At 32.9% G+C, this 72089-nt stretch overlaps 1 long non-coding RNA gene and 1 pseudogene across 1 annotated transcript; both read left to right on the top strand.

Moving 5' to 3' along the window:
- Window positions 1-18580: 18580 nt before the first annotated feature.
- LOC147823665 (uncharacterized) lies at window positions 18581-37076 on the top strand. The gene is made up of 3 exons (XR_015443484.1): window positions 18581-18636; window positions 36380-36422; window positions 36860-37076. It is a non-coding gene; the product is annotated as an uncharacterized LOC147823665 (long non-coding RNA).
- A 15951-nt stretch (window positions 37077-53027) lies between these two features.
- On the top strand, window positions 53028-53984 carry LOC101713676 (RNA/RNP complex-1-interacting phosphatase pseudogene; annotated as a pseudogene).
- Window positions 53985-72089: the final 18105 nt, after the last annotated feature.

Consider the following 72089-nt stretch of genomic DNA (forward strand, 5'->3'; position numbering starts at 1 on the left):
TATTCCTTCATAAATCAATTCATAAAATAGATCTTTCTTGAAAGATTAGGAATAATTTAATGGTTATTTTGAATTACAATTTGATCTTCCTCCTCTGAGAGAGAAACCAGCACTGATTGCTTTGTAGAAAGTATATATTGGAAGAGATTAACCAACCTTATTGAATGGAAGTAGTTATACATTGAATTTTACTTCAGGTGGCAAATTTACTCATTGCTAAATAATCACCTTCTTTCTTGTTTTACTAATTATTTTCTTTCTATAAAATTTACTAAATAATCTCAAGGCTAATCTGAATTATTTGTAAATAATTTAGTTTTCTTTGAAGAAGAAACAAATTTGTATAATATCAATACAAATATTACCAAAAGGCATGCATTAAGAAATAAATCTCCCTTTTATTTACTTTACCCCATTTGCATATTTGGCTCCATGGAAGAAAGCAGTTTTATCATATATATATACATTACTTTGTGCATCAACATTTTTTTCAATTGTTTTGTTTTAAAACAAACACTGACTTGCAAATATCATTACTGAATGCATGAAATGATTTGTGAATTATTCATCACAATTTACATACAGAAACTTCATTCCTTTTAAGTACTTGGGTATCAAATATTTGAATATCCTATCATTTTATACATATAGCAGCTGATGTAACAGATGAGTTTGGCTCTTTTACAAGAATATATTATTAACTCTATCATCAATTTTATGTTATTTTTATTGAGTTATATTTCTGTATAGCAGTAAACTATGTGGATTTTGACAAATTTAAATTATTATTTATATTTTTAAATTTTTCAAAACATTTAATATTTTATACTGCATGTATAGTTCTGAGTGTATTACTTTTTATTATTTGAGAGGATAGATTTTAATTATAATGGTGAGCTTTCATTCCAGTTTATATCACTTCATAAGGAGTCCCCCAATTTTAGCAGCATAAGTAACCATTTTACTATTGTCACAGATTCTGTGCCAAAAATGTGGATATGACAAACAAGAGCTGGGATGGCATAGTCTACACTACCATGTCTTAGCTGAGAATACTCTATGATGAGGCTAGAAACATGTGAGATTCCTTTCTCACATCTAGATATTGATAAAGAGTTGCCTGAGACTTCAGCAGTAACCTTGGACTAGTAGAACTATACATGTTCTCTCTGGGTATCTTTCACTTCCCATAACTAGCTGATCAAAGGGAAGTTGAACTTGTATCCAGCTATAGTTTGTTTAGTTTTAATTGAACAGTTAAATGGAATCATTGCTCAGCATTTTTTGTTGTAGTTTTCTAATCCAGTTTTCAGCTTGCTGAATTTAATAATGTAAGAGTTTCTGTAAAAGGACTCTGGTAAATTAAATCCAACTGACTCTTAATTCTACATTCTAACTAAAGATTAACAGGGCACATGTGACTCCTACATCCTTGCTCTTTTCCTCTAGGACTCATAGTCATTTGCCATCAATTTCATTTGGTGGTCTTAGACTTTTAGCTAATATAATCTCTTATTTAAACACCTGGATTCTTTGTCACTTATATATGCATACTAATAATTCTGCATGAATGTTTCCCTTTGGAACATGTTTCCTCCTTCAAACTATGAAATCTAGTATTATTTGCCCCTGGAATTATTTCTTAACTATTGTTTCATTCCATTAGGCTATATATATATTTTTTGACTAAGAGAAAAAGTATGCATATTTTGGTCTCCTTTTAATGATTGGTTTATTTCTTCTGTTTTTCTTATTCTTTTATTAATTTCCATTTACTTTATCTACATTTGAAAACTCAGACATCAATGTCCTTTATTACTAAATATTGCAGAAGTGTCTATCTCCTTTGTGCAGCTACCAATGTGGCCTTTATTTTTGAATGAATTTATTTTTCAGTTCTACTCTGCTTTGAAATTAAAGACCTGTCTTTTCCTCCTTGATTTCTGTGAAAATTATAATCATAATCAACAGTATTACTTTTACTTTAGAAATTTCTTGTTCTCTTTCTCATCATACTTTCCTCCCTTCACCTCTTAACATCACTTCCAATACGAAATCTCTTCTGAGTCTTTGGTGGACTCTTCTTTACAGACAGAAATAATGACTGCATCTTCAACCATCTTATAAATTCACAGTTATGATGACTATCACAGTACATATAGCTAATTGTGTACTTCTATCTTCTTGTAAGTTCATTAAAGACCACAAGAACTTATTCATAATTTTGTCCTGTTGTTAAAGGATAGGGCTTTATGCATAATATATTCCGATCAAAATATTGCTCTTGAATTCTACTATATGACATCCAGTTGCATAATTTATATGTGGAAACCTTATATTTATTTGTTATCCTTTGGAAATATCTTATAGTTAATAACATTACATTGATATTGATGCTTTAAAATTTTTTTCATTAATGTTTTTCAACTTCACCTGCAATTTTAGTGAGAAATCATCACAAATCATTGAGTTGTAAAAGTCAGGTCTGGTCTCTCCTACATAACAATGAACTGTTTTGATTAGACATAAAAAACACTCCAAAGTAGTTGTTGATGTTATCAGGCTAGACTATATTCCAGACTTTGTAAATATGATAACTAAGGTAGTCATTCCTCTTGATGGAAATTTTGTATTTTCTTAATTTTTTAGTGTTTTGGAGTTTTTTGTTTGTTATTTCACTTTGCCATTATAAGTAATAGTGTCATCAACATCTTCAAATGTCTTTTTAGATCTATGTTGATATCAGCACTCAGCTATTTACTATAAAAATCTGTAAGAATTATTAGATATTATCAATCCAGAAACTAGGATTTAAAATATTTTTCTGTATTAACTACAAATTACTATGTCTTTTCCTTCACTTCTTTGATTTGCTTAGTTGAAATATATTTTATTTCTTTCTATGCAAATTTATTTCATTTTTATTCTCTTTGATATAATTAGTATGTGTAAATATTGATTCTATCATCTTAGAGGGTCAGTTATATTAACTATTCAAGTATTTCCTACCCTTTTCTTTATCCAATTTATTTTCTGTTTTGCTATGCATATGCATTCTCCTTTGCCTATATAACTTTTAATGAAATGAATTAATCTCTACGTTTTCTATTATTTACTTTATGGTCCTTTTCTGGGAATGGGTGAACTCTTTTTCTTTCCCTTGCCAATCCTGCAAGACTACTGAACTTCTACCTTTTCTACACATTCATCATTTTAGCCTGAGAACAACAAGTGCTTCAAAAGAAGTTTAAAATATATGATGAACCAGTTTTTGCTTCCATTTTCTTCAAAATTACTCATATTGGTGCTTGTTTGCCTTCTTTCAATTACTTCTTTTTTTTCCTTAAATTCTTTTATTGGTAAATTTTAGATAAACAATACAGTTACATCTATTATTGGGTGCTTGCACCTGTACATGATTTATGTTGGTTCTTATTTTTTTTCCCATTACCTGTGCACCCTTCACCCCTTCCACCCTTCCCTATTTACATAGACTTTGTTTCCATTTTTTTTCTTTTCTCATAATTTTTCTTTCCCTCCTTTCCTTTCCCCTTCCCCTCCCACCACCCCTACCCCTTTGGACCTTTCCTTCCTATTTCAAATTATCAATTATTTACTTTAATCATTTTAATTCTTATTTACACTTTCAGTTTCTCACACTAGAGAAACTTTTCAGTATTTACATGTTTGTGTCTTATTTATTTCACTTATGAGTATGGCCTCAATATGCATCCATTTAGCTGTAAATGTCTCTAGTTTCTCATTCTTTTCTTTTAAAAAAATATCTTTTACAGTTGTTCATAGTCGAAGGTATTGTTTGCATCAGGTTACTTTACCATTAGCAACAAAAAATAATAATTTTACAGGATAAAGAATTGTAGTCTATTTTTTAACTCAGTACTCTAAAATATGAATTCTACTATTTGGATGGATTTGCTATTATTGGGAAGCTTTCTGTTAATTTAATATTAACTTCTTTGCAGATGCTATATATTTATTTTTTGTTTCTCTCTGGTTATAAAATTGTTTTCTTGTTTCTTCTGTAGCTTCTATATGTTGTGTCTAACTATGAGGGGTTTAAATAGTAATCTTCATTTGGATGTGTGATTATCAACTTTTTTCCCTTATTTTATCATTAGAAAATTCTCAGCCCTTTGCTCTTCAAATTTTGACTTCTTTAAACTTTCTTTTATTCTGGAACTGTAATTAGAAATATACTTATTTTATCTATTATATATTTTAAATAGCTTTCATATGCTTCATTTCTTTTTCTCTGGACTGAAATTCTTTAAAAATATTATTAGCCAGATATGTCTATTATCTGATTCATTTTTCATTTTGTTATATATTTTTTCTTAAATGCACTGATTTTGTGTTTTCTTCCAATGACTGTTTTCTTACTTTTTGAAAAATTATTGGGTTATTTTTAAGAACTACCTTGTTATTAATGAAAGTTTACTATATCATGTTCATAATTCAAACTCGTTCTTTTTTTCCTTTTTCCTTTTCCTTTTTACAGCTCTGGTTATCTTGGCTACTTGTATTATCTATTCTAATACTGACTATGAAACTCTAACATGCTCCTTATCACTGCTCATAAAACATCATGATGTCAGAACTCCAGGGACACCTGGTAGCCCTTTATTGCCAACTGAGATTTATTTATAAGATTTAGGACACATTTTGTTTGATTTTTTGAGTCTTATCAACCTTGGGCCATTCTAGATCCCTTTATAATTATATCTTAATGAAAGCAACCTTCCTACTCTCTGGTAGAGGATTCTATTATCATTAATTTTTGGTATTCAATTTTCCAATGGATACTATCTCTTCTGTTCTTGAATTTTCAAATAAATAAATCACTATTTTATTTCATTAAGAAAATATTAACTCTGAGGTTACATTTGTTATTATTTTTTCCTTCAGATTAATTTTATTTTATTGTGTTTATCTTTTTTCCTGGCTTAGAGCAGAAATTTATTCATTGATGAAGCAAATGCATTGGAATATTAATAAACATTTGAACTGTATTATGTAACCAAATCCAACTATGTGTAAGACAAATGGTCATAAGTGTTGAGAAGAGCAATGAAAATTAAATTCAGGCATTTATGAGACTGTCATAAGTGTCATGCAAAAAGTACAATAAAACATAGAGAAAGGAACACAATAATTTAAGGAGTAGAAGGAATTAAGAAACATTACATACTCAAGATCAGTTTTGAAAAGAAGTAGGATAGATATTTTAATATAGGTAAAAGTTATGCAAAAGCATTGATATCAAAGAAATAACGTCATAATTAAAAAGATGAACACAGTTATGTACAATTAGGATTTATCCTATTTTGCCTTAAATATTTTTATGTTTTGCTCTTCATAGGAAAGCATGATTTTTGAAGTCAGAGAAATTTTCTATCATTTTGTGTTTACTATTTTTCCCAGTATCTAAATATCAATGCTCATTAACTGATTTATTAAGGAAAATAACTATTATTAAACAATTTTATATTTTGAGAGTAATATATTAATAGATAATATCATTAAAACATACTACTTTTCCGGCCAGGGATTTAGCTCAGTGGTTTCGCCACCTGCTGCGCAAGTTCAAGGACCCGAGTTCGATCCCCGGTACCAACCCCCTCCCCCCCAAAAAAGACTTCTGAGAGAGACCATAACATATAGTAAGCCCTTCAGTTATCATACCAGAAGGTATAAGTCAAAAATCTTGAAATGATATACAATTCCAGACTCATAAATACCAATAGAATTATTGAGAAAGATAGAACACCCAGTTACTAAGATCTAGATGCTTATGTCTAACAGGGCAGACTAGATAATAAGAATTTCCAATATATCACAGCAGAAAGATAGAGTACAAGGTACAAGAGGAAGTTATAGTGAAGATTAACAGTGTTGGGGCCGGAGATTTAGCTCAGTGGTTTCTCTGCCTGCTAAGCAAGCGCAAGGACCCGAGTTCGATCCCCGGTGCCAAAAAAAAAAAGATTGACAGTGTGATAGATGGAAAAGGATGTTGTACATTGATCTGACAATTATAAGCAGCCAAATGCATGGCAAGAAAAAAGAGTTTTTTACAAGTAAATTTAAAAAATGTTTCATAAAAGTGCTAAGTGGAACAACATACCATAATATTAAATATTGATCATGTTGATCAGCTAGGCTATCAATGACAAAATAAAAATAATTGAATGTGTTGTGGGGAAATGATTTAATCCAAATGTATACTATTTCTAAATGTTTTCTGTGCTTTCACTGTTTTTAATTTTGTTTAAACTTGTATTCCACTTAAGTTCTATATTGCAATTATTTTAAAGTTTTATGATTAATTGCTAATCCTAACTCATTGAAAACAAAAATAAAAGATTAATTGTTCAGTAAATATTATTGTTCAACTGTATTTTACTGATATATAGCCTATATTGCTTATTTTCTCCAAGAGAAAATTTAATTTTAGTTAAGAAATGGAGAATGTGAGTCAGATAGAATTCATATTATTTTTCAAGAAGAGTTCATTTTATTTCTCAAACCATCAATAAAATCAGGATTAGACTTTAGGCCCTGCTTCTCCTAAATATTATGTCATTGTTGACTTTTGTTCTAGAAAAAACAATTTCTTTGATAGTGCAATAAAGGTATATGTACTCAAAGATTTAAGCAAGCAATGGGTTTTTTGAGTAGAGAAAATATAGTTTTTAAAATATAAACATAAAGATTAGAAAAGGATCTTCTCCAAAAACAGAATATCTGCCATAAAGTATATTTAAATAACACAATATCTGTTGCATCTGAACTGAAATACATGTCATGTCTAAAATGTAATATAACTTCTGTGGTAGAAGAGATTAAATGTGAGTTTTAAAAGTATCTTTTACTGAAAAGAAAAAATTCTAGTATGCATTCTTAAAACTAGAGCCTTGTGTCTAGTCTAATATCTACTACCTGCTGGTGCTGACCTTAGTTATTATAACTACCCTCATCAGCCTAATATTAGTCATACATTAATTTTAGAGAAAATACTTGTTAAATTATATGAAGTTCTGTTTTATGTCTTTCTTTCTCCCCAAGAGATACTTATATAGATTGAGCTCCATATAAATTTTGGTTCATTATGATAGCCTTTATGCAAGATATTATTGGAGAATCATTATAAAAATCAGTATCCCCAAGTTTGCAAAACAAAAGGGGACCAATAAATGTAGGAAGTAGAGAAGGGCAAGAGTATGAGATTTAAAAATTATTTAAAATGTGGTATGTACATGTACCAACTCCCCATGATGAATATAATCATTATATACTGCAAATATGTACTAATAACCATTTTAAGATATAAAAATAAAAACTATTTAAGAGAGTATCCCCAAATCCTGAGCAAAGGTTAAAAAAGTGAAACTGAATACATGGCTGGCACATAAACATTCACTTACAAATACAGATCTTTTTTACTCAATTCATGTATGAATCAAATAAATTATAGCTTATCTAAAATATTTATAATCCCAGATAGTTTTCATTCTTGTGATATCAATTATAATTTGACATCTTTCTTCTTTTGAATGTACAATTACAGTCATCACAGGCACCACAGTTAGTAGCTTCATAAACGTGGTATCTGAGCAGTTTTACACAACTGCACCTGTCAGTACAGAAGGCTTTAAAACAATGGTGTCTGAATCTTTACTTTTTCTTTCAGTGTTATTCCATGAGGACAAAATATTTTATTAAATTTTAACCTTTAACTTACTTGCCTTCACAATGATAACACATCTACTTTAGTAAATAAGTGAAGGGAAAATTTTGTCGAGTTTTCAATAGTTACATTTTTGCAAATGATCTCCTGGGCCCTCTGCCTATTGAAAGACAGAATCAGGATCTCAGGAAATTTAGCTGTACATTTTTCTAGGTAAAAGAGAAACTTGTTTGGGGAGTATCCCACTGACATACCACATGTACCCAGACCTCCTAGATGGTTCGTTCGTTGCTAGTTTTTGTTCCTCTTTCTTAAAAAGAAAAAAATAGTATTGAAGATTACAGGAATAATTAAATAGAAATTACTCTATCATATTTAATTACTTACAAATAATTTATTCTAACTAAATCAAATCCTTGGACATGTAATAGGAATATGATTATTAGTGACTTAATTAGTGAGTATATATGTTATGTTCTTAATATTTTAGTGTTTTATATAAATGATGTTATACAAAGGAAAATATGTTAGAGCAATTATATTAATCTCTAAACATATAAATACAATCTAACTAACCACTTAACTGCTACTACTCTTTACTTTTGGCACAATTTAACAATTATGGCATTCACCCTCTGTTCCTTTAAACAGCATGTCTGTAAAATTAATGAGCCTTCTACTTCTTACTGAACACAGATTTCACAGAAGCAGATAAAATAGTTTTTATTTCAATGAGCACAAGCATTTTCATATCTTCACATTTACTTCTATATCCATATTAAGTGTGCTCATTTTTAAAAAGCTACAGTCTAATTATATTGACAGCTAGAGAAGATAAACTTTATTTTTTATTTTCTGATCACTTTTAAGGATTGTACTTCTAGAATACAAATATATCATTGCACCTTGACTCATGATGCAGTAATGTCCTGATAAACACATCATAATTGTAAAACATCATAATTTGAAAATGCATTTAATATGCCTAGCCTAAGTGGATTCACTTTCTCTTTGCTGATCAAAATACCCATAATTTACAGGAGGAGAGATTTAACTTGGGTCATGGTTTTGGAGGATTTGGTCTATGGTTAGGTAACTCACAAGCAGGAATATCATGGCAGAGGGCATGGCAATGCAAAGGCACTTAGTCCATAGTACCCGGGGAACAGAGCAGTGAACAGCACCACTAAGGAAAGGGAAGCAAGGTCAGATATTGATCCCTAGGTCACGCCTCCATGACCCATGCGGACACACCCAGGAATGTGCTTTTCTAAATCCTAGGCAGATTCCAACTCAATCAAGTGAACAGAGTTAAACTTACCTACCACACTACTGACAATCATAGTTTACTTTAGCCTACCTTGTATGTGCTCAGAACACTTACATTAGTACACAGTGGGCAAAATCATCCAACACAAAGCTTATTTTCAACACAATGTGTTTTGTTGAATACTGGTAGCCAGAAAATTTTGACTACACAGTACAGTATAAAATATGAGATGTTTGTATTCATTATGTGCTTAACTAGGAGCAGGAACTCATTGTAACTGATCACCATAGTGAGTGTCTTAATGTATATCACTACCCCAGGAAAAGATCAAATGTAACAATTAGAACTATCATTTCATGTGAATGTGTATTTTTTTCATGAATGTAAAGAATCTTCCTTTTTGTGTTTTGAGACAAGTTCTCATTATACAGTTCAGGCTGGCCTTGAACTCACAATGTAGCCTAGATTGGCCTCAAACTCAAGGTGATTCTCCTGTGTCAGCCTCCTGAGTGCTGGGGTTACAGGTGTGTGCCACCATGCCTGGTTTCACTACTGTAAATCTGAAAAGTCATAAGCCAGGTACAGTTTGTGTGTGTGGTATTTGTTCACATGCACATACATTGGTATCATAACACACACACACACACACACCCCTCATGCTTTATCATTTCTGAAATTAATTATATATTGTTCCATTCCAGCAGCATTGTTGCTTGTATAACATTTATGATTTCTGATATTAATTTTAAAAGCAACTTGATTTTATTTTGGGGAATTCTACAACTGGATTAAGTCTTGTGGGGATTTAAACAAAAATTTCTATTCTACTCTTAGCCAAAATGTAGGTAGCTGCAAGATGGAAAAATTGTAGGCTTTACCCTAGGATCATTTTTTGAGAAAAATGCATTTTATTAACTACATTATAGCTTAGATCCAGATTTGTTAATTTTTACAGAGAAAATTAATAAGCTTTAATAAACAATCAATCAAGGTAATTTAGCTAATAACAATTAATATACACTGTGGAATAAATGAACTGAGTGATAGCAGAATTGAATTTCTGCTGGGTGTGTGTGAATTTTCTTTTATTATTAGTGTCTAACAATTTTATGAGATACTGTATTTAAATGAATGCAATTATTTAGATCATCTATCTCCTTTTTTATCAGTTACACTCCTTTGCCTTTCCACTTTATTTCTTTCTTCTTGCCTAACATTGATCTGCCTTCCACTTATATATCATGTTGTTTAGAGACCATTTATTAGGGAGAATATGTCATATTTGTCTTTTTGAGTCTCTTATTTCACTCAACATGATGATCTCTTGATCTGTACACTTTCCTGCAATGATTAAATTTTGCTCTTCTTTACAGCAGAATAATACCTGTTGTAAATATTTTTCTATCCATTCATTTGTTAATGGGAACCTGAACTGGTTCCATATCTTGGCTATTGTAAAGTGTGGCAAAATAAACACAGGTATGGAGGTGTACTTATAGGATGCTTAATTTAATTCCTTTAGGTCTATACCAATGAGTGGAGTATCTAGATCAAATGATAAGTCTCTTTTGAATTTGTTGAGGAATCTATATCATTTGCATAGTGGCTGTGCTAGCTTACATTTCCATCAGCTTTGTAGAAGACTTTAATTTTTCCTACATCCTATATTGTTCTATATTCTTTTTATTAGTACATGTTGCAATACTTAATGATTACATTCATCACTGGGAGTTGGTAGAGGCATATAACATATTTTAGTTCTTTTTTCATCCTCTTTGCTTTCCCTCCCTCCCACTTCCCTGTGTGTCTTGATCTCCTCTTTTAAAAAAAAAAAAAATCTCTGTTTCCTATTATCTTTTATTTTCTCTTAATTTATTTACACATTGGGTTTCTTATATAAGAGAAACCATGTGACATTTAAACTTGTGTGTCTGATTTACTTCACTTAACATTATGGTTGCAAGGTGTATTGATTTTTCTACAAATAATTCAATTATATTCTTCTTTATCATAGGGTAGTACTCCTTTTTATATAAATATCACATTTTCTTTATCCATTCATCCTTTATTGGTATCTAGGCCACTTCCAAGATTTAGCTATTATGAGTCATGTAGCTATAAACATGAGTATTCATGTATCACTGTAATGTGCTGTCTTTAACTCTTTGGGGAAGATAGCTGGAAGGGACATAGCTGGGCCAAATAGAATTTGTATTTGTAGTTTCTAGAGAAAGCCTCATTCTGATTTCCATAGTGGTTGTATTAGTTTACACTCTCTCCAACAAAGTAGAAGGATTCCTTTCTCCCTACAGCCTTTTCAACATTTGTTATTATGTTATTTCTTGATGGTAGCCATTCTTTCTGAAGATGAAATTTCGGTGTCCTTTTAATTTGCATTCTCTAATAACCAGAGATGCTGAACATTTTTTCATGTATTTAATGGCCACTTGTACTTCTTTTGAGAGGTGTCTATTCATTTCATTCACCTTTTTTTCTTACTGGGTCTTTTAGGGAGGGTAAAATTGTGCTCTTTATATATTTTACATATTATTCCTTTGTCTAAAGAATAGCTACCAAAAGGTATTTCCTGCTCTGTAGGTTATCTCTTCACTCTGTTGGTTGTTTCATTTTCTGTGCAGAAGCTTTCTAAATTCAATATATTCCCATTTATTAATTCTTGATATTCTTTCTTATGTAATTGTGGTTCTGTTCAAAAAGTCCTTTATTATATCTATGTCCTCAAGAGTTTTACCTCTTTTATCTTCCAACAGATTATTTCATGATGAGATATATACATGCACACATTCAATCTTCTGCATGTGGCTAGCCAGCTTCTCCTGCACAACTTGCTAAAGAGGTTATCTGTATGCTAGGTTATGTTTTTGGTCCTTTAGTCAAAGGTAAGATAACTCAATGTATCTAGTGTTGTTTCTGCATCCTCTATTCTATTCCATTGATTCACACATCTGTTTTTGCAATAGTATGATATTTTTATCACTTTGAAATGCAGGATTGTGATACTTCCCACTTTGATTTTGTTTCTCAGTATTGCTTTTGTTATTTTGAGTCTCTTCTGGTTCCATATGAATTTTCAGATTGTTTTCTCTAGCTCTGTGGGGAAAGCTGCTGGTGTTTTGATTGGAATTGCATTAAATTTATATATCAGTTTTGGATAAACATTTTGACAATACATGTTCTCCCTATCTGAGAATATTTTTTGATGCTGTTTTCAATCTCTTTAAAACTACTTCAGTTGTCATTGTAGAGCTCCTTCACTTTCTTGGTTAGGTTAATTCCTAAGTAATTTTTCTCAGTGCTATTGTGAATATTATTTTTTCTTTAATTTCTTTCTTGGCAAGTCCATTGTGCACAGAAACATTATTAGCTTATGTGTGCTGATTTTGTAACCTGCTGTGCTACTACATTTAATTAGTAATTCTAGGAGTCTTTTAGTGGAATTACATGAGGTCTTCTATGTAAAGGTTCATGTCATCTACGAGCAATGATAATTTGATTTCTTCCTTTCCTATACGTATCCTTTTGTTTTTTATTTTCTTGATTGATTACTATTGCTAATATTTCCAAGATTTTAGTGAACAGGAGTGGAGATAGTAGACATTCTTGTCTTCTTCCTGATTTTGGAGAGAATTTGGGAGAGACCTTTCCCTATTTGTTATGATACTGTCAGTAGGTTTTTCATAAATGGCTTCTGTCAAATTGGCATAAGCTCCTTCTATATATAGTTTTTCAGGGATTTTATATCATGAATGGACATTGAATTTTGTTCAGTTTCTTTTCTGCATCTATTGAGATAATCGTATGATTTTCTTATTTCTTCTGTTCATTTGGTTTATTATATTTATTGATTTGTGAAAGATGAACCTTTCTTACAGTTCTACTTGGACATAATGTATGAGTTTTTGATGACTTGTTGCATTCTGTTGGGCAGTATTTTGTTGAAGTTTTTTTGTCCAAGTTCATTAAAGACTTTGGCCTACAATTTTATTTTTTGGATGTATCCTTTTCTGGTTTTGGAATCAGGGTAGCGCTAACTTCTAGGAATTACTTTGAAAATAAGTAAATGTAACAGAAAAAAAAAGAAAAGAAGAAAAATATAAAACAGAAAAATATAGAAAAAAATGGAAAGAAAAACAGGAAAAAAAGAAACCCCAAATCCCCAGAACCAACCAAGAAAAGAAAGAATGAAATAAAGAAGTGCAAAAAAAATCCCTTCTTCGTGTTTTTGAATGAGGAGTTGTTTTTTTTTTTTTTAACTCATTCATTTTATTGGTACCTTTAAAATATACAATATGCTTACATTCATTATTGAGAATTTTTACCTTTACATAATCTATCTTGTTCCTAATTTTTTCCCCATTCCCCTGCCCTCCCTTCAAACGCTCCCTCCCCCTTATTTACAATGACTTTCTTCCCAGTTTTTTCTTTATCTCATATTGATTCCTTTCCCTTCTTTCCTTTCCCCTATCCCTCCCACTTCCCCTTCCCTTTGGACCTTTTCTTCTTATTTCACATTATCTATTATACATTTTGATCTTTATTTACACTTTCAGGGTCTCACACCAGAGAAACTATTCAGTTTATACACGTGTGTCCTGTTTATTTCACTCAAGAGTATGGCCTCAATGTGCATCCATTTAGCTATAAATGTCTCTAGTTTCTCATTCTTTGTGGCTTAGTAGTACTCTGTTTTATTCTTTAAAAACCCACATTTTCTTTATTCAGTCTCTAGTTGATGGGCAATTGGGCTGTTCCCATGTTTTAGCTATTACAAACTGTGTCGCTATGAATATAGGCGCACATATATTACTATGGTATGATTCTTTTAATACTTTGGGGAAGACAACCAACAGAGGAATAGCTGGGTCAAATGGAACTTCTAATCCTAGTTTTTTTTGAGGTATCTCTATACTGATTTTCACAATGGTCGCACTAGTTTACACTTCCACCAACAGTGGACAAGCATTCCTTTTTTCCAATAGCCTCCCAGCATTTGTTATTTGTTGATTTCGTGATAGCAGCCATTTCTGCTTTAGGGAGGTGGAATTTCAGCATTGTTTTCATTTGCACCTCTCAAATGACCAGTGATGTTGAACATTTTTTCATGTGTTTATTTGCTGTTTCTACTTCTTTGTCTGAGAAATGTCTTTTGATTTCAGATGCCCAGTCTTGCTTTAGATCTTTAAATTTGGGAGGTCTGATTTTTTTTAAGTTCTTTATGTATTCTAGATAGTAGATCTTTGTCTGAGGAACAGCTGGTAAAAATTTTTTCCCACATTGTGGGTTGTCTCTTTATGCTGTTGGTGGTTTCTTTCACAGTGCAGAAGCTTTTTAATAAGACGAGATCCCCGTAGTGGATTCTTTGTTCTAGTTCACGTGCAACTGAGGTTTTGTTCATGATATCTTTTACTAAACCAATGTCCTCAAGAGTTCTATCTAAAAATCTCTTCCAGCTGGTTTAGTGTTTCTGTTTTAATATTTAGATCTTTAATCCATTTCAATTTTAGTATAGTGCATGGTGACAGATACTGGTATAGTTTTAATCTTTGGCAAATTGAAACCCAATTTTTCCAACACCTTTTATTAAAGAGGCTATCTTTTCTTTAGTGAAGGTGTCTGGTTCCTTTGTCAAACATAAGGTGGCTGAGTGTGTCTAGAGTTTTTTCTGCATCTTCTGATTGGTTCCACTGATCCTAGCCTAGGGTCTGTTCCTTTGCTAGTACCATGCTGTTTTTATCACAGTAGCTATGTAGTATAGTTTAAAGTTGGGGATTGTGATACCCCCTACCTTGTCTTTGTTGCCTAGATTTGCTTTTGCTATTCTAGGTCTCTTCTGATTCCAAATGAATTTTTGGATTGTTTTCTCAAGGTCTGTGAAGTATGCTGTTGGAATTTTAATTGAGATTGTATTGAGTCTATATAGTAGTTTTGAAAGTATGGCCATTTTCACTATATTTGTTCTTTCTACCCTGGAACAAGGGATGTCTTTCCATTTTCTGATATTATCTTCAATCTCTTCTTTCAGAGTCCTGTAGTTTTCAGAGTAGAGGTTTTTGATTTCTTTCACTAAATTTATTCCTAGTTATTTCATTTTTTTGGATGCTATTATGGAAAGAGTTGTTTCTCCAGTTTCTCTCTCTGAGTCTGCTTTTCGTGTACAGGAAGGCTATTGATTTTTGTGTGTTGACCTTGTATCCAACTACTTAACTGAATTTGTTTATTAAGTCTAGAAGACTTTTGGTGGAGTTCTTAGAGTCTTCCATATAGAGTATCATATTGTCTGCAAATAATGACAATTTAACTTCTTTGTTTCCTATCTTTATTCCTTTTATTTCTTTATCTTGTCTAATTGATGTGGCTAATATTTCCAAGGCTATATTGAACAGAAGTGGTGATAGCAGACATCATTGTCTTGTTCCTGATTTTAATATGAAGGATTTCAGTTTTTGACCATTTAAAATGATATTGGCTGTTTTATCAGGTTAAGATAGAGATCATCTATTCCAATTTTCTGTAGGTTTTTTTTTTTATCATGAATGTGTGTTGGATTTTGTCGAATGCTTTTTCTGAATCTCTTGGGATGATCATATGGTTTTTGTCCTTGGCTGTATTGATATTGTGCATTACATTGATTGATTTGCATATGTTGAACCATCCCTGCATTCTACTTTGTTAGGGTGTATGATCTTCTTGATGATATTCTGCATTCTATTTGCCAGTATCTTGTTGAGGATTTTTGTATCTCTGTTTATTAGGGAGATTGATGTACAGTTTCCTTTTTCAGTTGGGTCTCTCTCTGCTTTTTGGTGAGTAGTTTCTTTTTAAAATCTACATCACTGGCATCAACTAAATGTGTGGGAGGAAAGTGATTCACTGCTAACTAAGATCTACTTTGTTTCCACACTCATGATTTTGTGTGTGAAAGCTGAATTCTGCCCTGACTTTCCTGCATGGCATTATTAGTCAATAGTTTCCACAATAGAGCTATAGTCACTCAGGCAGTTCCAGTTTTGTTTTCCCCTGTATGTCCAGAGTCATTGCATTCTCCATCTAAATTTATGGCCTATGGTTTTGTGAGGTGCTCCCCCCAATCCTACTCCAGAGACACCTCTGTCTGCATACTACAGAATGTGGCAACTATTCAAACCAAGGCATAACCTTCCTTACTTTGGTAGATGGGAAGGGCAAATAGGCCACTTTGTTCTTTGCTACACATGGTCAGTGGACTGTGATGTGGTGTTTCAAGTGGACCACTGGACACAATGCCAGCACTTGCAGACACAGCCTCTTTTGAACAACCACACATGATAAATCTGGCTTTTTCCCACAGAGCACAGAGCCTCCATGTCTTTCCCAGGTAAGGCTTAAACTTCTCAGAGTTCCTTTATCAAGCCGGCACTCTCTCTGTGACTGTCTACTGTGGCTGTCATCTGTCCAGTCACTATGGTAGAATGACACCAGAAACCCTAAAGTACAGTTGTTTGGAAGCACAGTTTTAATGAGCCCTTTACCCAAAGGGCTCCTGTTTTAAATGCTCCAAAAGAAGGCAGGGACAGAACTGGATTTCTTCTCCAATTCTCACCTGTAATGAGGGAGGAGTCAGTTCTAGAGTGAAACTTCATGCTTTTATTCCTGTTTAGAGTAGCCTTGGGCTTTTCTTGGTCTTAGCAGTGTTGACATGTTTTTTTTCTCTGTGGCACTGCTGACTTTCTATGTGAGGGGATGCAGACCTCCTTCCTGAGAACGAAGATCAGCTTTTCAGACTGATTTGTTTTTTTCTGTATGTTGTGCTCCATTTCCCTAGCTTCTCTGTACTTTCCAGTTTTCCCATGAGGTCCCTCCTGATACCTTGAGATGTACTTCTTTTTATTCTCTTCATCGAGTTGTTTTTTTCTAGGTGTCTCAATTTCTAGTTCCAGAGAGGCTGTATTTTGCTGCCTTTCTCTATTCCACCAATTTTAGTCCCCAGCTTTAAAGTCTCAATTGCCATTCTGACTGGGGATAGAATCTCCAGATAGACCTGATTTCCACTTAATAATGGCTAAAGTTGTTGAACAAATTTTTATATTATTAGCTTTTTGTACTTCTTTTGACAAATATCTGTTCTAGTCATTTGCTCATTTATTGATTGGGTTATTTGATTTTTATTAAGTTTTTTGTTATTTATATCTTTTATATATCAATCCTATGCCAGAGAAATAGTTTGCTAAGATTTTCTCCCATTTGTCAGGCTGTCTCTTCTTTCAGTTGTTTCCCATGCTGTGTAGAAACTTTTAAATTTGATTTAGTCTCACATTCTGATTTTATTATTTCCTGTGTATTGTATTTCTATTCATGAAGCCTATGCCTATGCATTTGGCTTCAATTATTTGTCTTGTTTTCTTCTAGCAGGTTTTTGGGGTTTTTTTGTATCAGTGATCGAACTCAGGTCCTTGCACTTGCGCAGCAGGCAGTGAAACCACTGAGCTAAATCCCCAGCCCTATTCTAGTAGTTTTAAAGTTTCAAATGTTACACTTATATCTTTGATCCATTTTGAGTTGCTTTTTTAACAGAGTGAGAGATAGTATCTAATTTCATTCATATAGAAGGGTATGTCCAGTTTTATCAACACCATTTGTTACAAATCTTTTCTCCAATACATTTTTAACTCTTTTGCCTAGAATCAGATGGCTGTATTTGTGTTGGTCAACTACTTTGTTCAATTGGTCTGCAAGCCTATTTTTGTGCCAGTTAGATGTGGCTTTTTTTAGTACAGTTTTGTAGCATAGTTTGAAATTGGGTATTATGATGCCTCTAGCCTTGCTCTTTTTGTTTAGAAAGCTTTGGCTATTCTGGTTCTTGTGTGTTTCTATATGAACTTTAGGATAGGTTATTTAAATTCTGTGAAAAATGTTTGGTAATATGGTAATTTTAACTACAGTGGTACGTCCCTTCACAAACTTAATTTGTTCCACAATTTTAAAGAAAATACCTGCATTCATATTCATCATCTGATGTGGTACTCCCAAACAGAACCAGAATTTTTCTGATTGTTTCTATTTGTAAACAAAATTGATTCTGCAAACAAAATTGTTTGTGAAGTATTTGTGCACCAAGGTATTACTGTATATTAACTTTGTTGATTCATGAACATGAGAGTTTTTCCCATCTTTTATTGTATTCTTAAATTTCCCTTTTCAGTGTTCTGATATTTTTAGTGTAAAGGTCTTTCATTTCTTTGGTTAGATTATAAATAGAATTATTTTCCTGATTTCTTCCTTGAGTAATCTATTGTTGGAATACAGAAAAGCTGTTGATTTTTAAATGATGATTTCATATCCTGCTACTCTGCTGAATTCATTTATCAGCTCTAAATTTCTTTTGATAATGTCTTTAGGGTCTCAAAGTATAGGTTTATATTTTCTTTTTTTTTTTTTTTCTTGGTACTGGGGATCAAATTTGGGACCTTCCGCTTGCAAGGCAGGTGGCAGAACCACTGAGCTAAATCCTTGGCCTGCTATATTTTCTAAAAACAATCATAAATTGATTTCTTCCTTTTATTTGTGCGTCTTCTTTGTGCCTGGACTTCTTTTGAATGCTTGATCTGCAGCAACACTCAGAAAGGAGAAAACCACCAGGAGTGATGACGATGATGACACAAAGGTAAACCAGATATTAACATACAGTAAAAACCAACTAAAAGAAGCAACTCTACCACCATTAACAATATTAAAGAAATTAACAATAATAATATAGAAAAAATAAGATTAAAATTTGGTGTGATTAAAAATAATAATAATAAATTTAGAGTATTGAAAATAAAAATGGAAGTAGAAGTAAAATTTTAACAATATAAAAGCAAAATAAGGAAAAAGAGAAAAATGTTAATAAAATATTCCAATTAAAATCAAAAAGTAAAGAATTAGGTAGAAATATCAGGGATGAGTAACATGAAAAGCGGAACAGGGAAAGAAAACAAGAAAAGTAAAGAAGAAAAACATAAAACAAAGAAAAAGAAATGAGTGCAAATTTTTTTCTCCCCTAGCTGTTTGGGTAGTAGTGTGTTTCCAGAACCTTTAGTACTGGAATATACCAGATGTGGAGGAGGAATAATGAGTCATACTGGGGCATGTTATGTTTCCAAATCCATTTAACCAGCTGTTATCATGCATTTGATGAGTCCTGTCCAACATTTCCTACTAGGCAGGGTCAGACAATGGTATACTGTCTCCTTCAGGGCTGTATTCACTCTAGAAGCTTTTAGTGTTTGTGTTCTATATACCTCAAGCCACTGCCTACCTCAACTAGTTTTGTGGTCTTTGTGCTCATGAGGAGTCTTACTTGGTCCATGGACTCTCTGCCCATAAACTCAGGGTTGTGGCAAACACCCAAACAGTGGTGTATCCCTGATCATGTTGGTGGGTGAGAAAAGCAAATAGACCACTGTGTTCTTTGCTGGAAGGAAGAAGTGAGGGGAGTCAAACAATCTACTGGAATTGTACTCAGTGCTTTCAGACTAAGTCTTAGAAACCATTGGGACAAGCCTGGTTCCTCTCCTCAGGAGATGGTGCTGTCAAAACCCAAGTCCTCCAGAATTTAAGCTACCTGCTGTGTAAAATTCTCAGACGACCTGTGACTAGCCCTTTACCTTTTCATGACAGTCTCTTGAGGCCATGTCCAACCCATTAACTACAAATGTGATCCCATAAATGGTGAAGTGCAGTTGTTCTGTGACATCTTCTTCCTGCAGTAGCTCAGTCTTACACAATAAGCTCCCTGTCAAAATGGTTTCTGATTATATAACTCTTAGATATATGGTGCGTGTTAAGTAGATTTCTTCTCCAAAGCTAGCTGTGGGCTTTGGGAGTGAGCCTTTCCTGTCCTACCACAAGAGCTGGGATTAGCATTCCAGAGTATTTTCTTTCTTTCCCTATGTTGTCTTTTGTTTCTCCATCATTTTTAGATATCCTGTCATCTCTAGATTCACAGAACTCTTTTCTTTCTTTTCACTAATTTGTTTCTGTACATCTCAATTCCAGGTTCCAGAAGAGCTATGATCTGCTTTTGGCTTGTATTCTTCCATCTTAATCTCTAGCCCTATGATTTTGATCTTTATCTGTTGTCTTGTCTAAGCACTTGGTAAGTTAATTCTGCATGACATAAAAATATTTTATTTTTAGATGTTCTGTGGATATGAAAAATGTTGCAAAATGTTGATTAAAATTTATCTTGTACATTTTTTTGCCTCTTACAATAGGATCGAATTTAGACATAATTAGGCAGCTTTTAAGTTGGACTTCAGATGGTTTTCAGAGGAAGCGGATAAAACCAAAGAAGGGATTTTAAATCCAACATTTTAAAAATTACAGTCATTAATATGGGTGACCTAAATTACTCTATAAAGAATAAAATAGAAAGACTTTATTCATAAAAATCAATCTGCTTCCCAACCAATTTCTGCAACTGAGGGAAAAATGTTTTACTGAAGAATTTAGCCTCTTGATCCTAATGGCCTTATAAAGAGAAACTGTGAATGAATAGAATTACCATTTTTACAATTGCATTATCATATAAAAGAGCAAGTAATATTTGGACTTGATCATTTGCATCTTATTTTCATTAGAGACATAGTAATTCACAGTTTAGATTTTTCCATAATCCAATTAGTTACTTAAACACTTTCATTCTTATTTAAAAATTCAAAAATAAAATAATGTGGTAACTTCAAAATTAAATCATCTTACACTTATTCCAGTATCAGTATTTGGTAGTAAGAACAATCCCAGCATTATCTAACATTGTTTAGTTATTCTAGACTAAAAAATTGTTAAGAATTTATGTTCTTGCTAGTTTCAGTCCTAAGCAGCTTAAAATTCAAAGATATCTCATTCATAAACTTTTTACCATGAAAAGCAAAATGTAGCAATCAAATAATATTATTGATATAACACCATGTGTGTAGTTACAGATATCACAAACTTTATTCTATTTAATAATAACTGTACAGTTACTAATTTAATATATATTACACATACTGATGCAAGTTAGAGAGCAAAACAACTACAAAAATATTGGCCACTCATCATAATACAGAAAAATATATATATATAGGTTGATAGATAGATGATAGATAGATGGACAAATAAAATCTTCTGAACAAATTTTGAAGCCATTCTTTGTTATCCAATTCATAGGAACTTCTAACATAAAAATATTAATATTTTCTTGTGATAGCTTTCTCTTTTTCAAATTACTGATAACATAATGGCACTTGGCCTATAATGGGTTTGTTGTCATATGTTATACAAACAGTTGTGTTAATCTTTGACTATAACTAGTTCCCTACAGAATTTTATATACCAACAAATCATGGCTTTTTTTTTGATATGATGACGGGTTCTGGGAATGCAATTTGGTAAAATAAAATCTCTGGACAAATCCTCCAAAGCATTTCCAATTACTTGGTATGTCACTGATGGATTTTTATTTCTCTCTTGAAATTAGTAACATCTACAATTTGAACCAACAAATATCCCACATTTTACTTTGAATGTGTCAGCAGCTAAATTGAAGAATATTTATTTTGATGCTTGATGAATTGAATAAACAATTAATCATACATCTTCCTTTCTTTCTCCAAACTCTTGATGGATGTTCTTGCATAGATTATGTCACTGATGGATATTTATTCCACTTTTGTAAATAGTGATGCATAAAAGTTTAGCTGCAGATACATGCCTCTTTCACTCTTGATGTATAAAATTATAATTGCCACATTGCTGAGAGATAATGGAGTGCATCACTTTAGAACCTAAGTTACTCCCTATTAGTTTCTTAGATGCATTAGCTCAAGTAAGTATTGTTTTTGCATAGGGAATGGCAGTAGAAACACAATGAAAGCCTTCTCACCCATCACACAATTAAGCTTGCTAGGACTTTAGGATAGAGACTCTGTAGTGTTTATATTATATTCCTAATGTCTGAAGAAGATCCTGGTAGGAATATTTGATGAATCAGTAAGTAAAATAGGTAAAGGAATGAAAATAATTATAATGAATTGTTATAAATCCATGTATTCACCCATCCATATATTTATTTTTGATTCATTCATGCTTAACTCATTCTTTAAAAATAGTCTACATTGCTGTATAAATGTTTCCATTTAGATTTCTTCTTTTTCACTTAAAGTCTTTTATTGGTACATTTCAGGTATATAATATATTTACATTTATCACTGGGAACTTGTACCTTTACATAATATATCTTGGTTCTTATTTTTTTCCCATTTCCTATCCTCCCTTCACCACCTCCACCCTCCCCTATTTACATAGACTCTGTTTCCATTTTTTCTTTTCTCATAATTTTTCCTTTCCTTTCTTTCCTTTCCTCTACCCCTCCCACTTCCCCTACCCTTTGGACATTTTCTTCCTATTTCATGTTATCAATTATTCATTTTAATCATTATATACACTTTCAGTTTCTCATAACAGAGAAACTATTCAGCATTTACACGTGTGTGTCCCATTTATTTCACTTAAGAGTATGGCCTCAATAGGCATACTTTTAGCTATAAATGTCTCTAGTTTCTCCTTCTTTATGTCTGAGTAGACTCCATTTTATTAAAAAGAAAACTCATCTTCTTTATCCAGTTTCCAGTTGATGGGCACTTGGGCTGTTCCCAAGTTTTCATTATTAAAAACTGTGCTGCTATAAACATGAGTGAACATATATCGCTATTGTATGATTCTTTTAATTCTTTTGGGAAGATACCCAGCAGAGGAATAGCTGAATCAAATGGGACCTCCAGTCCTAGTTCTTTGAGGTATCTCCATACTGATTTCCACAGTTTTTGCACCAGTCTGCACTCCCACCAACAATGGAGAAGGGTTAATTTCTCCCCACAACCCTGCTAGCATTTGTTATTGGTTGATTTCTTGATAGCAGCCATTCTTTCTAGCATGAGGTGGAATTCCAGTGTTGTTTTCATTTGCATCTCTCGAATGACCAGAGATGCTGAACATTTTTTTATATGTTTATCTGCTGTTTCTATTTCTTTGTCTGAGACATGTGTGTTCACTTCACATGCCCATTTTTGAATTAGGTCTTTAAATTTGGGGGGGTCTGATTTTTTTAAGTTCTTTACATATTCTAGATAGTAGTCCTTTGGGCGAGGCACATCTGTCAAAATTTTTTTCCCACATTGTATGTTGTCTCTTATCTCTGTTGGTGGTTTCTCTTACAGTGCAGAAGCTTTTTAATAAGATGAGATCCCGTTTGTTGATTCTTTGTGATATTTCCCCGTGCTACTGAGGTTTTGTTCACAGTCTTCTCCTATGCCAGTGTCTTCAAGAGTTCTGCCTAACGTGTCCTCCAGCAAGTTCAGTGTTTCTGTTTTAATTTTAGATATTTAATCCACTTCGATCTTAGTTTAGTGCACGCTGAGAGGTATGGGTCTAGTTTTAATCTTTGGCAGGTTGACATCCAGTTTTTCCAACACCATTTATTAAAGAGGCTATGTTTCCTCCAGTGAGGATGGTTGGCTCCTTTGTCAAAGATGAGGTGGCTGAGTATGTCTGGAGTTGTTTCTGGATCTTCTAATCTATTCCACTGATTCTCAGATCTGTTTCTTTGCCAGTACCATGCTGTTTTTAACACAGTACCTTTGTAGTATAGTTTCAAGTTGGGAAATGAGATAACCCCTGCCATGTCTCTGTTACCTAGAAATGCTTTTGCATTCTAGGTCTTTTCTGGTTCCAACTGAATTTTTTGCATTGTTTTTTTCTAATTCTGTGAAATGTATTGTTGGAATTTCAATTAGCATTGCAATAAATTTATATAAAAGTTTGGAATTATGGCCATTTTCCCTATATTGGTTCATCCTAACCAGGAACAAGGGATGTTTTTCCATTTTCTTATATTCTCTTTTTTCAGAGTACTCTAGTTTTCAGTGTAGAGGTCTTTTTCTTCCTATGTTAGATTGATTCCTAGAAACTTCATTTTTTTTGGATGCTATTGTAAAAGGAATTCTTTCCCTAATTTCTCTCTCAGTGAGTCTGTTATTCGTGTACAAGAAGTTATTGTTTCTTGAACTTTGACCTTGTATCCAGCTACTCTACTGAATCTGAAAATTAAGTCTAAAAGTCTTTTGGCAGAGTTTTTTGAGTCTTCTATGTAGATTATCATATCATCACCAAATAATGACAATTTAACTTCTTCCTTTCATATCTTTATTCCATTTATTTCTTTCTCTTGTCTGATTGCTGTAGCTAATGTTTCCAGAACTATACTGAATATGAGTGGTGATAGAGAGCATCCTTGTCTTGTTCATGATTTTAGCATGAAAGTTTTCAGTTTTTCACCACTTAGTATGATGTTGGCTGTAGTTGTTCATAGATATCCTTAATCAGGTTCAGATATAGACATTCTATTCCAATTTTCTGTAGTTTTTTTTTTTTATCACAAATGGGTGTTGGATTTTTTTGAATGCTTTTTCTGCATCTATTGAGATGATCATATGATTTTTGTCCTTATCTCTGTTAATATAGTGTACTACACTTATTGATTTACTTATGTTGAACCATCCTTGCATCCCTGGCATAAATCTGACTTGGTCAGTGTGTATGAACTTCTTGATGACCCTCTGTATTCTGTTTGCCAGTATCTTGTTGAGTTTTTCATCTATGTTCATTAAGGAGATTGACCTGTAGTACTCTTTTTTGGTTGGGTCTTTCCCTGGTGTTGGAAGTAACACTTGCTTCCAGGAATGAATTTGGAAGTATTGCTTTCCTTTCAATTTCATTGAAGAGTTTAAACAGTAATGGTGATAGTTCTTCTCTGAATGTCTTGTAGAATTCGGCAGTGAAGCCATCAAGACCTCGGCTCTTCTTTGCTGGTAAATTTGTAATTACATTTTCAACTTCACTGATTGTAATTGGAATGTTTAGAATTTTTATAACTTCATTTAACTTTGGCAATTCATATGTATCTAGGAATCTGTCCATTTCTTCTGTGTTTTCGATTTTATTAGAGTACAGGTTCTCGAAGAAGGTATTGGTGATCTTCTGGATTTCTGCTGGATCTGTCATGATTTCCCCTTTTTCATTCTTAATTGCATAGATTTGAGCCTTTTCTTTCCTTTTTTGGTAAGGTTTGTCAGTTTTATTTATTTTTTCAAAAAGCCTACTCTTTGATTCATTGATTTTCTGTATCATTCTCTTAGTCTCCATTGCATTGATTTCTGCTCTGATCTTTATAATGTCCTCTCTTATATGAGCTTTGTGTTTGTCATGCTTTCCTTTTTCTAGGAGCTTGAGGTTCAGCTTAGATTGTTTATTTGAGCTCTCTCTGTTTTCCTAATATGGGCATTCACTGCTATGAATTTCCCTCATAGAGCTGCTTTCATTGTGTCCCATAGATTCCTGTATATTGTACTGGCCTTATCATTTACTTATAGAAACTGTTTAATTTCTTCTTTAATTTCCTCTGTGACCTATTGGTTGTTCAGGACACTGTTATTCCATTTCCATGTGTTTGTGGTGGTTTTGCAGTTACCTATGCTATTGATCTCCAATTTTATTGCACTATGGTCTGATAATATGCAGGCGGTAACTTCATTTCTTTTTCATTTACTTAAACATGCCCTATGAACTAGCATGTGGTCTGTTTTGGAGAATGACCCCTGTGCAGTGGAAAAGAATGTGTATTCTTATTTTGTGGGGTGGAACACTCTGTAGATATCTACTAAGTCTATTTGTTCAAAAGCTTGGTTCAATTCTAGAATTTGGTTGTTGATTTTTGTCTAGATAATCTATTTGTGACAATGGGGTATCGAGGTTCCCCACTACAATTCTATTAGTGCTTATTTGGCTTTTCATGTCCATTAATATTTGTTTTGTATAGTTGGGGGCATTCATATTCGGTGCATATATATTTAGGATTGCCATCTCTTCCTCTTAGATTATCCCCTTCATAAGAATGTAGTGATCATCTTTGTCTGTCTTAATTAGCTTTGGTTTGAAATCTATTTTGTCTGCAAATAAGATTGCTACCCCTGCTTTTTTCTGGGTTCCTGTCACATGGAGAACTGTTTTCTATCCTTTTACTTTCAGTCTATGAATTTCCTTTTGAGTCAGGTGTGCTTCTTGTATACAGCATATTGTTGGATTTTGCTTCTTAATCCATTCTGTCAGTCTATTTTTTTTGATTTGTGAATTGAGGCCATTAACATTGATGGTTATAATTGATAATATTAACTCATCCTTGTCATGATGTTTTACTGATGTTGGCTCTTTTAATTTTTATTTTCCCCCTTTCCCTTTAGTTTCTTGCCTTGTCAGGTGGCTTCCCTCTGTTGGGCCTCATGGAGTTGTGACCTTCCTTGTCCTTTTCTGGGATATTGGTTAGAATTGTTCGGAATGCTGGTTTGGTGTTCATGAAATTTCTCAGGTGTCCTTTTTCATGGAAGTATCTAATTTCCCCACCTATTGTAAAAGATAATTTTGCAGGATACAATAGTCTAGGTTGGAAATTATTTTCATTAGGGCTTGGAATACTTCACTCCAGGCTCTCCTTAACTTGTGGTTTGTGTTGAGAAGTCTGCTGTGATTCTGATGGGCTTTCCTTTGTATGTGATTTATTTCTTTTCTCTAACTGCTTGTAGGATTTTGTTCTTCTGTTGCATTTCTGGGATCTTGACTATTATATGTCTAGGTATAGCTTCTTTTTGATCATGGCTAATTGGAGTTCTTTATTCCTTTTTTATCTGTATGTCAAATTCTCTACCTCTGTCTGGGAAGTTTTCTACTATTACTTCTGTGAACAGTTTTATTTTTATGTCATTTGTACTTTCTCCTGCTTTTTTGTGGACTCCTATTCATCTTATGTTATTCTTCTTTGGATCATCTAGCAGCTACTGGATTGATTTCTGTGGTTCCTTACTATTTTTAAGAAATCTCTGTTTTCATAGTCACTAACTGCAAACCTGTCTTCTATATCTGATATTCTATCTTCACATTTACTCAATCTGCTCTGAATACTTTCAATGGAGTTTTTAATTTCTTGGGTATCTCTTTGAATCAGTTTCATGGATTCCATTTCTTTCCTATGTTGCATGATCATGGTTTCCATTTCTTCCTTATACTGGGAATTCATGGCTTCCAGCATGGCTCTAAGCTCATCTGTTTTTTTTTTTTTTTCTTTATCTGTTTCTGTTCTAGAGCCTCTAATCATGTCTTTCACTCTGTTCACCATCTCTGTAGTTATCTGGGAAATTATTTCTATTTTGAATTTTTCTAGGGCCTCATTCATCTGTTTTGTTACTTCCTTTGCTATCAGTTCAGGGTGTCCATGTGGTTGTTTATCATATTTTCCACCTTGTTTCCCCCAGAATTTGCCTTTGGTGAGTTGGAAGTCTGTTTTCTGTCCTGCCAAGGTGTCTTCTTATTTTTCTGTTGTTGGTGCTATTTTTTGCTTTAATTCTCAGGTTGATATTCCAATATTTCTTATTTTGAGTATTTTCATTACTGGTTTTTAGAAACCCTATGGAGTGATTGCTTCTCAGAGTTATCTTCCAGGTATAGCTGGACTTTTTAGGTTTTGAGTCTCTAATGACTCTTAGGCAATCTCATTTTCAGTATACCAGAGAGGAAAACTGATTAGAACAATCAGGACACCTTAGCCCAATTGACACAATCAGCATCAAACACAGCTTAGAAAATGACAATTTGTTATAACAGTTAATCTGTCACCTTTAACCATGAGAGCTAGATCAAAATCTAGAGCCAGCCCAAAATATGTTTGTAGTAAGTAAACCCTTCAATATGGTAAATTTACCCTTCAGGATAAGGATTTAGTATTGACTGGGGAGGAAGGGGTAGAGAGATAGAGGGAGAGGGAAAAGTTAGAGGTATGGCTAGAGGCCACAGGAAGTTGATGCAAATTGTGGGTATCTGTTGAAGACAGGAGGAAAAGACAGAGTGAAAGAACAGAGACAAGTACAGAACAAAGTGACAAGAACAGGGAAGCTAGAAATTGTATTCACCTTCCTATAAACGTGACAGTCCCAAGGACACAGAGAGAGAAAAAATTCAGGATGGGACAGGAACAGGAACAAAGAGGGAGAGAAATATAGAGCCAGAAGGGATAGAGAGAGAGAAAAAGAAAAGAAAAAGAATATATATATATAAAACAAAACAAATCAACAAAGGTCTCCCTCAGGATATGTCTCTGCTGTCCTGGTAGGCAATGTGGGCAGCATTGTGAGGGCAGCAGCATCTGAGTGGTGTGGTCTGGCGGGCGCAGGCCGCTGGTGTCCACAGACTGGGTTCCAGAGGGGCCTCCATTTAGATTTCAAAGCTCTCGAGTCTGGTCTATATGCATATGATTCCCTTGGTAATATTATTCCAATTTAAGCGTAATGTTTTTAATTTTTATTTTGTGTCCCCTTCCTGTACTTTCTGTGATGTTCTAATCCACTGATGGCCCCTTTTCTAAAACTTTCATCTATTATATTAACTGTATTTCTTCTCTTCTCTCTCTCTCTTTTTTTTTTTTTTGATTGAAGTCTTTTTTGGTCATCTCAAACATAATGTATAACTTGTATGTAGATTCCTCTTTTTGCATGTTTAAACCATTTCTTCTATTCTTCATAGTGTATAAAATAGTTTTTTCTACAACAAAAATCTTAAATATCTTTACCACCTATAAGGTGAAATTTTAGCCATAGTAACCAAAATTCCTCACACAACCTCCATGAGTATTTCATTTTCATTCAGTCTTATGCACAATCTTTAAACATTGGACAAACTTTATGGCAGAAAATATGATTCTTCAAGAGGGTTATGATGCTTCATGCCTTTTTAAGATATGAGTTCCCTTTTGTAGGACAGTGATTTCCTCCCTATTTTCTATAGTTTGGATTTTTATTCACTTAAGATGATGTAAGTCAAATTATACTTCTGTGAAAGGTCTCCTTAATTCCTCAGATAGAAAAGATGCTTATTCACTAGGCTTTGACAATTTTTGAAACATTTTTTTAAATTGCATGACACCATGAAGGAATTTTTTCTTGCAATATCTGTATAAACATCACCATTATATTGTGATAAATTATTTCAAAATAATAAATACCTTCTTTTTTGAATTTCACTTGTCATTTATTGAGATGAAACAAAAGAAAATGTTACTTCCTTATTTTATTTCATGAAAAACTAAAAAATATTTTTTTAAATAACAAGATAATAACAATAGTTATTGTACTGTGTATTATCTTCAAAGTTGTAACTTGGTTAAAGACATAGACCAAATGATGGGTAAAAACAGAAAGAATTTTCCTTAAGTTACAATTTATGAAATCAATATAATGAGGTTTTGAAAGGGGATCAGTTATATTGAATTAAAAAGTAGAAGCTTATTTGTGCATGTGGTATGAATATAGACATTTAGTCTGATATTCATGGAGAAATGAAAATATCAAGGAAAATTTTAATAATGGAATATATGTAGAAGATATGAACATAGCAAAGAATAAAGATTATCTTATAAATTTTGCTATAATTTTCAGTAAAAAATAAAACAGAATCACAACATAAAACAATCTTATTATAAATATTTGCCTACTTATGTCCAACATGTAAGTCACTTTTACACAAAGTAAACAGATGCACACATATATGTGTAAATATATGAATCCCCATTGAAAGGCTCTTTTTTCTAAAATTAGCAAATCTGATAAAGTATTGACTGACTGGTCTTGTAACTACTAAAAGCAAGTAAAAGTAGAATTTACTGCTTGAAAGATACTACTGACAATCAGGGAGAAATTAGTTGCTAACATTAAACTAGACTGGGAAAGACCAAATAATCAAAACATTGTATTACTTATTGAATGGAATTCTTGCCAAAAGAGACAAAGTAAAGAAGAGATGCTGGTAATAATTTACAGTGAAGTGTCTTGAGAGCAAAGAAGACAATGAACCAATATCAATAAAATATTTAGGTTGAGTCAAGGTTGTAAATTCATCAAAACCTCACTGTATTACAGTCAATCATAAAAAAAGAATCAAGTATCTGGGCATGGTGGTATATGCCTGTAATCCTAGCACTCAGGAGGCTAAGGCAGGAGTATTGCTTCAAGTTAGAGGCCAGCCTGAATTATGTAGTGAGACTCTGTCTCAAAAAAAAAAAAAAAAAAAAATCAGAAAAAAATAAAAAGAAAAAAGAAAAGTAAAAAAGAACAAAAACAAGTTATATCAAATATTTGAACACCTAGAAAGCTCAGATTTAAAATGATCTGTAAAATCAGATTATGCTTTAATCTTCACCTGTCAAGAATAGACACTATCTACAATACCTCCTTCCTGTATGGTTCAAAGTTAAATTTTGCTGTAATCGCCTGAGAACAGATAGCTTTAATGTTAGTCATGTGAGTAAAAATACATTGAAGGAAGGTTTCCAAATCTATCTACAGCAAGTTGTATGTGTCTTTGTTATGGTTTATATTCAGAAGATGAATTTTTAAATTTTAATGTGACAAATAGTGCTTGTTTTGAGAAATCTAGTATATTTATTATAGATACATTTATTTTTTAACTTTTAATTTTTACTACATGTTTACAGTACATAATAATTACTTTCCTCGTGTATAGCTGAAAAATACATAACACATAACAATTCTTTTCATTCCTTATCCCTTATCTCCTATCTTCCTCCAACTCTTGGCCCTCTTCCTATTTGAAAAAGATCCATCTCCCTATTTCCTATTATGTAACTTTATTGTGTTTATTATTTACATTTTGGATTTCTCGTATAAGAGAAAATATGCAATATGTAAGCATCTGATTTATTTCACTTTACATTATGGTCTTGAGGTGTATCCATTTTCCTACAAATGACTTCAGTTTGTCATTCATTTTGGCAGATTAGTACTCCATTGTGTTTAAATACTACATTTTTTAAATCTGTTCACCTGTTAGTGGACATATTATGGATAAGCTTATTAATAGAGATTAATATATAATAATTGTTGAAGGCCTTTTCATTTCTAAAAATTAAGTTTATTCACTGTTATTTCAGGGAGTCAGGGAAAATGGAGGCTGATTTCATAAGTACTGTCTTGTACTTCTCGTTCTCATGGACACTGAGCAAGATATGTTGTTACCTGAAAAATATATTTTTACTTATTAGAAATGTACAGTAAATCTGGGATTATCTTCATAACTGGAATGCTGTGAAAAAATTTATAAGACATATGGGGCTCTTTTCAAACTGCAAATTCTAAAAGCATATAATTGATTTTAAAAAATTTATCTCACAGTAATATTTCTTTAGATGCCGTAAAGTAAAAAAACATTTATTTTAAAGAGAAAAATATGCTTGAAACCTTGAAGCAACACAATTCTGGTGTTCTATTTACAAATTCTTGGGATATTCCATGTTTCCTTATGTATTTTGAATAATTTTTAAATTTACAATTATAATCATCAATACATATTTCTGTATGAATTTCTATACATGCATACATGGTGCATTAATCACACCCACCCTCATTTAGCCTCATGCTTCCTTTCTTTGGCCACCATCCCTTTCCTTATAAATTTCTCTTTTGAATAACATTTTAAAACATTACTTTGACATTGGAAAAATAGCTTTTTTTCTTTATAGCTTAGTTTATTGTTAATTGATTCTATAAATATACAGAAACTATACATATTTTTGCACTCATATAAATTCAATTTTACATTTGAGATGGTCATCTTAAAATTTGGGAAGAACTGAAGCCCTGGGATGGCTACCCTCAAGAGGATGGAACTAGTAATGCCAAAGAGCTATGCATTTCCCCTCAAATACTTACTAGAGTACCATTTTCAGGAATGAATTAGCCAGGGGAGGAGAAACAGGAATAAGAATATATGCTTTTAAGAAACTATCATTATTTAATAATCTAGACATGGAAAACTTAGTAGTAGCTTTCTGTGGTCAAGCCTCATTCATATTGGAAGTATGCAAAAAAAACCCCACCATGATTCTAAAAGAAGGAAAGTTTTATTCTGTGGGGACATAATAAGTGATTTGTATACTGAAAGGTAAGGTTTAATTTAACAGAAACAAAGAGTTAAATGCTCTGGAAGGGAAGTTTGCCTTCTTAATGTCATGAAAGTATGATCACATGAGGACAGTTCCAGGAAGGCTCCATGGGTATGAGAAGACAATGAGGATTTCACGAAATAAAGCCAGAGGACACGCAGACTCTGAAATGTGTATGATTATTTTGTGCTTTGGAAAAAATGTGAATTTTATTTTGTATTTTATTGGAGCTTTATCAAGTGGGCTTTGGAAAAGAAATAGTATGTGTAGATTTTTTTCCATAGAGAGAAGATTTTATTACAATGCTAATTGACAGTGCATGGTGGTAGAGAGTGGGAATATATGCAAAATTCAGATGATAAATTGCATTACCCGGATCCAGAGTTATATAGGTAGAAGAGAGAGAAAACATGTAGTGATTGCCTAGCTAAATCCAAACATTTTAATGGTAATATTGAACAAGATGAAACAGGTTTGGGAGCATGCAGAGGACAATACTGATAATGTAGAATAATTATTACTTACATACTTAGTACACACTGATTTTTTTTTCTAGAAAGACTACTGTCAAATTTAGATTAGGGCTGAGTTTTGTCTCTCAGCACTAGAGCACTGGCCTAAAGTGATTAGATGGGCTCAATCCCCAGTACCCAAAGAAAAAGCATTAAATATATTGAATTATTTATCTGAAATTATCACCTTTCATTATTTTTAAGTATGCGTGTTCTATACTTACATCTTTAATGCATATTTAGTAATTACCTAGATTTTAAAACAGTGGTGTAAAATCCCAAATGGACATTGTGTTAAATATAAATATGGAAGTATCTATATTGATTGAATGAATATTTTGAATGTTAGGCTTTTAAAAAAGGCATCACAGTTCTGCCAGATTTTTCTACATACTCATTTCTTTCCCAGCCAAACATCTTTCTAATATCACTTTAGATTAACAGTAACTTTCGAGTAACTTAGAGATGATATGGTACTAGAACAATAATGGAACTTTAGGCATATTTAACTTTTAAATAATATTTCTATGCTTTCTTATGTTTCTTTCATTTCCTTGTAACATTCATCTCTATTTTTGCAAATTGAAATAAACATTGTTTACTAGATACATTTGGTGAACCCTACAGGTTTCTTGGTACTTGTCACGTTTCAGAACTTTACTGATTGAAATATATATTCATGATCCCTTAAAATATACTTGGTTTGTCTTCATCCATATTTATTACTATTCTCTCCCTCACGTGTTATGTCACAAACATGATGCCTTTCTTATTGTTCCTCATAATTTCTGGGAAAGTCTATGATTTACTAATTTTCTACTCATCTCCAAATATCTGCAAGACTTTAGTATAATGACACCTTCTGAATTAGACTTGGCATTATTTAACTTAAAATCTTTTATGTTCCCTTTGATTTGATATTTTTCATGGAATTTTAAACCTCATCTAATCTTCCAAAATGTATTTATTATTGTGCTTATTATTCCTCTCTTCCATTAGAATATACCACGGATGGTTTTTGTTAATGTTGTGCTGTTATTCTACAAAATGCTCAATTGACTGTAATAGTGTCTGGAACATAGTAAATGTTTGATAAATAGTTAATTTATTGATTAAGAGTTTCTGATATTGAAATCCAATTAAAATTTTTATTGAAAATTTCACATGTGATTATATTGAAAATCAAGATTGCAGAATCTCTGTCACAGAGATTGGTACATAAACCACCTATTTTTAAAAATAATGAGTAATCATTACAGGCAGAAGACTTAACTTTCTTGTGATATTGGTCATTTTGTTTTTGGAGTAAGGAGAACTAACACTTTCAATGGCACAAAGCTGTCAGATATGCTAAAATTTTGTGGATAGAATCTGTAAGTTGATTGTAAAAATTATTAAAAGGTATTTGTCTTAGTATATCAAAGTACATATGATTAAACAACTCATAAAGAGAAGATATGATGGGGTACCTGCTATAGATATTTCTCTTACTCTATGTTTAATACTTGACTAAAACTTTAAAGGAGCTACAACATCAGGGCGGGGATCTAGTAACCTAGCTGTCTACTGTGGAAAATGCCACTATCTCAGGTTCTTGCCCCCACTCAGTGAAGAATGGAGGAATGAGTCAAGCCTGACTCAAAGCCAAACAGCTGCCAAGTGAGAAATGAAGAAGTCAGGCCCTGTGAAGAACAAGGAATTCAGAAAGTAGTACAATGTATAGATTTATTTATAATTTTGTGAAGGTGGTGATGAAGCTATCAAGCAACAGCTTGCATGGCAGGGAGAGCTCACGTGAGCTTCTCCGTATGGGTACTTTGCTCTACTCATTCTTATAAGGGTTTTCAGCCAAGCAAGGTCTGAGCCTTTGTTGCTAGGCTGAGCCATTGCTAGGGTGAGCTAAGAGTCATGGATCTAGGGCTTTCCAGTAAATGCATGCAAAGAAGTCTCTAAGAATACCTGTTCTACACCTGCAAAGGTTTCACAAAGTTCAGTTTCCAGTAACCAGGTGGTCATTTCTATAACCGTCTGCCATGTCAGACATGCCATTAGCCCTGCCTATCTCCCCTTCAAACTGTCCCTACAGAATATCTTCTCCACAGTTATTACAGTTCTTTGATCATCACTGAAACTGATATAAACAGAGAAAGTTTCTCTCTATGTATTTGTCTCACATGGTATTTCTTCTGGGTATTACAAAGAGCAATAATATTTAGCTAGATAGGCATGTAGGTAAGGAAAATGAGTATAATGAATGAAAAATATATGCCAAAGTTAACCTTTTTAATGATAAAATGGTCAAGGTGTATTTTTAAATTGAATTAGAGATCATATGTATCTAAAATTTTAGAAGTTGTAGTGGCAAGTGTAGCAGTAAATGGATAGAGAGATGAATAGAAGGATAGATAAATAAGATGATAGATGGGAGAGTAGATGAACACATTAATAGACATTTTTTAAAAACCCAATATTTTATTTAGTTTTTTAGTGTAAATATAGTTAGTATAAGACCCTGAATCTGATCTCTGTTTCCAGATGTCTATTTGAAACTCTTATTTTTATATCATATATAGTTCATGCTGTCTTACTGCACACCATAGAAAAAAAGAACTGAAGGAGAAAATTGAAACTGTTCCTTAATTTATATTTGACACAGAGCTTTATTTGGATGAAATTCTTATATTTAATTCTACAAAAGTATCAAGAAATGAAGATGACCTATATTGTATATTTACAATGATGTTTCCAAATGGAAAAATGTAAAGAAATATTTAGCATAGGTAAATATTCCCTGCTTAAACACTATAATCCATCTCATAACCAGATAGGCATAATCTTAAATAGTGTGATTTGGGTAAATATATTTGGGAAATGGAATAATCAGGTATTCTCAATATCTTTAAACACTATAGTATTGCTGGAAAGAGAAGTAAAAGGTCTACTGTGTGAAATATATCAATACAGCATGCTGTTTCATAACTGTGTTTCTGTTAAAATGTATTAGACTCCAGGAAACATGAGAAAAATACCTGATTTATTGTGCATTTGTTTAAGCCCTAGACTTGTGGTCTCCTCAGCTTGGCACACATAGTGAAGAGCAGCAGCTAAGAAATGATAAGAAAATAGTACCAAAGTGGGATGAAATGAATAAATTCTGAGGTCTTAAGGATTTATAGAAGCAATGAGCAGCTCAAGAAGATTGCAGAATGTACTTTTATTCTGCTTTGCTTTAATTTTTAGCTTTACATATTTCATTTTTGTTTTGTTTTCGAGAAACTTTCTCCCTCTCCTGTTTTTGCTTTTAAACTCAACCTTTAAGAAATGGTAAAATGACTATCCGAATACTTGTTAAATGAACAAAAATAAAGCTTTTGTAGATATTTTTAGTTTTTGTTTGTATTTCAGATTGAGTTTACAAATTTTGATGTTTTTGAAGATGGTTGTATCTATAAATGAAGATTACTAAACAAATTGTGAGTCTTTTTGTGTATCTGTGACAGAAAGAATAATGATCTCCCAAAGATATCCTCATCCAAATCCCAGAACATACAAATGTGTTACGTTACCTGGCAAAGGAAAGGAGGAATTTAGGTTGGAAATGGAATTAAGTTTGCTAACGACTTGCTAACCATAAAATAGGAAGATTTTCCTAGATTAACTATAATAAGTGTCCTATAGTGGGAGCCGGGGACAAAAGTTATGTCAGAATGATGCCATACGAGAATTTGACCTACCAAGATGGATTTTATGATGGAGGAGGAATCATGAGGTAAGGGAGGCATGCCATGAAATAAGACTTTTTTTTCCCACAGCTTCCAAAAGAAGTGTTGGATCTGTGACTTACAGGACTGTCAGGTAAGAAATCAGTGTTGTTTTAAGTTATTGAGTCTGTGCTTATTTGTTACAGTAGTGACAGAAAGTTTATACAAGATCTATGTTTAATAAATGTATTGTCACTACATTAACCTTTGAAGCAGGAGGTAATAATTTACTCAACACATATTCATGACCTTTTAAATTTTTCTTTTGTTTAATCCCTTAAACAAAAAATGTCATATTATTGGTGTATATTTCACATGATACCTCTACATATAACTGATAAAAATAGGCACCAAAAACATTTTCTAAATTGTGTTATAGTCAAAAACTATGGCTAGCAACATTGATTTTTAATATTATTGTCATTAGAATAATATTTTGATAAAGTTTTTATAATTTCCATTTTCAGGCAAAAAACAATCAAAGTAAAAACAAAAATTTTAAAACTGATTTTATTGAAATTTTTTTTCTAGAAAACCCAAGACTTCTGGAAATATGACCTTTTTTCTACATTTTGAATGTTTTCACAATTTTATTTTTATGGAGGAAAATATATATCTCAATATAAGAACAAAGAATGTCTCTTACTTTGTTTAGAATGTTGTATAAAGGTTTTTTTTTTTTTCATTTTCACAATGAATCTGACAGCCTATTAGTTCCATTGGGTTGATTCTACATTTCTCCCTGTTCAGCGACAAATTTATAACATCCATTCAGTAATAAATTTTGGAGCATACTGTAGTGAGCTACATGGTACCTTTTGGTTCATCTGTTAATTTCCAAGGGGTTTTTCCTTTAGTCATAATTTATACAAGGCTCTATATTATGTATCACCAACTCCCTATTGATCATCTAGTTTAGGAATGTTTAGTACTAGGTTTATTTGAATGAGGGAAACAGAAAAGCAGTAAAACCTTTCAGTACTAATGTTAGCTTTGTGGGAAGATACATAATTATCATCAAAGAAAGCTGATATTTGGGCTGGGGATTTAGCTCAGTGGCGCCGCACCTGCCTCAGAAGCACGAGGTCCTGAATTTGATTCCCAGTACCAAAAAAAGAAAAATAAAAGAAAGCTGATATTCGGTGATTAACATAAATAAATTGCTGGTGAGCACAGTGGGAAACTGTGGTCCACATGGTTAGTTAAATAAGTAAATTTATGTGTATATATAATATATTATAAAGTAATATATAATTTTATATGTATTTATAAAAAGAATTCACCAGAATTAGAGTGACATGTGTTTAAATCACAACTTTTCCCACTCCTTTTCAAATTTAGCTGAAGCAATTGTCCATAGAACTCACAAGAATTCTTTTTTTTTTTTTTTTTTGGTACGGGGGATAGAACTCGGGTCCTTGCGCTTGCGCAGCAGGCTAAATCACTGAGCTAAATCTCCGGCCCTAGAATTCATTTCTTCTATTGAATATTCAACGCCTTTAAAAAGTCATTAATGAATGCTGGTAAGAGCCAGTTACTGCTTCTAGAAGCTGGTATTTCAAATCAAGTTTGTTCGGATTTGAAGGTCCTTACCAATGCTGGTAAGAATCAGTTATATCTGGATGATATATTGATCTAGAAATGACCTACAGCTGCAAACTGAAAACTAGTTTTTAGTTATATAATGAGAGAATTTTAGAAAGGAAAAATAAATATATTCCATGCTAGGAAGTACCTAAAGGAAGGCATATCACAGTGAAAGTAATGTTTAGCTTCATATTTTTCTAAGCCTAGCTGTGTGCCACCATTATTTTGTTTTCAGTGAAATTTAGACAATCATAGGATTGATAAAGATGGCCTGTGAAGTTAAGACTTCTTTTACCTTCAGTGGGTAAGCCAATACAAGAGAAATTAGGTAATTCAATACTCTGAATTTATAAACCACAAATAAATCAAGAATAATACAGCCGCCAAAGGCAAGTTTATTCTTTGCTGATTTTTAATTTACTATGTAATTATTGTTGGGTTTATTGCTCACAATCTAACTGTACTATTGTCATCCAGGAGGACTAAAAATAATCTTGCTAGTGTAATTGCTTAACATTTTTATTTCCTAAGCCTTACATTTGACAATAGAAAGACTTGCTCCATTCAACTCATACATTTGAAAGTTTCTTTAAGCAGGACATAAGTATGGTAAGTCTATTAACCTTTTTACTTAGGAACTGAAATATAATCTTTGGAACAGTCATAGGCTTGCTAATTGTTACACCCCACAACCTCTTACGTGGAACCTTGTCATTTTGACTTCAGCTATAATTAAAACAAATGATTAGACTTAATCTCTGAATTGAAATCTTATGGGATACATGACACTTTTATAGGCACAAGCAAGTTATTCTGAAATATATCAATGCATTTTCTAGGATGTTTGAAAACAATCTGCCTGTGCATTTGCTGAAATAACCATCTGCTTAAGAATTTTTATAAATTAAATTCTTTTGTCCTGTATAGAAATAATTCAAACCTATTATTTTTTCTCTATTCTTTCCATCTTTCCTTTAACAAATTATGCAAGGGTATCTTATTACAATCATGCATAAGAATAATGATTTAAATATAATTTAAATATAACAAATGCAATATTAAGTTGACAGAGCATTTTGACGATGTATGTCTAAACTATAGTATGTTCATTCTAGTTACAGGACTTAGACCAATATTTTAAAAAGAACTACACTTTGTGACTTCCAAGTATATTCTCTACTATTTTTTAGGGAAGGATAATCATAATAGTATGCTAATAGATACTACATAATTCATATTTGTGCAATTACTTTTTGGATATATATGCATTTGTTCTGATTTTGAGTTGAATGCAGCTTCATTTCAGGTTAAGAAGCATATTATTAATATAAAAGTTGGTGCTAAGCCTATCTTTTCAGCATAAAGCTGCAGAGTATAGCTCAAAGTCCTTAAAATGCATGCTTTAAAATGCATACATTTATTTTTATCAAAGAGTATTGAATTAGATCCAGAAATTTAAGTCACATTTTTTTTTCAATTCAAGCTGTTTAACTCTAATCTTGACATTACTCTTTTAAATTGGTATGCTGTTTAATTAATATGACAGTTAAGGCTTATCCATATTGTTCACAATATTGAGGAAAAGTGAAAACAAACTGAAACATGTGCTTTCCAAATTAATGCTCATTCCTTCGTTGGTTATGAATTTTTAGTCCAACAAATTATTTTGACAATAATCTGCTTTCAACTACCACTCAGAAATATTATAATAATATTTTATTAGGATATTTACGATTTAAACTCATTCTTGTAGCCTTTTTATAGCATACAAGATGCTATTGAAATAATTTATATAGTTTCATCTATTAAACATTTGGAGATACTGATACTCAATGAGATTACATGATACTCCCCTTCCAAAGAGACTTTTGGCAAGTGGCAAAATTGGAACTATAAGTAGGCTTTCTTGCATTAACTTATTCTAGTTTTAGTCCACTAATTTTTCCTTATTAAAGGAAGAAAGAAAACATTCCTTCCAGTAAAACCTAATTTAAGAAAATGACTTTGGTCAAGACCTATAGTCATTATAGTCATGGTAGAATCAGGACACACTACATATGCAGTAAACAAATGACTAAGAGTCACCAATTAGTAAACTAGTTGTACATCGTTGAGTAAGTGATCAAATATAGACTTACAAATTTCCTACCTGTTAATATGAAGTACTGCTTCAGTAATTCCTACCTGATGTGAACTTGAAGGCATCAGAATTAGTTGAATCTCAGATAAAAACCTCATTTGGAAAATTAATATTTTTTATTAATATCAGTAACATCTATAATTACTGTTCATGGAGCACTAACAGGATTCTAAGTAGCATGCTAAGACTTTAACATGCATTACTTCATTTCATTATTACAGATGCATAGGTAAGGTTCCATTCTTATCTCTCTTTTATATATGAAGAAAAATACTGAGTGTTTGGATAACAACCCCAAAGACTCAGCTAGTAAATTCCATAAGCTGGTATTTCAAACCAGGTTTGTTTGGATTTGATAATCCTGCTCTTAAATTTTTGTTTTTTAACTGATTGCAACCTTAAAAATGCTACTGAAGTGCCACTTAATATGTTGAAAAAATTATCCACTTAATTAGCAGACAGATATGTTTAAATCCATTTTACCTATTAAAATAAAAATAATTCAGAAAAATATATATTCACTTGCTGTTATTTATCTAATGTAATATTATTGTCTTTAAATTAATTGAATTTGTATCAGGGCAGATTTAAAACTAGTAATATACTTAATATTTATATTGCATTGAAAATTTGACCTTCTTCTTCTAGGATGAGTTTATAACTGTTCCTCAAAAAGATTATGTATTGCTTGAAGTGAATGTGGACTAAGAATATTGTTTTTTATGTTCATATTATCTTTTATAAATCGATAGACTTGATTTACTTTAAATAGGTTTAGATTTACTGGATAATGGAAAAGATAGCACAGAGTTCCCATATATATCTCTACACACACGGTAACTCCTATTATCAGCAACTCACACTAGTGTGTGTTTTATTCCACAAGAGAGAAAACATGTTAGTATATTAATAATTAATAATAACTAAAGTCTACAATTTTCCTTAAGGTTCACTTTGTGTTGTACAGGTTTATTGATTTTGATAAATGTATAATATTAAGTATTCACTAGGTCAGTATCATACAGAATAGTCGCATTGCTCTAAAAACTCCCCTGTGGACCTGTTCACCCTGAAGAATATTTTCTATGAACTTCTCATTGCCAATGAACTTTTAATTACCTCTACAGTTTTGCCTTTACCCAAAGGTCATATAATTAGATTCATACAATGTATGATCTTTATAGACTTGCTTCGTTTAGTTATTAAAAATGTATTTCTTTCCTCTCTGTTATTTTGTGACTTCATTGCTAATTTCTTTTTACTGCAGAATAGCATTTCATTTTATAAATACACTGCCACCTGTTCATCCATTCACCTATAGAAGGACATATGAGGTGCATCCTTTTTGCCTATGATTTATAAAGTTGTATGTATAAACATTGATGTATAGGTTTTGGGAAGGAAATAATTTTTCAACTTTATTGGATAAACACAAAAGCTATGATAGGAGTATCATCAACTTTGCAAGAAACTGCCAAATTGTCTTGCATTGTGTTGCATGGCGTTTTGCATTTCCATCAACAATGAATACATGTCCCTATTGATCCACCTCTACTTCAGCTTTAATATTAATATTTTGTTTGGTTTTTTATTTAATAGTTACATATTAGAATTTCATTGCTACTTTAATTTGCAATTCACTAATCATAGAAGACTTTGTGCATTTTTCTTGTACTTATTCGCCATCTCTATATCTCCATTCGTGAGGTACCTGTTTAGATCCTTTGCCCATTTAAAAAATTGGATGGTTTGCTTTCTTGGTGTTGATTTTTAAGAGATCCTTATATATTTTGGATATATCTCCTCTATCAGATTTGTTTTAGAAATGTTTCCTTTCACTCTGTGACTTGTCTTTTCATTATTTTAAGATAATATAATTTTTAATGAAAGTATTATTATAAGTTTCACATGTCTCCATACAAATGGGATTTCTGCTGAATATCATTGAACTTGCTTGTGATCCTAGCTACTCAGGAGGCTGAGGGAAGAGCATCACAAGTTTAAGACCAGCTTAGACATCTTAATGGAAATCATGTTTCAAAATAAAATTTTAAAATGATATATGGGAATGTAACTCAGTAGTAAAGCATTTGTCTAGGACGTATGAGGCTGTGAGATTCCTGAGTTCAGTCCCTATAACAACAACAACAACAACAACAACAAAGCATTACTGTATTCTGTAAGTTATTTAAGTAACTTAATCATCTCATGAACTCCTTATCACAGTTTTCATAGACATTTTGCTTCCACATTGAAATATTGTTTGATCACAAAGATTTACAATCTCTGCAAGAAGAATATTTAATTACATTTTGTAATTTCAGAGTTGTTTTAAAGCATTGGGAAGTTTTTCTAGATAGTTGTTGCTCCTGGCAAAATGTACAGTGGTTAATCTTTCAGGCTGAAGTAAAGTCACTGGTCCTAGATTCACATCTGATCAAAATCATGGCCTTGGGCAAGCGGCTAAACCTTTTTTGTGCTTCAAGTCTTTTCATATGTGAAACGATGATAATAATAGTTGCTGATTCATAGTCTTTAGTAGTACAATGAAATATTCTATTGTATGCACTCAGTGTTAGTAATCTTATTTAGGTAGCTGTCAACGAGTTACATGTAAGACAATATATAGATATAAAAATCCATTAAATACATAATGAGAAAATTCTTGAGAACTCAAAAATGTCATATATATTTAGAAGTAAAAATCTTTTGTCTTATTTTATTTAAATGGTGGTACTTGCTTCTAACTATAGTTTTTTCTCATATTTATTGAGATGAATAGATCAGTAAGAATTTATAAATACATAGAAAATTATTATATGTATACAAAGGATATAATTTGTATATCAGCTCTAATGATTCATAAAACAAATATGGAAGGACATTATGATTATATAACAGTGGAGATTTGAAATATGAGGTTCCAAGCATCTTAGACACATGTAACTTCTTCCTTAGAGAGATTGAGTTCTCAGTACGAAGAGGAGAGGAAATGATGATTGAACTGGTAACCAAGGAGAGTTTCCAGGTCTCCCTCCTCTATCAGAACAAAATGACAGTTTTGGGCCCATTGAAAGAAGTAGATGCTATGATGTTGATATCATGGTCTTTTTTTTCAAAATCAATACAATAGTAAAAATGATAATACGTAGGGACTTACAGCATGACTCAGGTACAGGGGAATCTTGACAATTTTTCAGTTTGAAGCAATGTGAAAAATGAACTCATTTGTCCAGACCCAAAGAATGGGCTTCAGAGGCAGGAAGAGAAGCAAAAGCAAAGCCGTTTATTCAGATTTTCCAGGCTGGGTGTCTGATAGACGGGGACAAATAGAGCGGTCATGATGAACAATTTATCCCCTGCCATGCAAGCCTCTTCCCTCAGGTTCCTCATTTGCTGAGTACTGTGGGGTATAGTCTTTCAAGGTTGATGCCTACAACCTTGGCCTGCTCCCTCTGTAAACATTTTACAGATTTTAAAAGCAAATGATTAAACTACGGGGATAACTTCTTAGCTGCCAGTGCTTTTTCAGTCACTTAGCATAATGAATTCTACACTTTATTGACTATTTCCCTTTCCCTCTTTGTTTAGAGACCCTCTCGGATCCATGACCTCAGTCAGTCCAGAGATGGATAGTAGATTTTCACTCAGAGTTAAGGACTTTACTCTGAAAATAAACCACATTATTTTTATTTCTTACAGCCAATAAAGTTAGTATGCTTGGCAAGGAAGTTATCGGTGTTTCTCTTCATGTTTTTGGCAGTTTATGCCTGTCATTTGGCGCCAATTGGAATTAGGCTCCTATTTTCTAATAAAGCCTAAGAGAAGGTGGTGCAACCTCCCTGGATGTTCACATTTTTTAGAGGTGATTCAGAAGTCCTTGAGAAGACATTTTGTGTTTGTAGAACTGACAATAGACTAGGGAAACATGAACTCATATTGAAAAGTAGGAAGAAGTATTTACAACTAGTTTTCTAAGGTACTTATCTAGGGAAAAAGGGGTGAGGGGTCTGAAGTCAAGAAGAAGTCTGTCTCAAATGTAGTCAAGCTGAAGGAAACAGAGAACGTCTGGGCCTTCTTAGACATAAGATATTTGACTTAAACAAAGGTAAGTATCAGACAATTCTAATCATCAGAAGAATTGTGTTGTAGACTGTCTTAACTCTTACTAAGGTTTCTGTTCTGTGCTATAATCAGCCAAATTTATGTGTAGCTTCTTAACTCCTTTATAAAACACCTATTCAAATACCTGAAACTTGATTCATGGGCTAACAATATCAGCATCCCAGGAAAATTATTAGAAATTCAGACACTCAGAACCATACCCTGAGCCAGGGCATGCCTGTAATCCCAGCACTAGGCAGCCTGATGCAGGAGGATCACCTTGAGTTCGAGGCCAGTCTGGACTACATAGTGAGACTCTGTTTCAAAAAACCCAAATAATAATAATAAGAAAAACTACAGCCTCCCTGTGAAACAGAAATGGCATTTTAACAAATCCTCAAGTCATTCTTCAGCACCTTTAGATGAGAAAAGCCAGGCACTGTTAGCTTCCTTTCTACTCATCTCCAATGAACATTTGCTCTTAGTTCCAATTCCAGAGGCTATTTGCTTCAGATATATAAGGTCACAACTAGTTAATCTAATAAGTGACACTAATACTGTGTAGTAATAGTGAATAAGGTATTTACATGAACAAGAGAACAACTAGTCTCTTTTCATGCAGTTAGTGGGGTTTTTCCTTCATACACGAAGACTAGAAATGGAGTACTTGTTTTGTTTAATGCTATCAAGAATAAAAAATAGTCAAGTTAAATGAGGGGTAGAAATATATACAGTCCCTTATATTAACCTTTGTACAGCAGCTGTGTACCCTATTTATTGGTAAAGATCACTTAGATGTTCTGGATTTACATATTTGATATGAACACATAAAATAGTACATTGTTACCATGAGAATGGAAACACTAAGATATATTTCCCCTGTATTGGAAAAGATATCTTCTTTTTTCATTATGTTCTATGCAGCTTTTGAATGAAAATTTCTGCAATTTTTGGCATTTATTTTTATTTTTAATTTAGTAAGTTGATAAAGTATAATACAACATTTAATTTACATTACAATAAATAATCTGGGTTATTTCATTATACATCAAGCAATATGTCTTAGTTATTTTTTTCATTTCTGGAATAAAATATCTGACACCTGCAACTTAAATGAGAGGTTTATTTTGGCTCACAGTTTCAGAAGTTTCTGTCCAGGACTGGCAGGGTTAAAAACAAAAACAGTGTGTTGGAAGGCCCTGCAGTGGAGGAAATCTGCTCACATTATTGTGTCCGGAAGCAGTTAAAGGAGGATCCAGAAAGGGCCCTCAGTGACCTGCTTCTGCTAACCATAACTGACCTCCTAAAAGCAAGTTAGCTGTAGTGCTTGCATGATTCAGTCACTTTTCAAAAGCCCTCCCCCCAAATTAATTGCATGAGATGTTTGGGTGAACTCTTTGTCTAAACCATAACATTACATCTCTGGTCCCCAAAAGACACATGTGCACCTCTTTATGCAAAATCCATTTAATCCATCTCTAAGAATCACCAAAATCTTAACAGTTTCAGCATTGCTGAAAAAGTCCAAGTCCAAATTCTGCTCTGACAATCAAAGCAAACTATTAGTTCTGAGCCTCTATAAAAATCCAAAGGAAAGTTAAACCTTCCAACATGCAATAGCATAGCTTAAAGATTCCTATTGGAAAAGGAAGGTGGTGATGGAAAGCAACAGGATCAAAGCAAGACAGAAATCCAATAGGGCAAATGTTAGCTCCATGTCCAGCACTTGGAACAAGTTGTGGTGATAAGATGTAGCCTCCAAAGGGCTTAAATGTTCCTGCTTTTATGACTTTACTGGTTGCACTTCTCATGGCTTCTTTCTTGGGTTGGCTTTGCTCACTTCCTGTGGCTTTCCTCAGATGTCCAGCCTTCCTGTCTTCACCTATGCCTAGATTTACACTGGACTTTTGGCTTTACTCTCATAGTTTGGTGCACTGCCCTCTCAGGATGGACTTCCTGGCTTTTCAGTCTTTCTTATGAAATATGGGTGGAAACTTCCCTGACATTGCAACTCTTGCATTTTGCATTCCCATAAAACCAGTACCATATGCATGATGAAAAGGTCTGCCACCAGTCTGAGCAGTAGCCAAGCCTTCTTGGGTCATGGCTGTAGAGGCTTCTGCATGCCCAGATGGCTGAGGACTATGAATGGAATCCCCCAAAATCTATTACCTATGGGGTCATTCTAGAATAGGATTCCCTGGCACTCACTTTTCAAATGAATATATTTTACTTTTGTGTTTGACCCTGAGATGGGTGGGGTCTTGTAGATTTCTCAAAGCATCATTTCTGATGCAAAGTACTTGGCTTCATTTTAATGTTAATCTTCTCAGCAACCAAGCTTTTGGGGGGCAGAACTTTGCAGGTGCTTTCTTTCTACTATTAGCAAAATTTTAAAAATCATTCAAGTTGGCTTTTTGCTTCTGCTTCTCTCTGTAAACCTATTAAAATAGCAAGTAGTACTGATGCTACAGATTCAACATTGGGCTGCCTTGAAACTACCTTCATCACAATTACTCTTCCACCCCTAATCTCAGTCTCACACGAGGTCTCAGGACATGTTCAAAATATAGAGATATTCTCTGACAGACCATAATACATGCAGTCTTGAGTCAAACCACCAGTAGTTTTCTTGTTCTCAACTGTAATCTCCTTAGCTTGGTCTTTATCTTCTGCATTTCTATTAGCATTTTGGTCCTCTGAGTTCTAACTAGATTCTCCCATTGAGCATGCCTTAGAGCATTTCATATCGTCTCTAGCCAGTATCTCCAAATGTTCTAAACCACTCCCACAATCCTTTTTCAAACCCAGTTCCAAAGTTTTCTAAACCACATGTTTAGATATAGTCACAGCAATGATCCCAATCTTGGTACCAGAATCTTAGTCACTTTCTCACCTTAGGAATGAAATACTTAACACCCACAACTTAAAGGTGGAGAGGTTTATTTTGGCTCACAGTTTAAGAAGTTTCAGTCCATAGTTGGAAGCTTGAAATATAGAAATAACAGGGTAGAGGGGCATGCTGTGGAGGAGCTCTCCTCCTGTTATGGCAGCCAGGAAGCAGATTCCAATGGGAGGACCTAGGAAGGGAGATATGCCCTTCAAGTCACACCCAGTAACCTAACTCTTCCAACCAGACACATCCTCCTAGAAACACGTTGGCCATAGAACTCTCATGATTCCATCATCTTCAAAAATCCCATCCATGAGTGTGTGAAGACTTTGCAGAACATTATTAATCTAAATTATAGCACCTTATTAGAAATCTAGCACTTGGTGTGATGGAGTAGAAAAATTTCTCAGCATAGGCTGGAAGAAGCATCAAACGTGGAGCCAAAGAACTTGGCCTGTGGCCCCCAGCTTTGCCTCTAATTGGGCAAAGGACCTTTTTTCCATTTCTCCTTCTCTGTGGACAGTTTTAGAGGGAAAGTGTTCTCCGAGGGGCTTCTAGATCTAGAGTTCTGTTTTTCTATCAATATCAATTTCCTCTTTAGACAGAATACAAATGTTTGTAACAGAAACTGTTTCAATGTGACAACTGAACTGAAATTTGGCAGGAAGTTTTTCAAATTGTGTGAACTAGACTAAAGACCGGAAGTCATTTTGTTGATTTACTTTATATATAGCATGTGATTTTTTTTTTTTTTTTAGTACTTTAATCAATTTCCTCAGGCACTTCAACATTGAAGACTTAGCTCAGGTATATGGATGGTAAATGAAGAAATTCCACTTTTAAAATACCTACTCCTAGATGTATGTCTACTTCAAACAATCCTACAATCTAAAACCAACAAATAAACAGCTAAATACCACAAATCTGAGGGATATTTACATATCAAGTACACACGAGTCTCTAAAATGTCCTGCTTGAAAAGGTCATGCTACTTATTTGGAGAAATTATTATTCATCATAGAATGCATTTAGTAGTATATACTACATAAAAAGGAATAAAAGTCACCAAGTAAGTTTTGAACAACTGAAGGTATTTTATAAATACATAATATATCTAATCTTTGTCTTGGATCTGTTTCTTACTGGAGATATTCCTTTGAATAAGTTACTTAATCTCTAACTTCAATTTTTGAATCAACAAAGGGAAGATAATAAACTTGTTTATTTAACAAGCATGTGATGGCATGAGGAAAAATACATACAAGAGAGATTTACAAGCTGAAAAAAATGAACATTTGAAGATTTACTATCATGAAAACAAAGCTTTTTGCTTTTTATAATTTTACAATGTAAGTTTCCCTTTGTTTTCTTACCAAGTTCTAATTTAAACATTGTACTTTAAATGTCATTTGATAAGCTAATATTATGCCAGTAATATATTGTATGTTCTGAATAATGGCTCGTACCTTTTGTAAATATTGGCTATATACCAGACTTCTTTTTTATTTGTATATATATACATATTTTTTTGAGACACAGCCTTATTATATAGTTCAGATTGGCTTTGAACTCACTGTGCAACTCAAGCTGGCCTCAAAGTCACAGCAATCCTCTTACCTCAACTTTCTGGTGCTGGGATTAGAGACATGTACCACTAAGCCTAGGCTTCTTAAGATAAATGAGTTGTAGCTTCAAGAAGGTCAGGCTCCAATAAAGTAAAAAATAAAAGCAAATTGATAACTATTGCAAATTTATAGTTAAATTATAGATTTACATGCAGGATGCTATTGGAGCAAAAAGAGAGGGTCCTTTTAAAAAAGTTTATAGATTCCCAAGTGAGGGAAAACATGTGTTAGTTAACAATTTTGATTCAGCTAACATAAACCTAAATATATGTAGCTCAAAAAACAAAGATAGAAATAAACAGAAAAACAAACACTAGGAGAGATTTGTTATATAATTGAAGAGTCCAGGAATGAACTTGTTTCAGTCACAACTGGTATGAAAACTAAGAAAATACATCATAACTCTATTCTGTTCCTATGAGTTTGACTTTATTCTCCAATAAAAGTTTCCATATGATTTGCTGTTCCTATGAGTTTGACTTTATTCTCCAATAAGAGTTTCCATATGATTTGCTAAATGGCTACCAGAAGTTTCTGATATATCTACACTCATTAAAGCTAAGAAAAGAAAATATTTTCTCAGAAATAACTATAGCAAAGACTTAGAAAAGACTGAGTACCCCTTTATTTGTATTACTTGTCTAGTCATGAACAATTACTGTAGACAAGGACATATTTTTTCTGAATGACCTAAGGTTGTTGAATCAAAGTTCAGTTAAGCAGAGTTCCTTCAAATGGATAATGGTTATTTACTGTAAGAAATTGTTTGTATGCATGTATATATGTATGTTTGCTTAATGTCTTACTCACATAAGCAATAAACAACTTTGGCTTGGATTTTATGTATTGTTTTACTTATCTATACTCTGTGCTTCATACAGACTGATACATGAGAAAGGCTTACTAAATGTTTGTTAAATGAGTGAATGAAAGGAAGGGGCTAGATGTGAAAGGAAAGAGTAAAGTTCATATCAAGAGCTATATATTTACCTATAATTACTTGGAACCTCTTATCCAAGCTCACATTTTTTTTAAATCTTACATCGGAGATTTCAATATATCATCTTATCTACTGAATAATATTTTCATTTAAAGCTAATTAAATTTGTGGTTTAGTGGCAGTTTACATAGTTAATATCCTCAAATGTAACAAACTTTGTCTATCCCTTAAGTTAAGACCGTTGTATTACTTATAAATTCTAGATTAAGCAATGGATTGTGTTCATCACACACTCTTGCTCTTTTTATGATAAAAATGAGCAAATATCAATAATTTTATATAGTTCCATTATAGACAATTACAGGATAACATAATTTAAAATATGCATGTAGATCTGGCATATTTTCTGTCAGCATCCTGACATTATGGGGTGGCTTTTATTCCCCAGCAGGATCCTATAATTATGCTAAGATGACTTCTAGTATCTCTTTCCTCTTCTAATCCTTGCTTCATTATCGTAACTACATTCCAAACTAAAGTCATAAGATGTGTTCTGGTCTTGCTAAAGTCTCCTAACCATCCCCACCACAATAAAAAAATAGCTATGTGGCAGTTTTAGTTTACAGGGACTATCACAACAAGTACCACAGCCTGGACAACTGATACCACAGATACTTATTTTTGAACAATTATGGAAGGTAGAAGTGCAAGATCAAGATGTCTTCAAAATTAATTTCTTTTGAAGTATCTCTTTTTGGCTCGTAGATGTTTATCCTTTGTACTTTCCCATAATATTTGCTCTACCAATGACTCAATATTGTATAAAGACAAAGTATATGATCACACTTTAATTTAATTACCTTTTTAAAGACCTTGCTTCCAATTCATTAAATTTGGTGTTACAGAGCTTTGCAGGAGACAACCAATTCAGCCTACAAACCTGGCTTAGCAGAGACCGTGTATTCAACATTGAAAATAGAAGTGGACTCAGACTTCACAGAACCATGTGGATCCTCAAATTGAAGACAAAACCTGATAGGACTGGGGATGGTAGAAGCATTCTGTAGAGGCAATGGAAATTATCAACGATACCGTTTCTAAAAATTGCAAAAACTAAAAATGACTCTACTAGATTAGAAAAGAATGAGGCCTGGAATAACTCCTGGGATTTTTGGATGGTTGATCATAATTTTGACTATTTCATATCTCTTTTTGAGCAGATATTTGAAGTCATATATTTTTGCTTCAAACTCTAAGCAATAATAATATTTTAATATTTATACATTATGTATTTACATCTTGTTAGAAAGCAAAGTAAAAGACAAATAAACTCTAGATAGTTTGGGGGAATTTATTTCCAGTCATGAGACAAAATCTAAAGGCTAGAGAAGTGAAGGTCCATTGGACTAGTTGTCCAAAAATCTACATTCAAGAAAGCACATAAAATTCTAATCATATTCTCTTCAGAATTAATATCTGACTTCTATACTTAGGACTTAGAGTTGCAAACACTAGTAGATATTTCTTCATGAATTATACTTAAAGGAAGTAATATTGCAAAGTATCCATGCAATTAAAAAAGCTGGCAAAAGTTAAACATTTTGCACAAAGATTGTACATGTCTCAGAGCTGAGGTGTGTAGCTCCACTTGGGAATAAGCTCCTCTTTCAAGTAAGAACAAAGGACCTGGAGTCAGCCTTTTAAAATAAGAATAGGTGTCAAGGCTACATATGAGTATTGAGTCATAAACTAAGGATTATATTTGTGTATGGTGCAAGGCAAAAGTTTGATTTCATTATTTTGTATGCAGAATCAAATTTTCTTAGCACTATATATTGAAGAAACTGTCCTTTCTCTATTGTGTTCCTTGTCAAAAATTAGTTGAATATATATGTTTGCATTTATTTCAGGGTTCTGTATACTGCTACCCTGGTTTATTTATCTATTTTTATGCCAGCTGATTACTTAACTTTGTATTATAATTTTACATGGAGATGTGTGATGGTGATGCTTCCAGTTTCATTTTGTTTCTTTCAATATTTCTTTGCCTACTTGGGGTCTTTCATGGATCTAGGCAAATTTTAGGATGTTTTTTTCTATTTCCATCAAGAGTCATTTAGAGATTTTGATGATAGGGATTGCACTGGATCTGTGTATTCCTTTAAACAGTACAGTTATTTTAACAGTATCAATTCTTCCATTTCATGAATATGGCATATCTTTCTGTTTACATGTGTCATCTTCAATTTCTTTAATTAATGTTTAAAGTTTATAGTGTATAGGTTTTCCAAGTCTATGATTAAATTTATTCCTGGTATTTTAAAATTTGTTTTTACTTTTTCTATTTATTATTTTTATAGAAATAATATGGGTTTTTATATGTTGATTTTATATCTTGCAACTTTATTAATTCATTTATTAAATCTAACAGTTTTAAAAATAACACTTTTGGGGTTGTCTTAAGTATAGAAACCTATCATTTACAAGTAGAAATAATTTTAACTCTTTTCAAGTTATTCACTTTTTATTTCTTCATCTTGTCTAATTGTTCTCAATAGTATTTTTAGTATTATATTGAATAGAAATAGGGATACTAGACACCCAAAGATGACTGAAAAATAAAAAGTATAACAAGGGATTATGAAAAATTAATGTCAACAATTAATTATAATATAGAGGAAATGGATAAATTCTTTGAAAAATACATCTTACCAGGTTTGTATCAGGAAGAAAGAGAAACCTTGAATAGACTAATAATAAAGACAGAGATTGAAATATAATTAAATGTCTCACAACAAAGAAAATCCCAGGACAGAATGGTTTTATTCCCACTGATCAAAGATGAATTAGTGTCAATACTTCTTTAATTCTTTCAAAAAGTATAGATGAAGAGAATTTTTTTTCATACATCCTTTGAGGCCAACACCACCTTAATACCTAAGCAAAAGATCACACACACACACACACACACACACACACACACACACACACAAAGTATAGGCTAATGTCTCTGATTACCATTCACTCAAAAATCTTTAATAAAATATGAGCAAAAATAATTCAATAAAAAGTGTTGATTAAGATGATCAGACATCTTGATGAAGTAAAATTTATTCTTGGCATGCAAGACTGGTTTAACAGACACAAATTAACCAATGAGATAAATCATATTACCAGTGTAAAAGTCAGTAGTCATATAATTCTATCAGTTGATACAGAAAAAGCAGTCAATAAAATTCAACATTCTTTCTTGATAAAAACTCTTAGAAGGTGAATTATAAAGAGATAATTTCCTAACATAATAATAAATAATAGGCTTTTTGGATCTGGTTCGCTGCTTTGGTACGGAGGGTGCCAGTGCTATGGCTCTGACTCACTCGTTATCAGGTGGGCGGTTTTTCGGGGCCCACATGAACCAATGGCATCACGCCCGCAGTGGATGGGGCTGTGGAGGCGACATTTCTGGAAGTCCTTCAACCAAGAAGAAAGGTGGAAACCACATCCCGGAAAGGTGGAAAGACTATCTCCCAATTAGACCGCGGATGCCTGGGACTCGTTTCATTGCTTTCAAAGTGCTTTTGCGAAAGAATTTTGAAGTGCATCTTGGTCCGGAAGAGCACTTTTCTCTTTTGGATCTTTTAAACAAAATCCAAGAGCAAAATGAAGAGCTTGGACTGATTATTGATTTAACCTATACTCAGCGCTATTACAAACCACAGGATTTGCCAGAAACTATTCCTTATTTTACAATTTTAACAGTTGGGCATCAGGTGCTCGATGATGACACTATTTTTAAATTCAAATGTGCTGTTAATAAAGGAAAATAAAGATAATGACAAACTTGTTGGTGTCCACTGTACCCACGGTTTAAACAAGACTGGCTACCTCATCTGCAGACATTTGATTGATGTACAAGGCATGAGGCCAGATGATGAAATTGAGTTAGTCAATAGGTGCCGAGGACATTGCATAGAAAGACAAAACTACGTTGAAGATCTTCAGAATGGTCCTGTCACAAAGAATTGGAATTCCAGTGTATCCAGATGAAATGGTTTTGAAGACTCTGTGGAACCAGTCCACAGCAACAAGTCTATTAACCATGGACTGAGGTACAACCTAAAAAATCCACCTCCTTTCCAGCATTTTTATACCTAGTACAGGCAACAATCAGAAAATTTTCACAAACTCAGAATGTTTACCAGAGAGGCCCTGTGCCCCCTCCTGGCCCTGCTGGAGAGAACTATTCACAAAGGAGATACTTTTGGAATATGAAGCCCAATGGCAGTCAAGCAGCTCAGAGTAAAAGGTGGTATTCTGGTTCTTACCAGAGACTATCTTCTCCAGCCTAATGAGGATGGAACAAGTGATGCAGGCCTGTCCTGGAATTCTACCCGGTGAACAGAGCTGGAATGAAGATTGTTGGAATGATTTTCAGTAAAAATCAGGCCAAATTATATTTCAGGTCAAATGAGGTTTTTTAAAATAACTTTATTGCCTCCTTTTATGTATTCAAGCGTAGAGGAGAATTGTGATATCACCTCGTTGCTGATAAATTCACATTAATTGTAGCAATGAAAAAAAAAAAGGTGATTCCAGTCTTAAATTTTTCTAAAGGAAGATATTTTAGATCTGATAAAAATATTCAGAAGTTCCCTTGCAAATTATTTTTAAAATTCTATCCTTTTTTCTATATATTTCCTTCTGATTACACTTGTGATATGAGTATATATATCAATTTTTAGTGTTTCTGTTATGTTCTGTTGACCTAGTCATTAAGGCCTTCTTACTCTGCTGTTACATAGCTCAAATAAAATGCCAATAGTTGAAAAAGTAATAATAATAAATAGTACAACACCCACAGCTAACCCAGAGGAAAAAAAGGAACCTTTTCCTCTAATATCAAAGCATAAAGTATAATTACACTGTGAATTTGAAGAAATGCATTTATATCCCTATCTGTCTATTTTACTTTAGCTTTTTTACCTTTATCATACTGAAATTGATTTATACAAGTATCACCAGTAGTGTAGTTATTACATGAATGGAGAAATGAACCTATTCACTTATTGCTATAGAGCAAATTGGATTCATACTAAGCACTGGAATGTGTAGCATTAAAAAATTAAGAATTAAAAGAAGCTTATGTCATAGAGACCATCACATCCAATAGAAAATTTTATGATGGCAGAGGTTGTATATATTTGTACTTTCAAGTAAAATAGCCATTAGTCACATGTTAGTATTGAGTACTTAAAATTTGCCTAGTGTGACTGAGGAGGTGAATGTTTTTATTTTAACATTAATTAATTTAAACTTAATAACAAAATATTATTTTTGTAGTACCTTTGTAGTACCAATCTTAGTAGTACCTACATTAATCATTCATCATAATCAATATTTGTTGTCTTCTTACTATACATTCTACTCAGTTCTGACACTTACACCTTTATAACAATCTTATCAGGCAAGAATTACTATTGTTTTCCTATGAAGATACCACAAGCTTAGAGTAACTAACTAGCTTCTTAAAATTGAGTCCTAGATATACTCACTCTACAGCTTGAAAACATTAAGTTTCACTTTGAAGGTATGGAAACAAATTCCAGTGAATTTCAGTGATATTCTGAGGTCACAAAGTACTTAATGCCATCTCTTAAAGAGTAACTCAGAATCACTGGGCTTCAGGTTCCAAAATTAATGTCATTAAAGTGTAGAATGTCTACTAAAGTGCTGAGCTCTGAACACAAGGGATATGACAGCAAACAATGTAACTATTTAGATCTCATATCCACATAGTGTAAAATTGCACATAATTAACATGATAAGTGATAAATTACATAGTAGGTTTCATTCTTTTAAAGTATCTGGGCCCGGGATTTAGCTCAGTGGTTTTGCTGCCTGCTGCACAAGTGCAAGGACCAGAGTTCGATCCCCAGTACCGGGGGAAAAAAAAGTATCTGAATAGTATTACATCTTGTGTATGGACCACATTTTCTTTAATTCCAGGAGAAATGAGAATTCATTTCTGCATTTTGCATGTGGAAATGCCTTTATCTAACTGTTATGGTTTGGGTCTGAATATCCCCTCAAAGCCTCATGAAATCCTAGGTGGGGCTTTTTCACAGATGGCTGAATCTAGAGTGCATGATGCTGGGATTAAGGGAATGTGATTACCAAATCAGCACACTGAATGGCTTGGTACTGCCCTAATCCCAGTAGTCTGGATAAGATAAAAGGGACAGAAAGATGCTGTTAAGCTTCCCTTGTTGCTTTTACTGCTCTGTGGGCACCATGAACCGTTTCTCCTCTGTGATGCCCCTCTCCCATTATGGACTGAAACCTCTACAAACTGTGAGCTAAATAAACCCTTTCCCCTTAGACTTTCAGTCTTGGGTATTTTGTCTCAATGAGAGAAAAGTAACAAGACACTAACTTATCTTTTAAAAAATGAATGCTTTTATTACAGTATCACACTATAGCTGGAACCTATGATCAGATTCTGATAAATTTGGAAAGTGAAGTTAATTGAACATTCTGATCAATAGAATATATAAGGTAAAATAAGAAGAGAATTTAAACATGATTTCAAGTTTCTGTAGCCTAAGAATACAGAAGGAAAGTGCTCAATCAACTATCGTATTGAAGGTTATAAGCAGAGTACATTTAGGGAAGATCAGGAGGTAAGGTTTGGATTTATTAAGTCTGAGATATCTATTATAAAATTGAAATACCAATAAAGAATATTAATAGGTGATTCTGGGAGGTGGAGAGTTGTCTGGGCAGAAGATATAAATTTGGACGTGTCAGCATATAGATGGTATTTAAACAATTAATGGAGTTAAAATACTAGCAAAGATAAAACCAAGAATTAAACTGTGGTCCATTCTACCATCATGAAGTTCAGGGAGAAGTATAAAAACCCAAAAAGCTAATGAAAGAAAGTGGTCAGGGCTGGGGATTTAGCTCAGTGGTTCTGCCACTTGCCTCGAATGCACAAGGCCCCAAGTTCCATCCCAGGTACCAAAAAAAAAAAAAAAAAAGACTGTCTTTGGGCCGAGGATTTAGCTCAGTGGTTTCGCTGCCTGCTGCGCAAGGGCAAGGACCCCAGTTCGATCCCCGGGACCAAAAAAAAAAAAAAGAAAAAAAAAAAAAGAAAGTGGTCAGTGTAGTGAAAAGGAAAACATGAATGATGTGCCTTAAAGTGAACTAAGTAATCTATGTTAAGTATGAGGGAATGATCAATTATACCAAATGATAATAAGAAGTTAGCAGAAAGCTAACTTTTAAAATTTTCCACAGATTTTGCAGTTTGCATATAATTATTGACAATGCATTTTTTATTGGATGTGTTTAAACATCAACACTTGATTAAAGTGAGTTTAAAAAAATAGGGAAGAGGAATGGGGAGTAGGAAAGGTAATTCTTTTCAGGTATTTAGGGCAGTCATGAGATGGAAATTTGATTTGAGAAAGATATTTGTATGAAATAAATTTTAAAAATGTTTTCATTCCATTGGAAACAATCCAGGAAAAAATAAAAGAAGAAACAAGATAGTGAAGAAAAGAGAAAAATATTACCGCAATAAAATTATTGAAACAGAAGTATGAAATTTCGTTCAAAGGTAGAGATAATGGGTTAAAATGAGCATAATTCATCATAAGTATGGGTCAAGAAAATAGAAAATTGGGCTGAAATACTGTTGAGGATGATTTTTAAAAAACAAATCCACTTATTTCTTTCTTACTAATGCAAATGACTGAGTTTTTATCTTTGTTCTCAAAATTATTCAAACCACTTACATTCTTAATTTGTTGCTATATGTATATTCCTTTGACATTCTTAGGAAAACTGCCAATTCTTGATCTAGGGAAAGTGTTTGTGGTAGACATTCATAATTAACTAGGTAATATATATTTTTTCATTTTTCTTGCCCCCAAAATCTTCAGTTTAATTTGGTGAAATGTCAGCTCAGACCCTTTTGGAGAGAGTGATGGCATTGTTCCACAATTCTAAGAGAAGCTGAGAGAATCTTTAAAAAGTCATTATTTTCTAATATATTCTTCCAACAATTTTTTACTTTCATAAAAGGATTATGGACTACATGTTGTTGCAACAAGAATATTTCAGTCACAAAATGGTAAGCATTAAGTTGAAGGTTTACATATTAAGAAAAGCAGGGTAGAAGGATTGGAAGAGCCTAGGAATTCCCGCTTTGGACTATCTATTTTATGAGATCAAGAAATGCTATTTTTGCCACTGTTGGAGGGTTTTCTTTATTAGCGGTTTCTTTAAAATTTTCCTAAGTAGCTTTGGGCATTCAATGTTATAAATTCTGTGAGATCTGTGTGACATGGATATACTTTTCCTGAGGCCCTTTCTTTGATCTATTAGATTGATCCTGAGAGTAGGTTCAGAAGAAGGGCAAGGCTTGTGGTGAGATCCACCAGAGCAAAGCTTAGTTTTTGAAATACTATATCTAGTATTTCTCTTCTTAAAAAGGCAGACTGCCCATAGAAAGTCAGCTTCTGTTTCTCACAAAGGATGGAGATATATTCATAGTGTCAAATCTTCCTTCATTATTGTCCTTTTTTCTCTGTGAATTTGAATGCCCACAAACCACACACACACAACACACGTACACACACACACACACACACACACAGGAGCACACACACAAGTATACAGAGAATCACACATTTTATTGAATTTAACTGATATAAAAGAGGATATTATATTAGTGAAGCTATTAAAATGACTGGATATAATAAAGAATAAAATAAAAAAGATATTAGAATACAAAGAAAGGCATTCTGCAAAATATTTATCAAAAAATCACCCTAACTTTGGATTAAATATAAGTCAATAGCAGAAAATGGGAGATTAAGCGATGTTCACAAATGTTCTCTTTGTTCTCCTCCATCTTACATATGACAATATGCACACATATGTTAATATAGAGCATCATATACAGTATTAATATAGAAAAATTCAATATGAATATTGCTATGCTGATATTAAATATTACTATAAATTATATATGTATATACAATTACATATAAATATATTTGGTCAATTTGTAGAATAATTATCTTTAATGCTTCGATGTATTATATATATTATTGCATGAAAATTCTCCAGTTGTCTCACATTTCTAAACATCTTGCGAAAGCTTTCATCTCTTATTGTACATTCAGTTTCCAAAGATACCTCTAAATAAATAGGCTTGGATGATACAAAACTGTCTATGTGCAGACTTCAATATCTAGTATAAAAATTTAAGATATATTGCACTATTTATGATAGTAAAATCAATGTCTTTCTCTCAGGCAAAGAGTGGCTAGACTGGGAGTTTCCTAAGCTCAGGCTTCCCCGTTTGTGATATAAAACCTCTATAATAGCAGCATGGAACTTGGCTGGCCTAGGTCATTCCCATAAACTTTAGATGAGAACTGGAACCACTAACACAATGGAGGATGTGTCCTACTGTGCAGTGTGTCGCACAATATTTTGTATCTGATCTGGAGGTTTTATGTCTTCTTCTAACATTCCTGAATATGTGCCAATCTTTCATGTTAGCTTTCAAGTAACACAAAATCCAAATCCTTTACAGGTCTTTATATATTGATACTATTATCAGCATCTTCTTCTTATAACCACATATGTCTAAAGCACAAGCGCCATATTTTTCTCTCAAAACTTTTGACAGTACCATAAAGGTATTTATAATGCCACATCCTAAAATTTAATTTCCCTGTGAAATGTTCACTGGTGCTATATTTTAAGCTTTATCTGTATTTTTTTTCTATTCACAATATTGGAATTAACTTGTCATTTAAATAATTTTATTCTTCTTAAATCAAACTTTGTATACTATATCTTTTCCTTTAATTGTGAATAACTTGTTGGGACGTGTGACATTTTGTTCATCAGATTTTCCAATCCTCCTTGAACAGTGCTTTTCCAAAAAATAATATATCATATTTGTAGAATTATCACAGATAATTATGCTTTAAAAAGAAATTTCTTAATATTGATTTGAATAATTAAATGATACATTTATATATTGCTTTAAATTTTTGACAGATTCTCATTTATCTACCATAATTTTATTTGATTTCTGTGAAATAGAAACAGTAAATTTTAGGAAATAGAGACTGTGTTGCCTCAATTCTTCTGATTTCTGATCTTATGTATTACATTTATAATTCTCATTACTTTGAAAATTATCATTTTATTTTAAATTTTGTACTGCAAATAAAATCAGCATTTAATTTTTTTTATCTCATTTTGCCTCGAGTCTTACAGAAAAATGCAAAGCAATTATTCAATTTAAGAAACGTTTCACGGAAAGGAAACTACAAAGGTCTAGAGCAGAACATTACCAGCCTTCTGTGAAGGCAGAGACAATTTTCTTTGTAAGTAAGGTGAAGAGGAATGTCAAATTTATGTTTATATAGAGTAATATTAACACAATATTAGAACAGAGTAAAAGTCAGAAATGAGAATTTTATGTGAAAACTTGTCATGTTGTAAATCATGTAAATTTTCCACTATAATTATTATTATTCTTTTAATCTCCTCTTCATAATGCTCTTAATGATCACTTCAAGATTTCTAAAGGATAATAGACATGAGTACAATTATCAAGAAATAATAGGGCTTTGAACATGTTATGCTGGTACTTAGTCTTTTAACTACTACATTTGACATGATGAATTTTCATATTTTATTTTTCATCAATATATTCTAGTGGACATTTAATTAGCTCACTGAAAATGAATCCCATTTATTGACTGTGTAGGTATGTGCATACATGCATCCATTTGAGTTTGTAGGGGTGGAAGGCATAGGATAATAAGAAAGTTTGTGTTTTTAGCAGTATTTGCTAATTTGCTAATTTTCAATCAGTCAGAAAACAATAAGATAAGTGTATTGATTGGGGCATTATGTCAAATCAAGGATCAAATAAAAATATCTATCAAAATAATTATTCATATATTAACTCCAGATTTGAAATGTGTCATAGCATTTTATTAAACAAGTGTCTGAAAGAACTAATAATAAGCAGCTTCTTATAAAAATTAAATCTTTGAGGTCGAATTTTATGATCTATAAATTCTTCATATTTCTCATTAAAACTTTACATTAATATTTTGAACACATCATGGAGATATAGAATAACAGGATGCTTCACCAGGAAATTTAATTTTTTAAATATGCAAAAGTATGTTCAAAGTCACAAAATTAGTATGAAAAATTATATCTATAGTGAAAAAATTTTTTTAAAAATTGGATCATATGCCCTCAGGTGGAAAATAGCAAATAGCTTTGATTATTTAAATTATTCCATATATATATATATGAGTGTGTGTGTGAGTGAGTGTGTATGTGTGTATATATATATATATATATATATATATATATATATATATTGTATTGTTAAATTTGTATCAAGTGAATATATAAAATGAATTTATTTTCTGGTTCTAGACCAGTGAACTGACACTAAGTATCTAAATATCTGGATGCTTGAGGCTGGTGATGCTGGTGTCCTTGCATGGTATCTGGATTTTCCAGCAATTTTTAAAAACATGAACCCACCATCACTGAGCCTAACAGGATGTTAATTAGAAAATACAGAGAAGGCCCAGGGATGTAGATCAGTGCCACTGCATCTGCCTCACAAACTCAAGGTCCTGAGTTCCATGCCCAGTACCAAAAAAACCTCCAAAAACCAAACAAAAACAAAAATACAGAGATACGTTCTTCATCTTTAGTGCCTATGATATATTATACTCTATATATTCAACTTAACAGAAAATTTTCTTTTCCCCTCTATCTTTAAAATGTATCTGAAATTTAAGTTATTCTCACTATGCCAATTAATTTTGACCAAAACACTATTTTTAGTATGAAATATTGAATGTTTTCTTTAGTACATGCTTATAGTACATAATGACTGCATTCATTGTGGGAATTGTTATTTATACACATTATTTTGTTGTTCCAAATCTTTCAAACAGTCATCTCCATTTTGGCCTTTCCAGCAAGTTAAAGCAAAACAAAAACAAAATAAAATTATTTATAATTGAAGTCAGTTTATGTTCTTTCTGTAGTCAACACTGGTATCACTCAAAACCCTTGTAATGATATGCAATGTCTCTTATGTTCTGGTCTCCTTTTACTCCTCTGATCTTAACTCCTACTTGCCAACATTTCTCACTCTTCTTGAGGCCTGATGACCTAGTTGCTATTACTGGATACACCAGACACACTTCCACATCAAAGTCATTGATTTTCTTACTGTTTTTTTGTTGGAACCTCTTTCTCTTTTGTCCTGTGCAGCTATCTCTTCATAATCTGGTAAAAGCCCACCTGGGTAACACCCATTGAATGTATTGTAAAACAATTCTTATGTTAACCACTCAAAGTTGGCTTACTTCTTATTAAAATTGTCCTTATATCTGACACCAGCCTTATATCAGTTATTCCTCCAGGCCTCCTACTTTTCTGAACCCATATTCTCTTATTTTAGTAACTTACTAGAACAACTCATAAAAACACAATAAAGCGTTATTTATAAAGTAAGGTCTAGGAAGGGCCAGGATACATGAGCTTCTGTGCACTCGTGCTGCAGAATCCACAAACATCCCTTTCCAGATCATCTATTTGTTCACCAATCATAATGTTCAATAACTTCAAAGTGTGAAGTTTTCATTGAGGCTTAATTATGTACGAATGATTGAGGAATCCTAGCCAAGTCACTGAACTTGATTTGGGGCATCTATACCCTCTATGGAGGTCAGGTAGTGCACTGTCTCAACCCTCTACTCAGATGGTTGTTTTATCTGGTGGGCAGACTCCAGTTTAACAGTATCTAATGGCCCATCAATTTCACAAATTAGCTTGGGGTTCTTTGAGCAATAAAGATAGAAATCATAGATTTTTAAAATGCAGCTCCCTGGATGTTAGTGGCTCCAGGCTTAGCGTACCAATGCCTCCTAACTCTTAGTAGTGTCACACTCATTAGTGTTAAAGCCCCTGGCATCTCTTGGTCACCCTGATCAGCTCCCCAGCGGCTGAAGTTTGTAGCCCCATTGGTGGCTTTCTGGAACTCTTCTAGCAGCTTCTCTTCTCTGCTGCTGGTCTCCTCACATCACTGCAGGTCTCTGCTGCTCTCCCTTGGTGCCCATTGTTCTTGGCTCTTCTTCACTGCCCTCTGGAGCTCTTCATGTCTAATACCTCCTACTGCTATCAGCTCCTTTTAAGTGCCACTCAGTTACCTCACTCTACCCCCCAAAAGAATCACAAGTAGGCAATAGACCCTCCCAAATAATGCTGTTACTCAGCCCTATACTACAGCAGAGGGAAATAGTGCACAATTAAACCGAGTATAGGGGGTAAGAAACTATTTAAGATAGCATAGAGACTATCTAGTTTGGTTTAAGAATAGAAATTTTGTTACAGTAAAAGAAAACAGAAAACCATGAAAAATTCATGCTACTTTACAGTATGAGAAATGGCATTCAACTTATCTATCACAGTTTAAGTCAAAGGTAATAAAATCTGAAAATGAAACATTATAATTAGGTTGAAGCTATTCCCAGAGTTATTAATGTATATGTTAAATGTCAGTGAGCTATAAGCAAAATAAATTTGAAATTTTAAAAGGATAGGACATTAGTAAAATGACAAGTAATTATGTCTTGATTATGGTTATAGTCCCTTGGACACGAAGAAGATAGATAAACATTTTAAAGAAAAACTTCACTGTAACCTTGTATTTACTTCTTCTAAATCCCATCTTTTTAACCATTTAATTTTTGAAACTATCTTCTCTACCTTGAGATTCCTTGTTCCTTCAGAATGATCTCTCTTTGGCCAATTATTGTGTACAAGTAAGTGTGTAGCTTCTTCCCTTTTAAGATGAATAGCAAAACATACCAGCCTTCCTGTGTACCTCAAGCTCTAATTCCCTTGGTCTCCAATAAACCCCTCTTTTATAATACTCACAAATGATGTAGCTAAATAACTTACCACCTATGTGAAGTAAATGCTTAATTCATTAATTTCCTTTTGGGAGAAAGTAAAAATAATGAAATAACTTGAGCAGGATATTTCTAGAAAGCAAGCTACTGCGATCTTATATCATAAATTATGAATTAACAATGAAATATGAATGTTAAAATGCCGAGTGAGATTAGAATTATATAACTTACATATACAACTGAGTTGTAAGTTTGAAAAAAGCAAATGTATTGGTTGTGTACTAACAGGCACTAAGGTTTTACATACATATTCATTTAATATTTTCCATGCTCCTATAAAAAAGTATGATTGTTTTCAAATCAGAAAGCTAATAAATAATGGGCCAGTATTTAAATCAAAGAATCATCTAACTCTAAACCCAATGCTCATGTCTATTTGTTTTGTGATTTGTACAAAATGTACATCAAAATCATAAGTGAGATGATAAAGTATGTTAATATGGCAGAGAAATAGAAATTATTAATTTGATTTGAGATTATTGAAGTATAAAGGATAAGGGCGCTAATATATTTAATAGAGGACTTCAGTTAAATTGGCTTGAGAATGGCATTCTAGGCAGAATAGCACATTAGAAGGCAGTGAAATGGCTTGTTTGTGGAACTGGGAGGTATTCCACAGATTTTTGACCTATGTCAGAAGGTGTAGGTAAACATAAGACTTGGAACGGACAGTAGACTCTTGGATCTTAGAATTTTTTGAGACAGGTGAGTGAGAACCCATAGGCATTTCTTAGTAAAAAGGTAGCATAATCTCAATTGGTTGAATGAATAAATGAATAAATTTGTGTATCATTGACCAAATATTTTAGTGTTTAGATTTTTCTCATAAATTCCCCCTATACCATTGGAGAGTTTCTCCTGGATATTAATCATTTTAAAATTTATTATGTTAGTTATAAACAAAAAACATTTTTTAAAAAAATGGATCATTAAAGTGATAAACAGAGTAGTTTATTTTCATTACAGAAAATGAAATTACAGAAAATGTTTGTAATTGTCTACCTGAAAGTTTTTATTGAAATATGGAAATTTCCTGTGATAGGTATTTGATGCAACAGCTGTTTAACTGACAATTTTTGAACTCTATCTTCGTTTTTCTATTCATTAGCTATTCATTTGGAGTTTAAAAAGTTAAAGCCCATCTGTATTTTCTTTTCTTCTTGCCCAATACCAATTTTATATTTCCTGATGTACCTAGGTTTGCATTTGCACAGGCATGTGCCTGTTACCTGATGAACATGTCATATTGTTCTCAGAGTAGATGACAGATCCTTTCCACTTTGCTAAGTAGTTCTAACTTGTATTTCTCTTGAGAAAACATTCTTTGAACAACACAACCAGATGGTTTCCCTCACATACAGAAGGACCAGATTGGCAGGTTTAGATCCATTTTAACAAGTGTTCAGTGGCTATTTCCTAACTTCCCCATGACTTAAGGTGCCAGGTGGATTTATGTTTAAGTGCATACATGGAGAATAAATTTTCAGCAAGTTCTTTTTTTAGCAAGTCATTATGTGGAAGTCTAGCCAACTGAGTTCATGAAGTGAACAACTTCTCAGTGCTGCGGAATGTTTTATCACAATGGGATGATTTGCTGCAATTGAAATAAGGTCAGGAAGTCCCTTGTATTCATCACACCATACCAATTACTCTGATTCCTAGTGTAATACTGGGTAAGATGACATAATTACCATTGCCAGAAAAAGCATCATTCCATGGGTCAGTTTACAGTTTTCTAGCAAAATTAATTAATGCTATACTGAGCTAGCAATGAAACTTCCACTGACCTTTACCACTCAAGTCATAACATTCCATTTTATTTTATCCCACCACCAAAGCCCCACACCAGAACTCATAGCAATCAGTGCTTGCTACTTGTATTGTCAAATGAAAAGGCATTTTCAGGGTCTCTTGTCTTTATCCTTCATCTATCATTGACTAGTAGATCAGCTAATACTAATCATTTTGCTCCCTAGTATTTCCAAAGATGAAATAATTTCTTATCAACAGCACTTGATTAGAAAATTACTTCATTTATTCCTCTGTCTTTTGTAGTCACAAGGATAAAAGGAAAAAATCTTACAATTTAAATTTTTCTTTCATTTAAAATTTTAGAGGTTGAGCCCACTTTAACTTTTTATTGTAAAATCAATAATGTTATTTTCACTTTCCCAAATGTTTCAAATTTTGAATTAGAATTTTACTGATGGCCCAATTTGAGGAGAAAGAACCCATGCAGCTCCTTATCCGGATCTAGAAGAATGTTTGTGTAATAGGCAGCAGACCTAGGACTACCTCTTCACCCCAACAGTGTCTGCATGTTCATTGTGGAATTATGTGAACACACTATATTTCATTGGGTGGGGGAAGGGACTTTGCAGATGCAATTAAGTTTTCTAGATTTTAGATTAGGAGTCAATTTTACTGGATTATCCAGATAAACACATTCTATTCAAATAAGCTCTTAATAACTAGAGTAAATTCTTCAGCTGGAGTTAGAGCTATGTGGCAGATTTCAGAGAGATTTAAAATGTGATGACTTAACCAGCTATTGTTTGCTTTGAAGATGGAGAGTGAAACATAAGGGCTTTAGGTGACTTTGAGAGAAACTATAAGAAAATATTCAGCAATGATATAGAGACTTTAGTTTCACGTCTGCCAGCAACAGAATGAGCCTAAAAGTGAATTGTTGCCATAGCCTGTAGAAAGGAACAAATCTCTACAGCAACTTGATTTTGACTCCGAGAATTTAAGTAGAGGACACAACTGTGTCATATACCTGGACATGAAGATCCGGAAAACTCTCACTTCTGAAGAGATGAATGTCACTCACACGTTCATTCTATCAAACCAAGACTCTAGGAATTTCAAGGTCTTCATATTTGAGTTATTTCAACAGAAATCAACAACAAATGTAGGCCCCCCAGTTCCACTAGCAAGAAGCAGATGGATGAAAGTACTCGGTGGTAACACAGTTCTTGCAATCTAGTGAAATTTGTCTGGTTTTATTTTGAAAATTCTTAAACTACTGATTACATTTTACAGTCAATTTTTCCACTTTTTGAATGAGAATGTCTATAACCATTACTTAATATATTTTCCATTACTGTATGTTGAAAATAGACAACTTATGGTTTTAGTCCTATAAGTTTGCAAATGGAGAGGAATATCATCTCAGAATTACATTAAATGCACTATGACAAGAATTTTTATCCTCAAAATTTAGATAATAAGATGTTGACTTTCTAAGGTTACAAAATTTAAATGAGATTGGTACTAGAATGGAAAGAGTCCTTTGGGGAATTTGGCTGTATGAATGTGTTTTGCATTTGGAAAGGAAATGAATATCCAAGTCAATATGTAGATAATAATAGGCAGAAGTACTTTTTAAAGATGTTCACACCCTAATACCTAGATACTGTGAATATGCTACAGTATGGGGCAAATGAGACTTTGATTATATAAGTAAACTTATGTACCTTAAAAAAAGATTGTTCTGTATTGCCTGGGTGGTCTAATCTAATCACATGGATCCTTAAAAGAAAACTTTCTTCAGTTGGAGTAAGAAAGATGGGCCAGAAATAAAAGTCAGGAAAGGATCTAGCCTGCTACTGCTACTTTTAACGATGGAGAAATATGACAAGAAATGCACGATAAATTAGGGATTTAAAGACTATATGGTCTGACAGTCTGACAAAAACCAAGGACTTCAGTCCTATTGTCACATAGAACTAAATTCTACCATAAAACTAAATGATCCTGGAAGCAGATTATTTAGATTCTCTAGATAAGATCCCAGATCAGGCAAAACCTTGACTACATTTTTGACTTAAAGAACTTTGAGATAACTCAGCTATGCTATTTTAAACTGATACATTTGTGGTCTTTTGATACAGCAGCAGAGAAAAATGACTGGTTATAATTAAAATGTCATGGTAATGATTTCAAAGTTTGTTTCAATCTAGGTCACTCTCCATTTTCAAAATAGTATCTGCTTCCATTAGAGCAAATTGTGTATGCTAAGTGTGTATATCAGAGATGGATGGCCATAATGATCCATTCTTCATTCTTCCCTGTATTCAAACACTTTGTCATATGAATATGAACTTTCTGTCACTAAAAAATGCAGCCAATTTTTCTACTCAATAGTTTTGGGCTGAGCCATGTGATTTATTTTGCCATTGGAATGAGGCAAAAGTGATGATGTGGTAAGCCATTTTTAAGTCTATGCCTCAAAGGGAAAATTAATCTCTCTTAGGTCTCTAATATCACTAATAGAATATGCCCAGGGTATGACATTATAGTTTGACAGACACGAAGGGAAGATTCAAGCTGAGCTGTATGTCCCAAACAAGACCATCTTGAGCTATCTTACACCCAACTACCACCTTAGCATGATTCTAACCAAGATGAGCAAAGCCACCTAACTGCCTAGCTTAGAGGAGTTAAAATATTTTTATGTGTTGCTATGGTTTTGTAGTTATTTGCAATGTTTCATTAGTATCAACCAGTATATAAGTATCATAATGGGATTACTTAGATCAGTCTTTCCCACTAGAGTAGAAGCTCAGTGGGGCTAGAGACTATAACTCTTATCACTATTTTATTTTATTCTCTTTAGAAATTATAGGTAGAAATAACATAGTGAAGGATGACTTCTTAAGATATATAGTGTTATGTAAACAATAGTAGAAGCAATGACACATCAGCTCCTTCAACTTTATGAAAGACTGTTGTGAATAACATTAAAAATAGAGGTAAATGCTTTGGGTACAATAAAGCAGAGATGGAATAACACAGAATGGAAAGCGTGAAAGAGCTCCACTTAGGTGACACGCAAAGGGATTGATGAAAGAGGAGAATGTTTAGAATCTCAGTATTAGTATGTGGAGAAAAACAAGAAGAGCTGTAAATATTTGAAGGGACTGATGAAATATTTCTAACTATTTAGTATGCAATCACTTTTAGATATTGTGCCTTGTGATGGCAAATTTCAGAAACATAAATTTATAATAACTGAAGACACTTTATGTTCTCTTTTCTTTCTTATCTTAACCAAGAATAAGTGATCCATAGAGTTTCCTGTGTGCTGCCACTGTCTCAATTGTGGCAGATAGTCTGTATATAAGTAATGTCATTGCCTGTCACCTGAGGCTAGTAAGGTAAATATTTCAGTCAGGGCTGCCTATAATTTCTTAGCATAACTACTGGAAAAGTTTTTGCCTTACACGTTGGCACCTTTGTCTGCTACTATGGAACCTAAAAAGGTTTTTTTCTCAGTACAATCTTAAGACTTTTTAGTAACAGACTGATTACTATCCAAAAAGCAATAAAACATCAATAAGAACACTGTTTCCTATCTGTAAACACCAAGAAAGACTTATGGATTTCTATGTTTACTCATTTGGGTATTGCTCTAATTTTTAAAGTTTATATTTCATTATATCTATTTATGTAAATATGTAAAAATTGTTACATAGTTTAAGGAAATAAGAACATTGAAATAATCTATAAACCAAGTGTGGTAGCACACATCTGTAATCCCAGCACTTAGGAAACTGAGGAAGGAGGACTTCAAGTACAGGGTAGTCTGGATTATATAGCATAGGAAAGAAATGGAATACATGAAACACATACAAGCAGATATCTAAGAGGTTTAAAACTCTACTGAAAATTTCTGCAGCAGAATAAATGAATATGAGGACAGAATTTCAGATATAGAAGACAGAATTTTGGTCAGCGAACACAAAATGAAAGATTCCTTTAAAATAGTAAGGGACCATGAAAAATCAATCCAATAGCTGCTAGATGATGAGAAATAGAATAACTTAAGATTATTTGGAGTCAATAAAGGAGTAGGAGATAGCACAAAAACATAAACTATTCATAGAAGTAATCGCAAAATACTTCCCAAAAAGGGAGAAAGAATTTCACATACAGGTAAGTGAGGGATACAGAACTCCAATCAGCCATGATTAAAATAATCTATGTCTACATATATAATAGTCAAAATTCCAGAAATTCAACACAAAAACAAAACACTAAAAGCAGTTAGAGAAAATAAACAAATCACAAGCAAAGGAAAGCCCATCAGAATAACAGCAGACTTCTCAACACAAACCCTCAAGTCAAGGACAGCCTGGAGTGAAGTATTTCAGGCCCTATAAGAAAACAACCTCCAACCCAGACTGATGTATCCCGTAAAAAGATCATTCAAAATTTTTTGAGAAATAAGATAATTTCATAACAAAGAACATCTGAATAACTTCATGAATGCCAAATGAGCACTCCAAAATATTCTAAAGAAATCCTAGAAGGAGACAATAAGGTTTACAACCCCATAAACCCCAATGTAATGAATCCATCAGACAAGGCAAGAAATTAAATAGGACGGGGGAGAGCTAACAACAAGAAAATATCAGGAGAAGGATAAGTTAATACATATCAGTTATAACCATCAATGTTAATCATCTCAATTCACCAATCAAAAGAAATAAACTGGCATAATGGATCACGAAGTGAGATCCAACAGTATGCTGCATTAAAGAAACACAATGCAGAAGAACTTCATAGACTGAAGGTCAAAGGATGAAAAACAATACTCTATGCAACTGGAACTCAGAAAAAAAAAAACACGGGTAGCTATTCTATCTGTAGGAAAGATGGATTTCAACCCAAGACTAATCAAAAGAGAAATAAAGTCACTACATCTTTGTAAAAGGAACACTCCAAAAAAAAGAGATGACAATCATAAATGTATATGCACCAAATACTAGTGCACCCAATTATATAAAACAAATATTGATAGACATGAAAAATCAAATAAGCTCTAATACAATTGTAGTGGGGGACCTCAATACCCCTGTGTCACAAACAGACAGACCAAGTAGACCAAAAATCAACAATATACTAGAACTTTTGAACCAAATGGATTTCTTAGATGTCTACAGAGAGTTCCACCCCAGAAAATCAGAATATACATTCTTCTAAGCTCTGCACAGGTCATTCTCCAAAATAGGCCACATACTAGCTCATAGAACATGCTTAAGTAAATGCAAAGTAATTAAAATTATCCCCTGTATATTATCAGACCATAGTGTAATGAAATTGGAGATCAATAACAAAAGAAACCACAAAAAAATTATAAACAGTGAAATTGAATAATATTGTCCTGAACAACCAATGAGTCACAGAGGAAATTAAAGAAGAAATTAGACGGTTTCTACAATTAAATGGCAATCCCAATACAACATAGAGGAATCTACGGGACACAATGAAAGCAGTCCTATGAGGGCAATTCATAGCAGTGAATGCCCATATTAGGAAAACAAAGCAAGCTCAAAGAAACATAATGCTGAACCTTAAGCTTCTAAAAAAGAGGAGCAAGACAAACCCAAAGCTTGTAGAAGAGAGAAAATTATAAAGATCAGAGCAGAAATCAATGCAATGGACACTAAGAGAATGATACAAGAAAATGAGAATAAATAAAATTGACAAACCCTTAACCAACCTCATCACAAAAAGGAAAGAAAAAAACCCCACTCAACTCCATGCAATTAGAAATGAAAAAAAAAGAAAAGAATCATTTCCTAAACAGACCTTCCTGGGTTATGCCATAAAACCTTATATTCAACACTTCTTTTCTTCCTTACATTAGTTTTCTTGTACTATATATTCTATATATCACCTATCATAATACACAATCTAAATATATATATATATACAATGTATTATATATATAAAATGTATTTTATTTATATATATATATATATATATATATATATATCCATCAATCTACCCTTGTCTCTGAATATGGTCACAATAATTTTTATTCTCTTCCCATCTATATTCTCAGAATATACAGCATGTAGTTTTACATAGTAGGTGTCATGGTCCATTATCATACTATATAAAATACTGTACCTGAGGAAAGCTAATTTTGCAGAACAGAGACTTTTTTTGGGTCATGGTGCTGAAGGTGCAAAGTCAAAGGGCTGTATCTAATGATCTTTCTGGCAGCATCTCAAGGTGGCTCAGAGAATCACATGGCAAGAGACAGTGTGTGTGTGTGTGTGTGTGTGTGTGTGTGTGTGTGTGTGTGTCTATGTCTGTGCATGTTGTTTCTGGTCTCTTTCCTTCTTCTTATTAAGCCATGAGTATTAAATTGCCAAGTATCCATCCTAATGACTTTAATCTGAATCACTTCACAAAGGATTTATCTCTAGATGCAAAAGTCAGATTAAGTTTCAACTTTGTTGTACTTCACAAAGCAGATTAAATTTCAGCATGAGTTTGTGGGGACATGCCATATTCAAATGACATGTAATAAGTATTTGGTAAATTATCTAAAACTAAATTTTTTATTATAGAGCATATATTGAAAATAATACTGTTTTCATTTGAAATGTACTTAATTAATATTTA

This window comes from Heterocephalus glaber, unplaced genomic scaffold (genome assembly GCF_053883595.1).
Source record: "Heterocephalus glaber isolate CG9 unplaced genomic scaffold, H.glaber_assembly_v1.0 deba00001571, whole genome shotgun sequence".
Lineage (NCBI taxonomy): Eukaryota > Metazoa > Chordata > Mammalia > Rodentia > Bathyergidae > Heterocephalus > Heterocephalus glaber.